This window comes from Osmerus mordax, chromosome 2 (genome assembly GCF_038355195.1).
Source record: "Osmerus mordax isolate fOsmMor3 chromosome 2, fOsmMor3.pri, whole genome shotgun sequence".
Lineage (NCBI taxonomy): Eukaryota > Metazoa > Chordata > Actinopteri > Osmeriformes > Osmeridae > Osmerus > Osmerus mordax.
In genome coordinates this window covers 15,360,385-15,421,332 of record NC_090051.1, presented here as the reverse complement: position 1 = coordinate 15,421,332, position 60,948 = coordinate 15,360,385, and the positions used below count along the sequence as shown (strand labels likewise).

The window sequence follows — 60,948 nt, the reverse complement described above, 5'->3', positions numbered from 1 at the left end:
CACTCCACACATTCTCCAGAGTGTAGTAGATTAGTGCTGACCTTCTTTAAGATGTTCTTCCCTATCTCATATCCACTATATATGTCTGTATGAGGACATGTCTGCAGTCAGACACTGTATATATATGTGTGTGTGTTTGTGTTACAATTTTTTTTATGTGCAGTGTGTGTGGTTGAAATATCTGATCAGCTGGTGTCTGTGTGTTTGTGTCTGCCTCTCTTGGGTGAACTTCCTGTCCAGACAGGAAATGCATTCCTTAGTATGGCGAAACAGACAGGCGACATATATGTCATGGTATCTTACAATTACTGTCTGAGGAATTCAGTCTTTGTTAGGCCTAGAGCAGCCTCATACCAGTACCACATGTTACAGTTAAGGTTACCCTCTTACAAGGTCCATAGTCTGTAATATACTGTCATTGAGGTCCGTCTAAAGCATTTCTCAGGATAGAGAAAGGCTGCCCAGCCTGGTATTCACTTGATGAAAGTGTTTAATCAACTTGTAGCATCGAATGCAATTGATAATCAATTTCCAGAAGGATAAATATTTAGATCTTAAAAATGGTGAGTGTTTGCTAATATAACTCAGCAATTTATTATGGATATCAATATTTACAGTATGTTTTTCTTCAGCACAAGGGAAAATAACAGAAGAGCATTTGACATCAATTAGCATGTGACACTTATCTTACGACAACTCAAGACATAACTCTGTAAACACAAAATACATCGCAAGGAAATTACACACACACACACACGCACACATACGCACACACATAACATATACACAAAACCATTTTAGAAAAAAGAGGGACAACAAGGCAAGTAAGCAGTGTTCCCACAAAATGAGGTTCTTTAAACAGAACTAAAGCCGTGGACAGGCCTCACAGACTGCATCTCTCCAGAGACATCTCGGAGCTGGGATCACGATGACAAAAACACTAGGAGCTGAGGACAGAGTCTCTCTTCTTGACAAAATTCTTGTATTCCCAGGAAATGTGTCAAGTTTCCAGGCAGGATTCCAGCTCCAGGCCCATGGGTGCTGTGCCGATCACAGCTCTGAGTCAGGGAGAAGGGTCCGCTGCCTCTTAGAACCAAATTGAGCCCTTCACTTTATCTTGCTCCACAACTACAGAGAAACAATCAAAACACGAAAACTTTACTAGAATGCACATGCAGTAACATGAAATAGTCTAGTTTGCCAAGCATTCTAGTGTTCTGTATGTGTGTACTGTATGTGTGTATATGTGTTTGTATATCAGGTCTGCATACCTGAATCGTAGACATCCAGGGCTCCATGGAGGGTCGAGGGCCAAGTGGAGGGGGCTGGGGCAGGGCTGGGGCTGCTTGGGTCCAGCTCAGTCTTCAGAGCCCCCCCGTGAGGTGAGCTGTGGGATCCAGGACTGTGGGCTGAGCTATGGCTCTGGGGACGAACTCTGGGCAACAACAGCGGGCTGAATCTGGGGTCCAGGGCTGGGCCATGGCCTGGGTGAGAGTGTAACATCGGGTGGGGGTGACGGCTGTGCACGTGCGTGTGGGGGTGGGGATGTTGGTGGGGATGGGGGTAGACCTCGTGGACGTGTGGGTAGTTTGCAGAAGTCTGAGGGCTGAGGCTGTAAGACCAGGCATCGGGGAGGGAGGCCTGAGGGGGTAGGCTGGCCTGGGAGAGAGCAGGGCCTGCCCAGAGTGCCCCGTCTGGGGCGTGGAAGGCAGCGGGACTGGGGGAGAAGTCTGGATGGATGGAGACGGAGACGGAGGGGAGGCAGGGGCTGGGCTGGGAGGGATAAGCAGTACTCCACACAGAGGAGGGGAAGGAGCTGCACTGGCCGTCCGAGAGAGACAAGCCATCTGGAACAGAGAAAAGGAAAGAAAAAAAGAGCAGACCTTTACAGCCAGTCTCAGATACAGTTTAGAAGTGTTACTGAGCTCAACTGAATGGCTAAAGCTAGGAACATACATTTTGAGCAAAGCATTTCTTTCTTCAGAATGACACATTTCCCATCTGTGTTTAGATGAGTATGTGATATATAAATAACATATAGATAAATACTTAAACTCAAATGAATGTCTGCAATGAGGTCATCGTACCTTTCCAGATGCTTGCTGACGCTGGTGCTGTGTGGGTCCTGGTGGGCTTGGTTTCCCCGCTGAAGGCGCTGGGTTGGCTCAGAGCACGGGAGAAATGTTCGTCCACCACGTCTCCGATGTCTCCATGGAAGTAGGTGAACAGGACACACCTGGAGCTCAGGTACTCCGGAGGGTGGCTGTCCTTCCCTGGCCCAGCCCCAGCCCCTGTCCCAGCCCCTGTCCCAGCCCCAGCCCCTGTCCCAGCCCCTGGTCCCTCAAGGCCCCTCCGGACCCCTTGCTCCCCGGCCGTTCGGCCAGCACGCTGCCTCCCAAAAGACTGCTGTTCCACACATTCTTGCATCTTACTGTACGCACTCAGCTTCTTCTGAGAGACAGATGGAGAGACGGGAAAGGAGAGAACAATTAGGGAAAGAGAGAAGGCAAGAGATTGATAGTGAGTGCACACAATATGCCATCTCTTTTCAAATAGGCTATTTATTTTAAGACTTCATTCTTAAAAGTGATAAATTGTTCTAAAATGTCAACTTTGCAATTTTGAAGTGGTTAAAAGTGTGTTGCAGTAAAGGATTACATTTTCAATCCTCTAAATTCAATACAAATAAAAGCAAAATGCTGTCCTTTTCCCAAACAGTACTTTTTCTGAAGACATTGGAATTGGGATGTAGACCTCTCTGTTGTTCATAATGTTCAAGAAACAATGATCAACATTCCAGAGTGACAACAATTGCCATGCCTCATGACATGTTTAAGTAAGAACTAAATTAAATGAATTAAATAAGACCCGTAAAAAAAATATTTTGCAGAAAAGATATCTTGAGAAAAGATATGAGCTAAAAGATTGACGCTTCCTGGGCCACGGTGTTTGCAGAATACGATACGAATGTTGTAAAATCCTTCTCTACTCCAGCTCACAACACAAGAAGTTCGTCTAGAAACCCACCTGTTGCTGTTGGTGATGGTGGTGGTGGTGATAGTACGCCGCTTTGTAGGCTGCCGCTGCCGCCGCTGGAGTCGCTGGGAGATAGTGCGAGCCATAGCTCTGGTGATACATCACATCTAGACAACTCATAGCGAAGGACGGGGGTGTAAGAACAGTACTGAGAAATAGAGAGAGAGAGATAGTCTCGGTCGAGATCAGCGATCCTCAGACGGGTGTAATCATCTGCGGCATCCCTGGGTCCCTATAAACTACAGCGCACACAATAGACATCCCAGCGAGTGAAAGAGAATGTTAGCATAAAAACAATGGTATCTCGGCAGGAGAGCAACCACCTACAGACCAGAATCAAAACGGAATGATAGGGAACAGAAGGTATCCGACAAAACTCGACTGTGCGAAGTTTCTTAGGGTGTAGCTGATTGGATGAAAGTTTTTTGACTGGGCTGAGGAGGGCTGGGGCCGCGCGCCGCCTTTACGCCCACTCAGCTATCCCGTAGCTGATCCCATTGGAATTGTCTAATTTCTGCAGGTGCAGAATTACACCCATAAAGCATTTTTGAGTAATACTTTCTCTTTATAAATATAAAAATGAGTATAACGTGAGATACGCAGTATTATAGTAAATATTTTGTGGATTAGTTGGTTGGAAACTTGGCTTGTCTATGACTAAAATTAAGTGCAATTCACCAGATATATCCTATATATCCTATAAGCGTAGCCTACAATATCACTATCATCACAGACGACTTTACTGATAAGGAGACATTCATAAAGAAACGAAAGACGACTGACTTGCAAGATGCGCTCGCCCACGCTACTTCGGACTGCAAGGGTGGAGACTTGGGCATCTTGCGAGTGGCCCAGCGCTTTATAACGACCAAAGAGTTATTCTGCTGCCACCTGCTGGTGAAGCAATAAAGACCGTTGACAAAAATGCAGAAAGGTCGGAATACAGGCTACTGTACAAACCGTATTCAATTCAATTCAATTAAATTGTATTGTCAAAACACAATGTGCAGGCAGGCACGTATGCAACGAAAAGAGGCATCGATCGATCGCTCTAAGTCCCCGGTAAACAAATTAAAAATAAATAATGTTTTTAATTCTGTTACCATCCAATCAATTTATTCCAGAACACTTCAGCAAGACCTTACATGATCCTCTTAGGATCCACACAACAAAAGCAAGACCATTGAAGGGCTGAGACTGGAATGTGGACCTCTCCTGGGTGAGCAGACCAGACCCTCGGCACAGATGAGTAGGGTGAAGAGGAGGGCAAGCTCAGATACATCACTGAGCAGACATTATCATTGGATGCATCAAGTCCCAGACATTTCTCTTAGAGAGAGCTGGTGCAGTTGTATCACATACCCCCCCCCCCCCCCCTCTCTTATTGTTTCTCTCACCCAAGGACCTCAGTGAGTGCTCTTGCATCCTTTAATTACTGGAGACCACTCAGTTTGAATGTGAACGGTCTGCTTTACTTTAACTGGTCTCCCCATTATTATGTGTGTTAGCCAAACGACTAAATGTAAATGTAGCCATGGGCTCTTTATTATTTATCATGAATACAGAAGTGTTTTGTGTCCTAGTTATTTGAATCAGGGTCACAGAGTTTTGTCAGATGCATAAACACACACTAATAAATGGATTTTTGAGAGAGAGCTTATGGCAGTCCCCTCTGCCTTTCATGCTCTGCTCAGTGCCAATGCTCATCTTCCCTTCTCCCTGTCTGTCTGTTCTCTCTTGGTCTCGTCTCCTTTTCTACATATGGTCCCATCTCCATTTCTCTCCTTCCACTTTCCTCGCATGTACTGTATGTGTGCCAGATCCTGTTTGACAGGACTCTCTCTGAGAGGGACAATATGGCAGGTTATATAATTCATTTCCTTGGCCTGTCTGCTGTCTGTTGCTGTCAGATTTGGTGGGCCATTAGGGAACCCGGCTTACAGGATGTTTCATTCACTTTGATAAAGCAGCGCACCACAGATGGAGCGTGAATTATTCAGTCGCACGCTGATGATGTGATTGCCTCGGCGCCATGGAACTGGGACAATGTCGATGGCTCATTCTGATGATGCGTTGCCAGTCAGTGCAGAGGAAGTGGGGCAGTGGTACAAGTTGGGCTGCATGGATCGTGATGGAACGCAGACGCACACACATGCACGTGCACTCGCTCTCTCTCTCTCTCGCACACTCACACGCACTAAAACCCTCAATGGTCCTCCTGACGGTCTCTCCGCAAACACATCTGTAGCATCTCTCTCTGTCTCCCTCTGCTCCTTCATGACGGTCTCTCCCCAAACACATCTGTAGCATCTCTCTCTGTCTCCCTCTGCTCCTTCATGACGGTCTCTCCCCAAACACATCTGTAGCATCTCTCTCTGTCTCCCTCTGCTCCTTCATGACGGTCTCTCCGCAAACACATCTGTAGCATCTCTCTCTGTCTCCCTCTGCTCCTTCATGACGGTCTCTCCGCAAACACATCTGTAGCATCTCTCTCTGTCTCCCTCTGCTCCTTCATGACGGTCTCTCCCCAAACACATCTGTAGCATCTCTCTCTGTCTCCCTCTGCTCCTTCATGACGGTCTCTCCCCAAACACATCTGTAGCATCTCTCTCTGTCTCCCTCTGCTCCTTCATGACGGTCTCTCCCCAAACACATCTGTAGCATCTCTCTCTGTCTCCCTCTGCTCCTTCATGAGGATCGGAGACTATTACTGGTGGTGTAAAAAAACTGAAATGGGGTGAGGGGCAATAATAAGAGCACAAAATGTTTTTCTTTCTGCAGCTGTTATCCTCAGCATACAGTCTGAGACACATCCAGTGGGTTAGTTATGAGTGAGATCTGAGAGGATTTCTGTGCCTGATGCAAGGACTCAGAACAGGCTTGTTCCAGATCTTTCAAAGTGGGGTGGGGGGGTCACAAAGCAGAAACACAGAAATCAGCACAAAATAATAGAAAAACAGCAGAGTGACGAAGTGTGTTGCTTTCAAAGCCGAGATCTACATAATTTCATTTCCTTCTGGAGCCTCCCAAAAGCCTTATTTACGTAACCCCTGCAACGCAGATGCTGTTCTCCCACATCCTAATGGAGCTGTAGGGGTGGGAAACATATGTTGGAGACATGATTTTAACGATAGCTCCTCATTAGGGGTTTACACATTGAAAACACCGCACTGAGTCATGGGTTTTTCCACGTGAACTTGGACAAGCACACCTGCACCCCCGTGATGGCGATGACGATGATGAGGATGAGAATGCAGTAATGAAGCACCAGCGCCATCTCATCACTGCAGATCTCTGTAGACCTCTGGTGTGTCCTATAAGCAGCCAGGCCCAGGTGTGAAACCAGGGGATGCTAGAGTCTGGAATCCATTCTGATGCTCGTTCAATCATTTCTATATTTAACAAACAAATGTGGCACACTTCAATTTATAAAAATGTCTGTTTCCTGTAACATAAAGTTTTTTTCTATCTTTTCTGTGGCTTTTTTCTGTGACTTTTTCCTCCTTAAAACTCCAACCAGTTCTATCTTGAACCATGATGACTGACAGGTGACTAATGCTGCGGCTCAGTGGTTATAGACGTGTGTGTGTGTGTGTGTGGAGTGCATCCAAGGCATGTTGACACAGTCAGAGTGATGTATAGGTCTATCTAAATGCCATTACTATAGAGCTTCAGCCACTGTCTCTTTCACCATCCGTTGCTCTGTCTCTCAGGGAGGGTGGAGGGAAGGAGGGAGGAAAAGAAGGAGGAGCAGGAGGAGAGGAGCATTAACCTCCAATTAAACATTCATTAGCAGGGGCCTGTCAGTGGAGCAGGTGAGTCGCACACTCACATAAGGAGACTGTGTCTACTCTACTACACCTCCATTAAAACACGCAGACACACACACACACATACACACACATACACACACAGCACAGACACACCACTTATTTAAGGTGTGTTACAAAAACACTTTTACATTGTTATCTGTGTGAAATGATAAGGAGAAAGCGCCTCAGGTTAACAAAATAGTTCAAACAGCTTCCCAGACATGAATATTACTGAATGAATAAAGGTTGAATGGAAAACTATGATGGCCCATTTAGGTATTCGAATACACATGGCACATGGTCATTTGAAGGTTAATTGTCGACATGGACATTAATTTCCATGTCATATGACAAAATCTGTCACCAATTTTTTTTGTTTCGCAAATGGACAGTGTAAGAAGCTAGTTTCATGTCTTTCAGCCATCTCATACAATCATAATTTTAATTGTTCCTGCTGTTTTAGCTATCATTGTCACAGCGTCTGCATGTAAATGCGTATTTTAATTGCATGGCTCACCCAGTGTGTGTATGTATGTGTCTGTGTATGTATGTGTATGTGTGTGTCTGTGTATGTGTGCGTCTGTGTATGTGTGTGTGTATGTGTGTGTCTTGCGCAGCAGGGTCACCCATGTCTCCAGTGTTAATGAAGTGACCAGTGGATGACTCAGATCTCTCAGGGTTGGCTGGGCCGGCCTGTGAACGCCACATAATTACTTATTCCTGCTCTATTAAAAACCTCCAGTTTTGCATGAGAAACGATAACGGCAGGAGACGGAGAAGTGAGAGAGAGTTAATGAGATGACTGAGTCTCAAAGAGCTGAAGTATGACTGGAGGAGAGACCCCACTTGACTGACTTGGCTTTTTTGAACAAGAAGGTCAAACGGGGCGCTCTGGGCGAAAACAAAGACACGGCACGTTAAAAAAGACGATTCTTTCCTATCAGACCTGACAGACCCTGAGCTCTGAGGAGGAAGGCCGGGTAAACGGCGCACTCACAGTATCTCTGCCGTAACGCAACGTACAGTCGTGTTATCACCTGCACACCCCCTACGCCTGAGGAAAACAATAGACATGGAGCACAGATTTGAGTGCTATTGTTTCGAAGGCCTCCATTAATTGCTGTTGCCTTGAAAAGAACAAAAGCACAGACAAACGAGTTCCCTTTCTGCTGTGCCAGCCTGAATTCTTCGGAAACAAAGAAAGATGAATCCACAGTTACATGTGCCTTCCTGCCTGAGTGAGTGTGTGCGGTCTGGTGCCAACACTACCCACCCCACCCGCTTCTTGTCCCTGACCGAAGGACTCGTCCTCTCTTGCCCTTCCTTCTTTTAATGACACTCATTCCCCATGCTGCTAATATTCCCCTGACTGGCTGGCTGGAATGAATGATACAAGCCCTGGCCAGCCCTGGGGGTGGTAGAGGGGGACTGCCCTCTGGAGAGACAGAGAAGGAGAGACTGGGGTCTGACACTACATATGTAGGACGGGCCCTGGCAGATTGGCCTCCTCAGGCTAAATGTACCTGTGGATAACAGCTTGTCAGTGACTATCATGCAGGGCATTGAGAACACACCACCCAGACATGCCCAGAGACACGAGGCTGGATTAGTCGTCGAATCCTTTTTTATTCTGGCAGCTGTGATGAGAGTGGATGTGGTTTTTGATATGCCTTCATGTATGCAAATGTCCCTGTAAATGATGCATTTGAATGTGTAATGTATGTAGGTGTATTTATGTTTTTGGGTGTGTGTGTGTGTGTCTGCGTGTGTGTGTCCATGTGTCTTCACGCGTGTGCGTGTGTGTTCATCCATGTGTTAACACCCTGCTTGGGGGGAGGTGGTTTTGCGGCTGGTGATGAGACAACTCAACAGGGGTAGTAATCTCTCATTACCCACACTCCCACTGGTGCTCCGGTGCTGGCGAGCGCAATAGAATCTTCCCACGGGCAGCGAGAGCGGAGTCACTCACTCGATATATTACCTCCCCTGCCTACATCCTCCCTGCCACTTCTCTCCCTTTTCGCCATCTCTCTCGCTCTCTCTCTCTCTCTCTCTGCCCCTGTGCTGTTCTCTCCATCCCCCTTCCACCTCTCTGTCTCACCTTCTCCATCTGTTCTCTCTCTCTCTCTCTCTCTCTCTCTCTCTCTCTCTTCTTCCCTGTCTGGTTCTCTCTCTCCAGCAGTTCCGCTGCAGCAGAGAGGGATCCATCCATCAGACAGGAGATGTGCTGTCTTAATCCCCTGCTGCCCATCACAGAACCAGCACTGCCTCCGTCTAGCCCGCCTGGCTTACAATGACAACATAACTTAGCCTTGTTACATGTCACGCTCCACCCACACGCACACCGGCCACAAACCAAAGTTGATGGTGATGATCATTTGATGTCAAAACACATCTACTCACGTTTGAATAATCACACACATATAATAACATGCCCATCACGATCAATCATCCGTGCCATTCTGTTGGAACTGAGGCTGAAATCACGTGTGGGCAGACAGAAATATGAACCATGTAAAGACAATCCAGGAAGCTCCTGTATTCAGTGAGTAGATCTGATCTGTAAAAGGAGAAACACGGGGTTATAAGAGGTTGCCTACAGTACGGGTTGCACTACAGTGAAAGTGGGAAAGGATACATCATCGAGAGACAAAAAGAGGTTTGATTTCTTTGAAAGACCCCCCCACCCCTCCTCACTGATTGTACTGGGATCTAATTTCACACATGAACGTCTCAGTCTGTCTATGCAGTTAGCATGTTAGCACTAAACGCTTGCTAGCCTTAGGCAAACCTCCAGCAGAGAGAAAGGAGATAAGATAGATATATGGAGTGAGAGAGTAAGGCAGAGAGGGGGAGAGAGAGAGAAGAGAGAGAGAGAGAAAGAGAGAGAGAGGATGAGACCCGCTAAATGTTTAAAACAAAACGCCACATGGGGAGTTTTCCAAATGAGCTGAACAAATTCTCCCCCAGATGGGAAGATTTTTAATATACTGTAGAATCCTTTGCAAATCAGGCGGTATCGTGTCTCATCGCAGGGCCGTGGAGTGTCCCTGTGTGCTTGGGGCTAGATTTATCACCAGTGGGGCTTCCTTCCTGATGAGGCTGTTTAGTAGCGCTCCCTCTGGCCGTCTGCTGATTAGACCAAAACATCCTCCTCATAACCTTAACAAGAACATGGCCCCGGGACGCTACGCACGCCTCCTCCGAGACACGGGGAAGAGCTGAGGGCTACTCGTCCTCCGCGGTTCTCAAAGTCACCCTGCACTCTTATTCTCCTTCCCCTAAACTTGGCACTGTCCTTTCATTTCAAACAGTCTCCCCCCCCCTCCTCTCTTCCCATCCTTCTCCTTCACTCCCCCGTTTTCCATTTAGCAACATTGGGGGGGGCTCTGGTTTTTCATGGAATTGGGTTGGTTACGGTTCAAGTGTCCTGCTACCTTCGGTTGCTCACAGCAGTAATATCTGGAGAAACAATGCTGACCCAGGAGGTTGAGGCCATTTAGAGGGGAGGAATGAGATGAGAACAAAATACTTTATGATTATGCTCCAGGCATGGGGTTGTTTTTCCTCTTCATGGTTTACTTCTACAGAATACTTTACATTTCCTTACCCTCTTCGCCTCTTATTGACAGTACACAAGGGGCATAAACAACTAGGTTAAATTTAGTAACCCATATCTACTACATGACCCACGCTCTTCGAATATCTTCTTTGCAAGCTCAGCAACCATAATAAGAGAGAAGGGGTGCTAACATTATGAGTGATGCATTTTTGTTAATAATTATATTTTTGTATTCTATCAGTAAATAAGCTATATGAGTTTATAGTCTATTGTAATAGAACACCCCTGAATCGGGGCGCCCTCTAGAGCCGGACATGGGGAGTGGAGGGAGACACCCGCACGGTGACGTAGAGGGAAAAGTGAGTCAGGACTGTCATGTGAAAAGGCGAACAGTCAGTCACTTCGATAGCAGCAACCAGGAAGCCAAAGGTTATTATTAGGACTGAACGGCTCAAACAGCCAGTAAGTTATTATAGGTTTAATTTAGACGTTTTCATTTAATTATTTTTTTTTCGACCAAGCGCCATGGCATCCCTTTTCAAGAAGAAGACTGTTGACGGTAAGTTTGTTTCGACAAGCATTTCAAAGCTCAACTTTGCTGAATTTTCTCTTGTCAAGTCACTAACGTTCAATGATAGGCTACAGCCAGTTATACCTGTTTGGTTCCTTTTTTGAATGTAGCACAGTACACACGTGTTGGAATTCGTATTAGGCTACTTTGTACAAAACTGCAAAGTATTGTCGGAGTTAAATAGAAAGGAGCTTAACTGAATTAAACAAGTTATTTTTAACTTGACTGGACGAAAGTAAATAGGTGAACTTATTTAAAGTAGTCAGTGATGGTATTTTCTTAGCCGACCAACAGCCGACTGTTGAGCAGTATGATCATTGGACGGCTGTTTGGTTTTGGTGTCAAAATATTGTAAAAATATTTTAGAACAGAAGCGGCTGGTAATTTTTGTTTATATAATTCGCCTACACAATAAGGCACAGAGGCACACATGCTTACTTTGTTACTCACCGTGTTGTGTGTAACAGCCGTGTCACCCTGTGTAGATAGAAGGACAACCGTTATACAAGAGGTAGCAGGCATGTTGAAAATCCTGACTGTATGTTCATTGAGAATTAATAAAATTGATTTAAGTTTCACTTGATGCATTTTTATACACTCAAAGCTCACTCTACACTCATTGCTCTCACTGAAATGTGTGCGTGTGTATATGTGTGTGTGTGTGTGTGTGTGTGTGTGTGTGTGTGTGTGTGTGAGAGAGAGAGAGAGAGAGAGAATGTGTGTCATCACAGGTGCCAGACTAATGAGGTGATCTAGAAATGCAGGTTAGTCAGAGCCTTAAAGATGAAGTTATCACTGAACCTTCAGGGCCATGTGATTAGATCCCCAATTAGATTTCAAATTACCTTTATTCTTCTACACCGAAGCCTACCTAAGAGACCATTTAATTAGGCTTTAAAGTAAACCTTCCATTTTAACAACGGCAGAATCATATCCTATCAAAGCATTTTTCAATTAAAACATAACAAAAGTAAAAACATTACTTAATTTCAAGTTCAAAATGTGTGAAAGTAGCTTTGACTACCCATCAAAGTCTATGTTTGAATGATTTTGGTAACCAGAAGTGGCATGACTACTGGCCCAACCACAGTTATTCAGGCATAAATGTAGACCTGTTACTTACTGTACAGTTCTCGTTACTCACTAGACATCTCAGCATCCTAATGGTGGTCTCCTCTCTCGTTCACTCCTCCTACTCCTCTTTCTTGTTCTCTGTCGGGGTGTCGTGTGCCCGGCGTCGCCCCGTGTCGGCATGGCGTGCCACGGTGTCGTATCCTGTGGTTGGGTGTGTGCTGGTGGCGTACGGGGGGTGCGATCTCTGTTATTTGTAGGACTATCTCCCTCCCTCTCGTGCACGTTGTCGATACGTCACCATCTACGTGTGTACGCTTGGCTCCCACAGGTGGCCCTCTAATTCCGGCCTTTGAGTTTGAAGGATTTAGAAGGGCAGGGAATTTCTGACCGATCACTGGTTTTTAATGGTTTATTAACTTTTTGACTTTGACCTGACTAGTTTAGTAATTTATTTCATTTTTATTTTATTTTTTATAATTTACATTCATGTTAGACTTACTTTATCTGTCCTTTTTCTGATATAGAAAGACATGCATTTTATTTCTCAGCCTTTTTGGTCCCTATTACCTTCAGTTTATTTAACATTTATAACTATAGATTACACAATAAAAGGTTTTACAGACACTTAAACAGTTTTACAGCTTCATTTTGGACTGTAAGTGAATGCCAGTTTCAGCACTCTGAGACACTTTTGTCCTCATTTGACAAAGATAAAAAACTTTTCTGTAGTTGACAGCGAAGCTATGGGCCCACTGGACTGTGGAGAGAATCTGAGTAAAGAGCCTTAGAGAACGGCTTAGGAAATGGATGGTGGGATGTAGCTTACCACTTGTGCTAGGCTGTGTGTGTGTGTGTCTGTGGTTCTGTGTTTGTGTGTGTGTCCTTTCGGAGAGTTTTGGCTCAGTCACGGGCGGATGACGGTGTTAGGGGAGCATGTCATCTGTGGCACATCCTGGATGGGACACCCTCACTGCAGGCGCTGTGTATATGGGTGGCCTCTTGTATGTTGTCCACCCCACTCATAAATCATGCCTGGGTGCCTGAGCAAGGGGCATACAATGTTGACTCACCCCCCTTTTTATGAATGTGTATTCAGGTTTTTCATATGATTGCAAATGTATTATTGAGGTACGATATTTATTCAAATTTGTAGTTGCTGTTGTGCTCTTGGTCATGGGTCATACTCTTGTATACATAGTGCTGTCTCTCTAGGCTAGGCACACACAAATCCAGCAGAACAGACTAACGGTTCTCTTTGTGTGATTTGTTGGTATTTGAAGCACGATGTGTGCTTGTGTATGTAATTCAGACACGCGCATACACAGGGTAGTCATGGATAGTGATGGAGCGGGGAGGCTTAGGATTCCTGTTTCAGCCCTGTGAATGAGGCATGCATGCAGCCTTTGTCCCAGCCTGGTGTTGCCTGGTGTTGCCGTCCTCAGCTCCCATGCCTTTTAGAGGACGCTGGCTCAGCAGGCTGTCGAGTGCCGTCAGACTGGGGTTTAGGTTTTATGATTCTGGAGGACGCTGGTGATTATAAACACTCATTTCCCACTCTCACTCCGAAAAAGATGTTCGCTGATAATTAACTAATCGATCACTTATGCAGTCCTCCACTCTAGCTTGCTCGCTCGCTCCCTCCCTCTCCTTTTCTCTCAGACGTTATCAAGGACGCTCGCTCACTCCCTCCCTCTCTCTCCTTCTCTCTCAGACGTTATCAAGGAGCAGACGAAGGAACTGCGCGGCACTCAGAGACAAATCACCAGAGACAGAACCGCTCTGGAGAGACAGGAGAAGCAAATGGTGAGACACAAACACTGAAGTTAAACTACCAGGCCTCTCAACCTCTTAGGAACACACCGAGTAGTGAGAGGGTTGCCTAGTAGTAGCATATCTTGAAATGTTTGGTTAAAAAACGGTAGGTAGCTAAAGCTTCAGCCTTTTTGGTCAATATATCGTTTTTTGGTTTTCCTGCCTTGTTCTCATGCATGAAATGTCTGTGTATTCACTTTGGAAAATTCCTAATAAGGATCTAAATAAATGACTACTACCTATCATTTAGATTACTCCTGATTGCATCAAAAGTGTGTTATTGACCTCAGGCCATCCTACCTACCGCTCTGACTACCTCCCACTCATACCTACCTCCTCACTTCCCCTGCCAGTGATCATACAAGCGATTGGCTCATGGCTGTAATTGAAAACTCAGGACTGGGGCAGGTAAAATAGCTGCAGGGGAGACCTCACACTCGCTCTGTGTGAACAGCAGAAAAGAACATTTCCCCTCTATTTCCCCCTTTTAGAGACAGATTAAAAGAAGAGGCGTGCGTCTTTATGTTGTTTTAAGTAAACATCAGACAGGGCATAATGACCTCCCTGGGGAGTTCTGTCTCATTCCTCATTAATATTTCTACTAATTAATCTAGTTTTTTGCTTGGTTGCTGGTCTAGATAAAATTATAATTTGGTTAGAAATGGAGATGACCTACATTATATCAGATCAGAGAGAATCCTGGGGGTTGTAGCATGTGTGTCCAAAAACAATGCAGTATTTTATTTGGTGGAAATTGGATCCGTATGTTAATCGCTTCCATGTATCCAGGCAACTCATTAGTGTGTACTGGGAAAGTCATACACTTGGAACATGCTCAGGCCTGTTTTCTCCTCAACATTAGTCAGTGTTGTAGATATAGGACATCACCGCAGCGGATGCAGCATAATCCATATCGCTATGTCTTCATTGTTCAGTAGAGATGTCAAGAGCTGAGGGTTTGACATATGGCTGTTTTTCTGTAACTCTTCTGAGGCTGATGGAATGACTCCGTCTGCCAGCAACGGATGACTCGATTCCTGTGACGGCGCTACTATTTATCCGTCAGCCTCGGTCTATCTCTGCCTCTTCTTATCGAACTGCATCTGCCTCTGCCTCAGGGACTGCCTCCTTTGTAATCGCAGCCTCTTGTTGACAGGGCTGTAGATTAGCAGTAATCAGGTCTCCTCAGCACCAGTTCATCCACTGAGCTGACACTGTCTGCTACCTTTGATTTGTAGCTGCTGACACACATTATACAGCATCATTGTCTATAAGGTGCATCGTCTATAATCTCAGCTTCCTTATCCTTGACTTTGTCTTTGTCCGCCTATCATTCATGTCCATCGTCACTGTTCTGCTGAGCCAGGCAGAACTGGCTAGTGCTAAACTGATGCACCTGTGTGTGTGTGTGTGTGTGTGTGTGCGTGTAAAATGTGCCTGTTCAGCTCTTAGGTGTAGCCTGGATCTGACTGCCAGTCAGCAGGACCACTTAGTGCTGAGAACAGACAGGGACAATGAGCTTACCAATGAGCTCTCTCCTAATGGCCGCTTAACCTGTTATCAGCCATCTCTCTCACAAGCACAGACACACACGCACACACTCACACACTTACACACACCGAACAGCTGTATTCCTGTAATTTAGATCATTAATAAATGATTCTGTTGACAATGGCCTCCTTCAAACAAATAGTCCTACGTAATGTGAGGGAGGACAACCTAGGCCTGGCTAGCTTTCAACAACCTGGAGCCACGGTGGGATCCCTAGGGATGCTCAAACACACACACACACACACACACAATACAAGCTATGTGTGCGAGAAGCCCCTCTGGGCAAGTCTCTATTTTTGCTTGTTTACTAATATAAAGGAGGGGTTGCTTGCTTGTAGGTATCTATACCTCTGACTGACTATTTACAATCTGCATATGCCAACACAGTCCCAGGGGAAGCTTCCGGAGTTTGTTTGTGTACAATGTCTCTGTGTATTTATGTGCATGCTTTTTTTTTCTTCTTCAGTGCACTAAACTATATGAAAATGGCCATTAATGTGGGGGTTTGCCTGTATATAGCATCACTGCTTTTTCCTAATCACCCCTCTCGCAGGAGATGGAGATAAAGAAGATGGCCAAGAGTGGGAACCGGGAGGCCTGTAAGATCCTGGCCAAGCAGCTGGTTCAGCTGAGGAAGCAGAAGAACAGGACCTATGCTGTCAGTTCAAAGGTCACCTCCATGTCCACGCAGACAAAGGTCATGAATTCCCAGATGAAGATGGCAGGAGCCATGTCCACTACTGCCAAGGTACGATACTGTAGGCCTACAAAAGCCAACTCCTGTAAAGGGAAACACTTCAAGTATTGTTTCAGAACTAACCAATTGTAAAGCTTGTTAGTTTCATATCCAACCTAAAATTGTACAGTGCAATAGTTCTTTGGAAGTTTTGTTGTTGTTGAAAATGAGGCCAAAACAGACCCAGTAACCTAGTTTAAAAGATCCTTCAAAACACGGCAGTTCAAAGGAATCCCCCGCATGTCTAATTAGTTTGGAGTCCATTGGCTTTTTAAGTGTGAAGGCTTTGTCTGTGCCCTGCCCCCCCAGCAACTTCTGTTAGTGAGTCAGTCATTTATCTCATTTTTACCTGTTTGGGATTTTTAGCAGACATGACACACTTCAGATATCTTACTTTGTACATTTCAACAATTACTGTCCCAGTCATGAGAGTATGGCTTTATGCACTGCCCCATTTAAGCTGCTTTGTGCTCTGTGTGTGAACTAGTTAGATCTTCTAAATATGTATCAATATTTCAGTGTTTGCTATAAATGTATTAATGGGGAATCTGTTTGACGCTGTGGAACCGTATTTGAATCCATGGTTTATTAAACGTTGACACTTGTCTAACAGGGAGGTCAGCGGTAATTAGGCCTGCATCTAATGGGCTGTGATGAGTGAAATGAAATAGTTTTGTACCATGAATTTGTTTGTGTGCATGCGTGCGTGCCCACCCAGTGTCTGTGCGTGTTTGTGTTCAGGACTGTAAGCACCCCCCATGTCCTCTCCATTGCAGTTCTTGGATGAAGCCCATTGTGTTCTTTCTGGCCTTTCTGTGAGCCTCCAAATAATGGGACAGAGTTCTTGAAACCTGTTTTTGGAACTATATGCTAATAGCAGCTAATTATATGTTGTGTACGCCTTGGTTGTTTTAGACTCGACAGTGAAAGTAGGTCAGGCTTGTTTCAACATTGCTCAGTATGAACCGTCAGGGTAGAAGGTAGTGTGTGTGTGTGTGTGTGTGTGTCTCTTAGGAGCTCTGTTCTGTGTCTGTTCTATAGTACAGCATGCAAGTTGCTGTTCATGACACGAAAGTGTGTATTGATAAAAAGCTTCAAAAGTGCAGTTGTAGGACCCTGCTGTAATAAAGTCAGTGTCAGGTCATCAGGTGAATCAGGCCATCCCAAGTCTCACTGCTGTTCTGCGTGTATAGACGATGCAGGCGGTGAATAAGAAGATGGATCCTCAGAAGACCCTCCAGACCATGCAGAACTTCCAGAAGGAAAACATGAAGATGGGCATGACAGAGGAAATGAGTAAGACCTGACATGATCCTTTTTAAAAAGATGCAGCCATGGTATTTTTCAAAAAGATGTTCAAACATTCAAACAGAAATACGACAGTGTTTGCCTCAAAGGTATTTGACCTCTCAGATAAGCCTCGTTGAGATAATCAATGATCTCTCTCTGTCAAACTCTCTCTCTCTCTCTCTCTCTCTCTCTCTCTCTCTCTCTGTCAAACTCTCTCTCTCTCTCTCTCTCTCTCTCTCTCTCTCTCTCTCTCTCTCTCTCTCTCTCTCTCTCTCTCTCTCTCTGTCTCTGTCTCTGTCTCTGTCTATCTATATCTCTCTCTCCCCAGTCAACGACACCCTAGATGACATCTTCGATGAATCGGGCGATGAGGAGGAATCCCAGGACATTGTCAGCAAGGTCCTGGATGAGATTGGCATTGAGATCTCCGGAAAGGTACATCCGTCAGCAGTGCAGGATTCAGCCTGCCTCTCCTATCAGGTTCTGCCACAGTGTGTGGGAGAGAGAGAGAGAGCGCACACGCTCCTCCAGCTCCATCTGGTGGAGGTCTGCCTCCCCCTAGAGGTCAAAGTGTGCTAATACAACTCCCCCACCTCGATCGGAAAAATATTTGGAGTTAACTGCCGCTGTCTGGCTTGTGTTTGCGCCTAGGGATAACAAGTGTAACATAAAAGCCTCTGCGTGTGTGTGTAGGTGTGTTTAGTTAATGTCCTCTAGGTTGTCGAGCGCAGCACGGCGCGTTAATGGGTTTATTCTGGCGTTCCAGATGGTGAGAGCCCCAGCAGCGGGGAAACGCCTTCCCAGCACCGCCTCCCCAAAACGAGCCACCATCTCAGACGACGAGATCGAGAGGCAGCTCCGGGCGTTGGGTGTGGACTAACGCAAACACACACGCGCCTACACGCACACACCCACACAGACACACACACATACAGTACACGCACACCCCCCCGTGGCCGTCCGTCTGTGCAGTACACCCATAGGCGCCTCAGAGTGGGGGCGTGAAACGGCTGATTTGATAAATGAAGGAATTCCATGGTGCGATGACCTGAAGCTGAAGGAGAGAAGGAAGACTGGAATGGGTGCTCAGCCCTAAACGGATAGAACTTGGAGCGGACATCTTTGTTTCCCCCCTCACCTACCCTCAAGGCCTCTGCGTGTGGCCGATGGTCTAAAATACTGGCAGTCGAGATGGACACATGTTTTGGTGTACATACTATGGTTCACTCCTGGTTAAATCAGAGAGATATGACATTACGTGTATCTCTATGGGCTTTGTGATCACTATGTTTACATTATCTGCATGGATTCTCCACTGGTCTCTGCTAGAGCCCTGTGTGAACCTACCATTTGTAAGTGAACGACCTGTTGTGTGAAAGGGGGAGGAGACAATGTAATCATGTTTGTTCTCTATGCTCGGACATCTCTAGGTACATTACCATAAGTCCCGGTGGGACCAGATTGTCTAACTGTGATATTAACCCAAGGACTAGGGTAAGGGCTGGAGTTTCTCACAATTTGTGTGCATGAGGATCTTTTAAAATGAGGCAACCAAACCGCGTAGTATTTGATATACCACACATGTGGGTGTCAGACGAATAGTTTATGTATGTGTGAAACTGTAATTAAACACTAATTAAACTAATGATCATAGGCTTGATAATGACATAGTTACCTTTTATAACTTGCTTGTTTTCTTCTACTGAGGTTTGGATTGAAGGTCAGAATAATTGGATTAGTCTTCATGATTCGTTATTGTGTTCTTCTCTCAGTGATGTTGACGAAACATGCGACTGCTTGTCTGAGTCGGTACTGGTGTTGCTCTTTCGACTGCTGTGCAGTTATTCTGTTTTCTTTACTGCTGTACACGCATACACACTCTCTCACACACACACACACACACACCATGCTTCTGAGACACTATGCATATCACTGTCACAGATTCCGTTTCTCTGCCGATAAGAATGAGTCCCTTTTTTTCCTGCCTGTGCTTTTATGGAGGTTTTTTTTTATGTAAAAGGGTACATATTGATCAGACTTTGGTGATCTGCACACAGTATCTTTTAATGTATGCCCTTTTTGACTTGATTATGGTGCATCCTAACTGGAAGTTTGAATGACTTTGATCTTCTAAAACATGTATGTATAGTGCTGTATGTACCTATGTCATTGTACAGTAGCTGTTTGGGGTTGATGGCTTTTCTAATGAATAAAATCTCTTCCTGTATGATATCTGGCTGTCTGGCTGTGTTTCGGTGATATTTGTATCTTAAGTATACTGTAAATAAGTCATATTTTGACACACACACATCTGATGGTTGTATTTACTGACTCACTAATGCAAGCCTCCATAGTCATGTTATCTACAGCAGCAGCACTATACAGTATTGATCATGTCAGCAGTCGCTGTCTACAAATAACTATTTTCTCTTCCTGGAAGCCCAATTGTCTTTCTCTCTCTGCCTCTCCCTCTCCATGGCTCCTCTTTATGGTCATCCTATTTCACTCCACAGCACTGCTAGGCTCATCTAGATCAGGGACCATACATCTCTAGTGGATCCCCCTCTGGTTATCCATTTTCTTTACAGCTAAGACCATAGAGATGGAGTAGGAGAGCCCACATCCCAGGGCCCCCAACCACCTGACCTCGGCCCCAAGCCTTAAGCCCCCAACCCCCAGGTGCCAGCCCCCGACCTTCCCTCCCCATCTCCTGCCTCTCGCAGTATCTACCTCCCCTGTGGCATCCTGGAAGTTCTCCCCTCAAAGGGACCACACCAGCTGCACCCACCATGATGTCCCAACACCTTCAAGCACTGCTGTGCTTCTTACAAAAGGAGCAGATGTGTATGTATTTCAGACCATAAACCCCCTATATTACCCCAAAGACACACTGCTTGAATAAAACACTGATATACTGTCATGGTCGTCCCTGATAGGGGTGTGTGGAGATGTGAAACCTTCCTCTGATGCCTTTATGATTCCCATGTGACATTCCTGATCCATGCATAAAACTAAGATGATGTGCTGTTCCTATGTATTTATTCATAGAAACACATAAAGCCATCTGTTAACATGACAGTTTGAACCATCCCACCACAAAAGAGCAGGGATTACCGGTACATGGATTTGGATTTCTTAAATCTGTCTCCTCACAGAGATCTCTCTTTGTGGTTTCATTGCTATCCTTGACAAGTGAAAATATGACATCTACAAAAAAACACAATATTTTCGCAGGTCAGTCGTCAATTTGTTAGTTCCATTTATCGTACCTCAGATGAAAATGTGATGTGTTGTAATGTCACTATTTTCTTATGAATATTGAATCGTACATTGTAATACGGTGAGGGCCTATTTGTGGGTCAGTATAATGCAGATCTGTATTTGAACAAGAAAGACGACAGTCATATCCAGCACACAAATCAGGTCATCCCAAGTCTCAGACTCCTGTTCACATGCACTACTTTATCCCCAAATTACACCACAACAGACATTTATAACAAAATATGCATACCGTACAGGGATTGTGAACATTTCATAGTAGGTTTATAATACAGCCACATCGTATATTAAGTCTCATAAAAAGATTGTCATAATACATCAAATAAATAATGAGCCCTTGCGATAAATTACAATCTGTAATTTCTGTAATACATCTGTATTACAAGATGTAGAACACTTTTTTTTTAAATTCTTGGCAGTTGTAGTTCATTCAGTGTTAGACAAGCACCACAAGGTATTAGCATGAAGTGAATGTTCCCAGCCTAGCTTGTGTCTGATCATGTCACATCACAGATACAGTATACAGCAGTATTTCATCATTCCTGGATGAGCCACCAGTCAGGATGGCATATGTCTACCTGCAGGTGGCGCTCTCTTTTGTCAGATAGGAGCTGTGGTGAAGACTGGTCTTCACACGCTTCTCCCGTTGCCGACGATTACAGAACCACACTCGCACCACCTCCTTCTCCAGGTGGAGCCCCTCGGCGATGCGAACGATCTCCTGGGAGGAAGGTTTGCTCTTCTTCCCGAAACTCCTTTCCAATGCCTCCTTCGCCCCCAGACTAGAGAAGAAAAGGGGAAGGACATGCTAAGAAAACGAGGGCGACATATACAGCATTTCTTTGGTTCTCGTTCTCTTATCGTTCTTGAAAAAAAAGCTCACCTGATGGTGGTTCTTCTTTTTCTCTTGCGTTCGTTCATGCCCATTTTCTCATTAAAGAGGGCTGTTAGAAAAAGTGTCAAATGAACAAATATCCACCTACTACAAATCAGAGTCAGAGTTCGATAACTGTTGATCGACAACTCACCCCCTGCCTGCTCCGCCTCATCCAGCCACTTAGCCAGAATGGCCTTCAGCTTGCAGGCGTTCTTGAAGCTCAGCTGCAGGTTCTCAAAGCGACAGATGGTCGTCTGACTGAACTCTGAGCCGTGCACGGCAGCCAGAGCCTCACCTACGTTAGTTTGGGTGTACCCTGTGAACAACACACCCACACATTCAGACTCTCATAAGGACAAGACATGTGTGAGCGGCGTGCGCCACCACATTCCTCCATTCGTGAACCCTGAACCGACAAAGAAACACGGCAACTCACCTAATTTGATTCGGCGCAGCTTGAAGTCATTGGCGAACCTCTCCAGTTCTCGTATCTGGGGAGAGTCCATGTCGGGGGGGTCCTCGGGGGGCCTGTTCCTCCGACGGGGGTCTGGCTTCATCTCCCCCATGGACAGTTCTTCCGAGAGCAGGGAGGGGGGAAGCGAGGAGAAGTTGTGGCTCAGGGCACACGAGCCCCCCCCAAGGCTGTGGTCTGGAAACTTGTAGAGGCAGGGAGTCAGGGAACCTGGAGATGGTGGGGCAGAGAGAGGACCATGTGATGCCTATTACAGACAGCAGAGGGAGGCAGGGCAGTGTGGTTGTAAAAAAGGATCGTAAACCATCATGAGATCATACATCCAAACATGCTGTGAACAGTACATGATTTCAGGGATTCCTTAGTGTGTGCGTGTGTGTGTGTGTGTGTGTGCACCTTGCAGTGTGTTTGCTCCGTTGACCATGTTGGGGTGCGGGACGCTGCAAGTCTGCAGGATACGGGTTTGGGAAATACTGGCAGACAGCATCTCCTGAGCTGCACAGGGAAACGCGTTCATCATCGTTGGAAACGTCCTGATCTTCATCATCATTACCATTATCATCATCATCCTCATTATCGTCAGCATCATTGACCTAGTTAGGAATTCACGGCATCATCCCACTCATCGTCCTCCTCCTTTTCCTCGTCATCATCCTCACTCACCTGCCATCATGCCGTAGGTGGTCTGCTGGTTGCCATAGTGACAGGGGGTCATGGGGTAGTGCAGGCCTGGGGGGGCGCTGCTGAGGGCGTTTCCGATGGCGGAGGTGGCGAGATGCATGTGAGAGCGCTTTGAGGACTGGACCAGAGACAGACCAGAAGGCCCTTGGTGGACAGACACACTCTCATAAACCTGCCACTGCCATGGACCACAAGAATGCATCTTATATTCAACAGGCCTTTTCATTCCCCCCGTCACTGTAACCAGTTTTATTACTGTGTGCCATCGTGTGCCTGTTTGTTTAGCGAATTCAATGTAAAAAGGAATCTCCGAAAATAGAGACATTATCGGTATCGGCAGATGCTGGGGCTCTGTAGAAGCTGGCACACGTTAAATCCACACACATGCAGAACACAACCATCACTTTAGCAATCAAACGTGTGACACCAACAGCACACCCACTTCAGCAATCATCCAAACGACTAAAACAGCTTGACAAAAATTAATTAGCATCATTCTCATTTACCTGAATGAGAGACAGTTATTCTCTATGCCTGAGACCCTTTAGCCCACATTTGACTGAATTAAAAAGCTGTCACTGGCACTAATTGTGTCTGGATGGGTGACACATGACCCATCAAATGGCTCCTACGGTCACATAAAAACTTAAGAGCGAGGCACCACTCGCATCAGGATATCAATCAAAATAACAAGCGTGACTATTAGTTAACGTGCAAGCAACGACATTTCGAAAGCACCCGGGGTGTCTCAGAAATGGGATTCAGTGGAACATCAATTTCCCCAAAGGTGCCGAGAAGGTCAGGGCTTGACGATGGGGAGAAGAGGAGTAGAGGTCAGGGTTAGGGTCAGAGGTTACCTGTGGAGACCATGTTGTGGGTGTGGGACGTTGCCGGCGAGCAGTCACCGGCGGAGGCGTGATGCATGAGCAGTGGCAGGCCGGAGTCTCCCACCAGCGTGGTGAAGGCGTCGGTACTGAACGCCTGGCACGACATCCTTCTCAGCCGGCACCTGGTACACCCTCAGCCGGCACCTGGTACACCCTCTGGACTGCTGTGGGAACTCTTCCTGGGGCAGGTACACTCCCCCTCTGTCTCTGTTTCAGGTGAACCCACCCAGGGTCTTCTCTGCTGGACCAAGCTTGGATGACTCTCATCAAAAACAGAGCGCAGCTGGTTTTCTTCCGCGTCACCTGCCTCTCCGAAGCGGTTCCTCCAGTCCAGTCTCTCTCAGGTGCTCCAGGCCGTTCTCTCTTCCCCTGGAGCGGTCTCTCCCAATGGTCCCTTACTCTTGGACTGGTCTTTCCCAGGTTGACGAGTATCTCCGCTCCTCTCTGGCCTGTCCCTCTGAAAAGCCCACCTGTGCAACACCCCTCCTGTCTAGTGCAGGTATTTATACTCCGCCCCTCTCTCCAACCCCCCTCCTCTCCGGCTTGAACCATCCCCGCCCCCTCCCAACTCATCCATGTTAATTCCCCTCCACCCAAACTCTGCTCGGGAGTCGTGGTCAAATCAAAGCTGCCCTGCTCCATCCCCTTACCTCTAAATGGTTGACGCCTGGATTAAAGGTACAGGAGAAGAGAGAAACCTGACCCCCCCCCCTCACTCTCATCGCTGTCTCTCCCTCTTTCTCGAGCTCTCATCTCTTTCTTTCTCTTCTCATGTCTCCCCCGCTGCTCACCTGAAACAGGACATATGTGGCATGACAAAAGCTAAGATACTGGCCACGTATACCTCGACATAAAAGATTGTGTCCATCTGCTATTACGCTATCGCGTGAAAACATCAGCATGCACGCGCTATTTGTTAGGAAATACTACAAAACTGGTTGGAATACTTTTGAACTGACGGGTTTCCAACATGTAAATGGTACAGAAAGCATCAAGTCAAGCACCAGCAGTCTTGAAGGAAAAATTACCCTCCTTTTGAAATGTTTGAGGCGTGAAGGTTTGCTCCTCCTCTCTGCCCTGACTGACCTGTCGTGTCTCTGGCTGAAGGTGGAGTATTTCCCTGTTGTTATCGCTGAGCCATCTGGCCTTCCAGAATAACACATGGATCTGTGGAGGAAGAGGCTGCTGTTGTAGCAGTTGTGAGTCAGTGGCCTGCTAGCATTATGCTGGCGTCGAGTCAGTATTGTGAAATGGCTCTATTGGCTCTATATAGACAACAGAACTCTTCATTGGAAATAATGGATAATCTGGAGCAGGCGGCAGGCATGTGCCACTGTGATTGTTTCAGTGTTTGTCTGTGACTCTGCTTGACCTCTGATGAGGCTGGCTTAAATGAGAAACTAGGTAGGTGGGCAGCAGGTGGCAAAACCTGACCCAACTTGCAAAAAAACTAATGAAACAGCTCTGAATCGTTAGAACACATATAGACACAAATAATGTAGGAACCTCCCCTCCTAATTGTCCTTTCCTTTTAAACTCCGATATTCCAGTCTGTTTATATCCGATATATCAGATGTTGCCTTTCAATGGTGACCTACATGTATTTGCAACAGCACATCAACCTAGATAAATATTCTTCTCAGACAAATGAAGGTCATGTCTCACGGCATTTCAATCCTGAAACAGAGATGAAAGAGAAAAAAGTTGTTTATTTAGACATTCTACAAGTTCATATTAAATTAACACCCAAAACGGTGTGCCTATCCACAGCACAATTTTGAAGTGAGTGGAGCATAGATGTTGTTGGTTTCCCTGCACTACCCTCAGCAAGGTGTTTATCTCATTCCAATTCCCGTGCGTGAATATCCATCGTTGTGTCTGGTGCTTGTGCATTTGCGTGTGTGGGCGCGCATGAGTGTGTGTGTACTCTCTCGGCTGTTAGATATTTCCCTTCTCTGGTTTTGCAAGCCCTTTAAACCCGGCGTAGACGCGGTGAATAGTCTTGGTACTAACCATTGTGCTTCCTAATGTCAGAACAGGAGGGGCTCCTGCCTCAGAGTACGAGCGGTAAGAAGAGAGGAGTATGCTGGAGCGCTGGTCAACTCCGGCTTCAGTGAAGACGACCCTTTCCCATGGAAGGACAAAGCCGGGCTGAGCTGACAGGGAGAGGGGCTGTGTTTGGGTAAAGCCCTGCCACAGGAGCCAGATAAACATACACAAAGACCCTCAACTTAATTAGTGAGGGGACCATGAGCCACAGGACGCTCTCCGAAACACCTGCCCCTCAGCCTCGGACGCTAGCTAACCAGGCAGACACACACACACACACACACAGCCACACCCGTACACACACATACACACAAACGCGAGGACTGATCAAGTAGAGCAGTGGGAACAGGACACACTTGTGCCTTCTCACAGGTATCACATCCAAGACACACTGCGCATGTACAGTATACAATGGGAAACAGGTGAGCTGTGTGTGCATGTGTGTGTGTGTGTGTGTGTGTGTGTGTGTGAGAGAGAGAGAGCTCGGTTGCAAGTATGTAGTTTTATGTGGAAGATTGGTTCACATTTTCAAGACTTTTACACATGATTCACTGCACAGCATGTGCAGTGGTTCGTGTTATCGAACCACTGTTCAAGTGTTCTTGTCATCCAGTTACGTAACTCATGGATCTGGAAGCGTGTCCTTAGGACAGCTTGGATTTGAAACAAGCACATTTTTGAAGCGAGTATGTCTTGACCATTTGGAACAAAACAAGTGTAAATGCATACCAAACACAGTCCTAGTCCGAGTACCCAACAATGGCTCCAACGTCACCTGAACCTGCAATCATACTGAGACAGAGAATAGGAGCAGAAGCGTCGGATTATGTCGTCTCCATTATTCAGGGCTGAAGCATTGGCCTGGCTCGGTCTGGTCATGAATAACCTCCAGCAGTTGCCTGGTAGACTGATGAATATCAACAGAACCTTACCTTCCAGCCCCAAACCATCTGTTTACAACACGGCCTGACGCACGCATAGCTGCATAAACTCATTCAATGTTAGCAATGAGGGTAATTTCATCAACATATTCAACAATGGCCCTCTCCTTCCAAAGGTTAGTTTGGATGCCCAGAGAAGCTCTCTGCCTTCCCAGCATCAAGAGATTTTATTGCTTTCTATCGAGGTAAATGTCAAAGCCATGGGTTACACCAGCAAAAATCAGATAGCCTCTTTGTTTGGTTGGTTCATTTTGGTGGTCTCTACAGCAGTTAGGATGACATTTACTTGTGTCACATCTGGTTTGGCAGAGTCTCTTTCTCTTATTTTCCAGTGAGCAGTGTGGTGAACCTGGAAAGAGCTTTATTACTGTACCTGACCATTGAACTGCTGACCACAGAGCCTCATTCTACATGACTCACAGCAATGCTCCCCCTACAGATGTCTGTAGTCAACAAAGGCTGAATGTAAATATGACATGTTCTGATCACCCTGAACACAGTGTCAAAGGAACTCTATTCTACATCTCACTGAGTCTACAGACAGAGAAATCCTGTATATCTGTGGACAATGGTTAACAGACCAAGAGCACCAGTTTAATGTAACATTATAATGTCCATCATGTGACGTGGTCAGTTATCCTTTCAAGTTAAACTCCCATCTGGTGAATGACACAGGATGGCAGCTATAGAATCATGTCACACACCTCATCCCTACTTAAGCATCCAGACACAAAAATCTTGAGTACTGTGTGCAAGATTACCACAGCAGTAGCACTCAAAAGTAGAAAACGATCAAAGTAAGACCTACCACTGCAGAAACGTAAATCCTTTCCTGGTAGCTTTTCTTGTGTGACCATGGTATAAAACCATCCATCACTCGGCGAGAATCGAACGTTTGAGCAGGCTCTACATACTCTCAGGCTGTCCCCTCAGAAACATACATACATACATTATTTCACTCGCTAAATATATTTATTTCACTCTGTGCCGAATGTTTAAATAATTTCATTTCCCAATCCATATACAACTGGTGAAGAGGTAGTGAGTCCATCCTCTCTTTCCATAGTAATCACAGACAGAGGACTTATCTGTGTATACCAATTGGATCCTTTCAACTGTAGATATATATATTTTTGTATTATTATTTGAAACAAAATTACATATTTGATTGACAGGACAATTTTTTTTCTTACAGGAATATTGAGGATGAAAGCAAAAAGAAATTTAGCAAGGAGAGTTTTCGATTAGATTAATGTTGTGCTGGTATGGTGGTTCTTCCAATATACTTTCACTTCATTCAGTCTTGTCATCTCTGTCAAAACAGTTTCCACATCAGCAGCAAAAAGTGTGCTGTTACTAGGCAACAGGCACAACAGGAGCAGCTGTATATTTACTCAGCCTTTATAAGTTGCACATATTTCATATTATACAGTAAGTAGAATTACACCCGACAGACCCTAAGAAAACACTATGAAAAATTGAAAAACATATAATGTTTGGGATGCTTTAATATTGATACAAGTACATTTAGTAATTTAGCAGTAGCTGTAGCTGGATCGTAGCTGGATCGTATCTGACAGACTGCTAAGTAAGCAGGTACATTCAGTAGACGTCTTCTGTAAAACATTGGGACATTCTCATACACCGAGGGCAACATTTTTGGGTAAAGGTTTTAAAAAAAAGGTTACCTTCGAGACTTAGACACAAGCTTTGTGGCAGGGGTGATTCTAAAATATGTCCACTAGGAGGCTACAAAGGCAGGTTCCATTACAGTTCATGACACGGCTGTGAAATCTCATCCTATCATTAGAAAACATCATATCATCAGAGATTATTCAGCTCTTCACATTGTCTGTTCCAATAATGTTTTACCACAGCAACTTTTTTACTAACTCTGGCTTTTTTTGGTGGCAACCATAACTTTTGTGCCTGTAAGTGTCAAGGGTGTTTGAAGGTGCCCAACCGAGGGCCACATAAAAAGGCAAGGAGCACTATGAATGACAGCACAGGGCCCAGAGAGAACCAGGGTTGAAAATCACCAGGGATGCCAGGCCATATCTGTCTTTGTACAGGCAGGGATGGGTATGGAGATGACAGAGCGAGGGGCTGGGTAGCTGGTGGATGGATGACAGGCCAGTGGTGGCTGAATGGTGCTAACGGTCGGGTGGGTGTGTGAGGGGGTGGGTGGATGGGGGGGGGGGGGGGGGGGGGGGGTTGGACCGGGGGGGCTGAGAGCCTTTGTGGGCTGAGGCGGCTCTCTCTCAGGACCCAGAGGTCTGGCAGATCAAACAGGCAGCCACGCTGATGAAAGACCCAGTCGCTAAGCTACGGGGCCCAGGACAGACAGGCCTGATGGGGGTGATGTGATGTGGGCCAGGGAAGGATACAGGGAGCGGCACAAGATGATTGGGTGGGTTGGGGGGGACAGGATGAGAGATAGACTTCTGAACACAGAGCAACCAGGTGTCTCAGTCAGAACAACTACACTGGGAAATCAGAGAGAGAGAGAGTATCCAAGAAAGAGAGAGAAAGAGAAAAAGAGCGAGAGACAGCGAAGGATATATATATATATATATATATATATATATATAGAGAGAGAGAGAGAGAGAGAGAGAGAGAGAGAGAGAGAGAGAGAGAGAGAGAGAGAGAGAGAGAGAGAGAGGGAGAGAAATGGTAACACACTGGGAGACCGAGTCAGAGCACAAACAATGCATTTGAAAATAGGAAGAGGAGAGATTTAAAAGTGAGGCAGGGGGCAGAAGAAAAGGCTGTGGGAGGAGGGGGGCAGAAGCACCGTACTCGCATTGATGAAGGTCAGGACAGGAAGGAGAGTAACAGGAAAGAGGGACATGCGGAGGAGGCTGGGAGAGAGGAAGAGGCTGTAGGTGGGAAGCCTCTGCCGACAGCAGGAGGGTGGAGGAGGAAGATTGGAGGCCGACCCAAAGGTTCCCTGAGGTGTCGGAGGTGCGTAATCTGCTGTCCGTCAAGATGAGATGACAGACGACGCGTCACCGCCTCGGCCTCCGTCTCGTCTCTGAGGTGGGTGACGATGTCCATGTAACCTCTTACTGATAGTGACAAGACTCATGGCGCCCTGCCACAGTCAATACCCTATCCCTCATTCCCGTTATCCCGCTTTCCTTTCTCCAAGCTGGGGTTTTCTTTTCTTCGAACGTGTTGAGTCCCAGCTCAGATCTACAACTGGTTTCGGCACAGGTTTGTACACTTGGAGCCATAAATGGATGGCACAGACATCACATACACATGGGCTCAGACACAGATTGCTGGAGCATGTAGAAAGCTAATAAGGCGATGTATAGAGAGATAGATAAACGGTGAAATAAATCCCTGAAGCGCCACAGGAACCCCACGGCTTTAAAAAGAAAAACTCCATCCATTCCACATGTCTTTATCCACATCCCTTCTCTCTAACCATAAATCAATCTCACACCATCTGCTCTGAACCAATTGCAGTGCTCTGGAGAGACCCGGGAGATTGTTTAGTGGTGCGATCCCGGGTGGAAAACTCCTCTGCTTCTCTGCTGCTCCGAGGCTTTTCCTTGGGTGTGCTTGCAGGCGGCAGCCACATGAGGTACTGTACAGGTGGTTGTAATGGAAGTCCGTGGATGCTTACAGGTACCCGTGTCAGAACAGGTCCACACAAATGCAATTCATCGGTTTCTATTCTTGCTACTAAGATAGCACTGTTTGACACATTCTTTCGAGAGGTTTGTTATTGGTGGTCTCTGCCTAGTAACCCATACTTCACCTTACTTCTATGATGAGGGGAGAAGCCCAAGACAGAAGACCCAAGGGCTCCCATGAATCCCATTTGAATTGTTTTAACCCTGTCTGAAACTACAGCTGTTGGATATCATCATTTTGCCAGCCTAAAGCTAACACACGCCGAGAGACACCGGGCAAAGTTTTACACCTAATTAAAAACTTTACCAAAGTCATTATTTTATGATCTCAGCAAGGGAGCGGGACTAAGTTCGCCCCATAGTGAGATAGAGGCTTCGAAAGAGAAAGAGAGAGGAAGAGACAGGGGAAAAGAGAGGGTTTTCTTGTTTACTTAATCTACTAAATTGCCATCATTCTTCACACTTACATTGAGTGTATGTCCATGTGTATGTTTGACCACCTCTGCATGACCATGGAGAGATATTCACTTCTAACTCTTGATCTATTGCTGTTCTTTCTATATACACTATTTTTAGGTTGCTTTGGATAACAACGTCTGCCGCATGAATACAAGTTTACAAATGTCTCTCTTGGAGCCATTATTGCTTCCTGCAACTGCAACCCTGGTCCTGTAAACACAAACGATGTGTTCCTTTTTTATGTGTCTGTGTGTGTGTCTGTGTCTATATGTAGAGTCCCCTGTATCTCTACAATATAAACATGTTTTGTTCACCAACAGTGTACACAGCAGTGCTGTAACAGGAGTCATAACCCAGAAGCACACGCTCTGTAAACTACACTGCGTATTTTAAATTTGGTGCCGCATGAAAGGATAAACATCAATTATTGAAGAAAAGCTGTGGAAGGAAGACAGTCCCCTTATGACACGCAACAGGGTTTTGTACAAGCTACAGAATACAGACTGTCAGTTGAGGTCGTGTATTATCCATTAGGGGACCTCTGGGATTATTGTATTGTCCATCAAGCCTTTGAAAGAATGACGCCAAATTTTTCAGGTACGTGAGTATGAATCGCTGATGACTACCGGATGAAGCCACAGTGAAGAAAATGGGAATTTGTTCAGAATGGGAACAAAGCTGCCGTCACACGCGGGCTAATGAGGAAGCTAAAGAGGTGTCTGTACAGTCGAAATAATCGTTCGAGATGGTGTGAGGGAAGAGAGAGGAGGAGAGGACTGAAGACAGGGGGAGAGGGTGGATAAAGCCCAGTGTAATGGGGGGTGGATGAGACTAAACGTTATGGGGCAGAGGAGGCCAGATCAATTGGAGAAAGGAGAACAAACAGGATGTGGGGTGAGTGGAGAGCCCGGAAGATGACGGGGGGAGAGGAGGGGAAGGATGGGGAGGGCGATGGGGGAGAGGGCAGTGGAGTGGAAACGGCTTCTGTCGTGGGTCATGTCTAAGTATGTGCTGCTACCTGTGAGTCTGTGTCATGTGACCATCTCAGACTGCGAGAGGACACCATGCAGAGACAGTTAATGAAATATTTTGATTTATTGTCATGTGCACAGTACAACTCAGGGTCATTCTTGACAATTACATTCTTGTGACATGGTGAGTAACAGCTATGTAGTGGCATGAAAAGGGAAGAAATAATACGATATAAATTACATAATACAAAACACAAGCAGCAAAAGGTATCACAAAATAATTAAATAGCATCACAAACAGTAGAATGGCAGCAGTGTTACTGAAAAAGTGAAGAGTGCTGGTGAGTCTGGGAGTACATTGAGTTACTAAGAATGTGGAGAGGTCTCTCTACCATGGACCGTTTGATCAGTTTGATGTCTTTTAGAAGGTGCACTGACTGTATAAATCAGGTCAGTCTGATAGCAAGAGGAGCCATGACGTAGTCTTTCCAAAGTAGGAATCATGCATGGCTGCTTTTATATTAGATATTATGAGGGAGTGTGAGTGTGTCTATAAGTCCTGCCCTGACTGCCTGTTGATAACACATGATTCAGATATGGACCCAGCCGCCCCCTAAAACACACACACACACAATTGCACATTCACTTTAACACTCACAGTGGCATGCCAAAGTCAATTTCATTGATCAGACTGTGTTTTCAAGCCCCTTCTTTAGTTTAATAGTTTTCTGAAAATGAAATGTTTTACTTATAAAACATTAAGCGTGGCCATACATCCTGTGGAGCCATCCAATGGGTATGCAATTAGATGAACACAAAAATCGGTGTGTGTGTGTGTGCATGTCTGTTTGTGTGAGTATGTGTGTATGTGCGCATGTGTGTATGTGTGTGTGTGTGTTTATGAGGCTGTGTGTATCTGTATGTGTAGTATATCAGAGACCTAAGCCAGCAGTGTGTGTTTTCTGTGTAACACATTGTGAGCCAAAAGCAGATCTCGGGGATTTGACAAGAAATCAATGATGTTTCTTGCTTTCAAACCATTATCTTTCCACATCTCTGTCACACTATCAAGGGTCCAGAACAAAGGTCCACCATCTTCTTTTCATTTAGCTCTGTATCTTTCATTATTTCTCTATATCCCTCTCCCTCACTCCTCATTTCTGTCAATGCAAGCTGGACAATAGAGCAGATATTTAGCCATCTTGCCGGTGGGGGCAGGGGTGGGGGGAGAGTGGAGAAGGGAAGATGGGGCGGGAGTGGGTAGAGAGTGGAGAAGGTAAGGGTGGAAGGTATTACAGTAGGTTGGGGTCCGTTGCCTATCGGGGGCAGAACTGGCCAGAGGTGGTACACAAAGTGGTTACGATGTTGTCTAAATATGGGCTACCTGCCGGCGTAGGAGGGGGATCAGGGCTGGACGAAGGAAGGCCGATGGACTTAACTTTAAAAAGGAGTTCTTCCTGGTCTGCCCTGGGGAGGTTTACTTGGCAGCACTAACTGTGTTTTACCCGTCTCTTATATGGGCATGGCAAAGGACGATGACGATGGTGAGATACCTGTCTTCACAGGTGTGGCATGAGTCCCTTTTTCACCAGCCGACAGGCTATTTCAGTCCATGAGTCTGTGTGCAGTCAGGTATTACATCAGGGATCACTGTTAGTGCGTAAGCCCCTCTAGTTGGTCAGAGGATTCGGCATTTAACTCTTACCCGAACAGATTCTGGCTCCCCCCTGTATGACCCGTCCACAGAGAAGCTTACAGCCGATCTATAGAGGAGAATTATTCATGGGGCTAATGCTGCGAAAGGACATGTGGCACACCTTGATGTTACTGTGGGGAGAGAATGTCTGCTCTGTAATCAAGATGAGACTCTCAGGCTTCTTTTTAGCCAATGTTCTATAGCTTACAAAGCCTTTTTAGGTGCTGCAGGCCTGGTTCATGAGGCTTCGATAGGATATTTCATTGCTGCTCTTCATTGGATGTTAATCTTTTTTAAATATGTATTTTTTTTGCCTGACATTCTGCATCACTATGATGAAGTTTTTTTTCGTTTTTTTTTTATGTCCAGGGTGTAACTGTTTAGTCTTAAAGATTAAAAATGACCCGCCACTGTGTTTAAAAGCATCTTTGCTGATGCCATGGGTGCAGGTTTCATGTTGAAATAAAAACAAGTGGTGTCCACTGATGAAATGCAGTCTTCCTGCACAGTGAAGAGGGAAACCCCAGATATTCACAACATTTCTGATGTATGACAGCTTGTTTCTTTGTTCAAAATAGATTTGGGCTTTAAAATAAAACAGATCTTATTTATTCATTTATTTACTTATTTGTTTTAGGGGTTTAGTGAAAGCGGGTAATTTGTGACCCTTATGACAAGGGGAGCATACAGAATGTTAAGACTACACAAGGCTTACAATTATTTAACTATTTCTCTCCCCCCCCTCCCCACCAACTCTCTCTGTCTGTCTATCTATGCTGCGCAATGAAGGAGAGAAGAGAGAAAAAATCATTTTGTTCCTGACATGAATTTCAAGAGGGGGTTTTAAGAATACAGTCCCAGCCATTTCTGAGAACACCAATCCCAAATGCATGCCTTGTGAATTGTCCCTCTCATGATCCAGCTGGCTGAGACAGTTGGACAGCTGTGTGGGCTGGGTTTTCAGAACCACACGGTGTGCCTCCAACCACCCCAAGTGTTGAACAAAACCCATAGGCTATTATTTCACAAAACTATCCGAATCACTCGCTCATTATGTCTGTTGAAAACCTCCACAGCTGTTGCTGCTGATTGGGCCGTTCAGAGTAATAGTGGAAATAACGGTGCCAGACCGTGGTTGCAGAGTGAGATGTGCTCCCATTTGAATTGGTGAAACCCATGCCTCCTCTCCCAGTCTCACATTTGGGAACCTATCTGAAGTGAACGCATCCATCATGGATCATACCGAACATTGTGATTATAGAGCCAAGAGTGCTCCATTTGAAGATTTCCTTCCCCTACAGCACAATCATGGTGTATTTTATAAATGGAGGGGATGTTCAGCCTTTAGTATCAGATAAGTTTAGAAGTTGAAACTATTTCCTTTTCGACTGTGAGTTGAAAGTATTCAGCTGAACACAGTGTCAAGGACACAGAACTCACCGGTCCTACCACAATAGCATTCATTCACATGGCGACTGACTCATACCTAACATTAATTATTGTTTGAGGCAGTGTGCTCAGCAAAAAATAAAAACAATCCACAGCCCATTGTCAGACCTTTAACTAGAGGACCCTCCGGTCATCAAAAAGAAGGCTTAGTGGTGGGATCTGTGTCAAGGGTCACACAGACACTACCTTGTTAGAACAAATGACTGGTAAACACACAATCACTGTCCCGTTTTAATTGCAATTATTTTCATTTTTAACACAAGAGAATGTTATCGTGAGACTCGGCTCGTTTCAGTGTCCGCCATCATTGACATTGCTGGTTGTGGGTGTGTATTAACATGTGTTTCTCTAGATAATGTTGTTTTTTTAGGTTTAAGACAACTGTTGAATACATCTCCCAGCTCAGTCTCCATTTCAGTTCAGATCTGTATATTGATCCATGGCTGATGCAATAGTTATTAAATTTGATTTGTGTGGAGATACCTCTTCCTCAGGAAACAGTATCGACTGTAAGATATATAACAGGATCAGATATGTCACGACAGACACACATCAGATTTACCCAACATGTACACACTTACCTTGACCATGGCCATCAAGGACCATTGTGTGTGGAGTGGGAGGGTGACATTGTGTACCTGAGTGTGTTCAGATTCAGAGGTATATCCTTTGCAGGCTACAGTGCAAGTGTATGTCTGTGTGGCTGTGTGTTATTGCGGTTATTCCCCAAAGCATGTGTGACTCAGATGTACTATATCTTTGAAATATGTCTTATGATGGAAAAGATAGTTTGCTTTTTTTCTCTTTTGGATGGAAGATATCATAAGCTTTTTGCCAATACTAGCCTGTCTAGTCTGTTAATGGGAAGTAGGGTGCCCTGTAAGCAATGTGGTTTAGTCCTCTGTAGCATTAAATAGCTATCCTGTACAGTGGGTTCAAATAATGTAACTAGTACAGTACATCAAAATACATGTGAGTGTATGTCCAAATGACTTACCACATAAACAGAAGCAGAAAGTATGAAAGTGATTGGTGAAAGGTGTGTGTGTTTGTGTGTGAATGATAAAAGGACTGTGACTTCAGAGACAGGAAGTCCTTCAGGCTTGTGTTGTCGACATGCAGATTCAAGTGATTAGCTACACATGCACGTACACTCACCAACTCAGCTCGGAGTAGCAGTGATAGGAAATATGAACCACTCTCTATTGGTGGCCAGGCCAGAAGCAGTCTGGATCTAAACTTTGAGTACACAAATAAAAACAGTGAATCAGATGTGGCAGGTATCATAAATATTTAACACTCTGAATTTTAGACAAAAAACACACTTATTGCTTGGAAAGCAATTCACCGGTAGATATGTTATGCTTTTTTGAACTGTCAGGATGAACACGGAAAAGGGGACGTAACTGTCAGGGTCGCCAAAGCTCCAGAGTCTTTCAGAAAGGAATCAGAACACCCACACACTCCAATGAACAAGCCGAGCCCAGCGGCTCAGAGTTAAGAGATTCATCTCATTGTAGATTCGAGACAAACTTTTGCATCGTTTGTTAACTGCATTCTAACCATCCTATCTTCCCTATTGTTGGAGTCAAAGGAGAGACAAGGTTCTTTTCGAGCACTTTCACAATTCTCATCAGATGCTGTCTATGACCTACTTTGCTTTTCCACACACTTTTCTCTAACTAAACTATTAGTCGGGAGATAAAGAACTTAGGTTTGCAGGGACAAAAAAGTACTTAAATTCACTTTGATTCATCTTCAATTGTCACTTATTGAGTGCTGAGAATGGATCCATTGCTTATTTTAGACTGATGCACATTGATGCAATAATGACTATAATCCATCCATTTCTAGGGTCACCTGCTCATTCTGGTGCTCCTATCGTCACACCATTTCAGGACACCTTACATCAGCACTTATCGGTACATTAGGCCTACTTGACGTGGTATTTTGGTTTGTTGTACTTGAGATCGTCGTGTAGCACTGTCTTGTAACACAGACTGCATCTGTGGAGTTTCCTGCTGCAGTTACGATCTGATGTTGTTGTTGTCTTCTCAGCAGTATTATGGAATATGGTAGTTGAGATGATGTTCTTGTTGCACTGTCTTGTAAAAAACAGACTGCTTCTTGACACCAACCACAACTGTTGGAACTGTGCACCAGTCCTTGATTATCTGAGGCACTCGCATTATTTGTACATTGCTTTGGACGGTGTCTTCTAAATAAATATGCAAATGGTGTCTCATGAGACCCGCTGTGAGGTCACTGTTCCAGGACAGAGGTATTAGGACAGAGTTCTGCTCGCTCTCTCCTCTGTCTCTTCTAAAACTACAATGTCTGCCTATCTGAACAATTCCCTACAAAAACAGTGCAGTGGGCCAATTTAAACACGTCCCTCTAAATCCACTCCAGCACTGCCCATCCCAGAGAACAAGTGATTCCTTTTACTGGTATTCCAATCCACTCTCACTCAGTTGAGTCCACTCATCAGTTTACATGTCCCAGCAGATGGAGACATGGCACATATGGATTGATGGTAAAGCGTTTTTCCACTCTGGATAACATGAAGTGCGTATATCTAAAACATTTGTAATATTGATATATTGTCGATTTATAACGGGGGCGCATTGCACAGTTAACACACATGTGCGCTCCCATGAGCGATGACAGAGAAATAAGCAATATATATATACGGGCGCGCACATGTGTGTGAACTGTGTAACGCGCACCCGGTTGCGCGTTCAATTTTAGCAGATTAAACGTGCTGGCGGCCGTCAGTGGAGAAAGCATCCGTGTAGGGATAGGTTTTATCTGCCGCCTGTGCGTTGGAGAATCGAAGGAAGGACATAGGCGCGAGGATGTGAGAATCCAAAAGAGCAACTGGACTGACCATCTTATTGCCACTTCAGATAGGTAGGTCTGCGTTTTTTGAATAGATCACTTTTCGAATAATTACTTTAGGAAAATGTACTTCAATTGTACCAAATGATACCACGCAATTTTCAAATTGTTTTAAAAGCCAATATCAACTAAAAAAAAGCAATTGGGAAGCCATAATTACACTACTTTCTTCCTTCCCCATTCCTTTCGTTTTCATTTCCATCTCTTTTCCATGTGCATGAGCCTCACCTCCATCTGAGTAATTCACATATGCATACATACCGTACCTATAGGTTTATGTGCGACAGTATATCAAAATATAAAGGGATGCACAGTTCATTCAGACTAATTGATTTGTACAGATTATGCTAGTTTTTAGAGCTACCGGTTGCTTTGTAATAAGTATCTGCATGAAGTGAGTCAGAAGAGGTTTCTCACAGCACTTCCATCCAAGGCTGCCCATGGCATAGATGCAAGTAGTAATGATGATTCACCACATGGGTGACTATGGCAGCATGACAGAATCACTGTAGAGAAAGAACTAAATGTATATTTGCATTTCTAATTCCTGTATTAATTTTGTTTGTACAGTACTTCTCCGATCCCATAACCCTCAGACAACATTCATTTCATGAAATGTAAATTTCATCGGTGGGCAAACCAGAGGATATTCTGGGTGTTGACATTGCAAATGTTGCACAGGCGTTCTGTGAACTGTAATGAATTGGTAGGAATGAGGATACATTTTAAAGAATGTGGATGAACAAATATTGTTTGTTCATGGGATTATGGATGAGCGGTTATAGAGGAATAGAGGTAGTGAAGGTAAATCTTAAACCAACACCAGCACTATTGGACAAATACTAACTGATGCACATTCATGCTGTACAGAACATGAACTCTTACCCATGGGTTGAGTGTGTTGTGTTGACTAGTCTCCATGGCATGCTATTATGATGGAGGAGATGGAAATGCTAGTGGAAAACAGACCTGCTCGCTATGAAAAGCAGTGAAGATACCAGGCACACACTTATGTTGGCCTGTCTACAGGATTATATTAGCATCCAGTCTGCATTTCTCACCTGCCTACAGTATCTCGACCTGTGAGAAATATAACTTGCATATTTCTCAGCATGACTTGTTTCGGATCATTTGTTCTTCTCTGCTTAGAAGCCATTTGAGTTTTTTTTAAAATTCAGTGGGTATTACAGATTTGTCTGCATCCTAGAACAGTTGTATTAAGGTCACTGTGCTGTAATCACCACTTCTTTTTAACCATGTGTGGGTATGTGACAGATGCAGACACACACACACACACAATTAGCCCTCTACGTCACACCCCCGGATCCCATCCAATACCCAGAGCTCTTTTAGCTCAGTACATTCGAAGCTTTAGAGTTCAAACCTGTCAGCCCAGACCTTGGGAGAGCCATTAATCATACAACCAGTTCTAGTAGAGAACACACATGAACCTTCCTCTCATACCCTAAAGGCAAACTGAGATGGATGCTGTTAAAAGACCATGTTGCCAGAATTCGATGGTTGCAAACTTAAGTGTACATTTTCAAGTATGGTATTGGAATTGCCCTCTCTCTTTTTTCATCTTTAAAATAAATAAATGAACCTATCTCTGTCTTTCCCTCTTTCCCTATTTTTCCCTATCTCGATTTGACTCTTTATTTCTCATTGTCCGCCCTCTCTCTTTCTATCTATCTTCGCTTCTCTCAATCAAAGATCAAACACAAGACACTTATTTGGGTGTCTTTGATCATCAGTGCCAATGCTCCATGACCTCTGTCACCACAAAGCCTATTTGTATCCAGTACTACTGGGCCAAAGCTGTCTATCATCTTCAAGAGTGCAAGTGTCATAAAACTTTAATATAAAACAATTCCAGAGTTGTAGTCAGAAATGGGAGTCAGGTGGCTGAGCGGTGAGGAAATCGGGCTAGTAATCCAAAGGTTGCCAGTTCGATTCCCGGTCATGCAAACTGACGTTGTGTCCTTGGGCAAGGCACTTCACCCTACTTGCCTCGGGGGGAATGTCCCTGTACTTACTGTAAGTCGCTCTGGATAAGAGTGTCTACTAAATGTAAATGTAAATACATAAAAGGTGAGGGAGGGGCATAAAAGCACCTCCCTCAACTGAACGTTAAATGACTCCAAAAGTAATTAGGATCAAATGAACTTATCCTGGCTCATAAGAGTCATGTTTGCCTTACGATTTCAGTGTCCATTCGCTCTGAGGGGATCCACAGTAGCCCAGAAAGAAACCTTGACTTTGCCCTGCCAGAAGCAGGGACTGCCTCCTACATATCAATTCAAGCTTTTCAATGGGCTGGTCCGATGACGGATCCTACTCCCAAAGGAGCCGACACGCTCTCCAGTGTCACTCGGTATCAGCCCTCCGTGTACCACTGTGAATGTTCTTCGCTCTCTCATCCACCCCGTTTCTCTCCTGCTCTCCCTCCTGGACTAGGAATATCTAGCACATTTGAAAAAAATGTCACACGAGCAACTCCTTTCTCAGGTTTGAACTCATCCGAAATGTGATGCAGAGACTTTTCACCATCTGCCAGTGTCCTCCAGTTTGGGGACTGGAGGAGCTCTTTCTACTGCGACAGCAGCTGCTCCTGGAGCCGTCCAAGGGTCCTCTGGCTGAGTGGTTGCTACGCATGCAGGTTTCTCCTATATGCGGTTCTGGTGTTTTCTCCCTCCTGTAGTTTCCCCAAGTGTCCCCTATGTTCCTGATTGCGCTCCTTGCCTGCCTGCAGAGGGATGAATCGGCGGACACTCATCCTAATTGTGTCACACATCCCTGGTTTAAGACGCCAGTCAGTTGGTTCTCCAGGAGAGGACTCTGCTTTCCCCCACATTGACATAGACACTCTTGACATACTTTTTTGTCTTTGCAGACAGACACTTCATTCATGCATACCTCACTTAGTTTCATGTGAGTATGTATTGCTGTGGGGTTTTGTTTGGTGTTGTCTAGTCGGTTGTTTTCTGTTAGCTGTTTAGTCCCTGTTAAAACTGTGTGTTTTGTTTATCCCTGTGTCCCTCGGAAAAGTTTTTATTTTAGCAAGTCGCCCTTGGGCATACACAACCCGTAGGTAAAACTTTGTCTAAAAACACTAGTTAGAACTGAGCGGACCACACACTGTGTTTTTGTATGGGTTAATAGTCAGCCTAGTGGAACTTGAGGCAGGCGAGTTCAGTTTAGGGGGGTTTGGCTTATATTGTTTCATTTCTTGGGTCCAGCTCAGCCCCTCCTCCCTAACCCCCTTTACCGTGTGTTTATACTAAACGTTTATGTTTGACTGTAGCTTCGGTTGTCTGTGTTGATTGTTCTCACTGTGCCTTACACTGCACTAAGTTGCATGACATTTATGTTACGGGTCTCTGTACCATCCAGCCTACACTGCTAGAGCCACAGGTCCGTAACCGTGGTGCAGGTTGACGGGGGTTCTGGGGGCAGGGGGGCATTTCTCTCTCCTGTCCTTGAAACACTGACACCACCCCCACAATGACAGATCCACACACTACGTGTTGCCCTTAAGAAACGGTGGCGTCTGACTCGTGTTCTTTGGCAGGCTTTCTGATAAAGGCATTTCTCACTCTAGGCTTATCTGAATCAGCATCCTTGAAACACTATTGTTTCTGCTCACAGTTTGAGTGTGGACTTAGTCAGCGCTCCAGGACAAGTCATATTGAAGTGGCTATTGACTAATGACCGGGAACATAATTCTAAAGGGCTCACTTCAGCAACCTGCTGGGCAAAGGAAGTGGGCATCAGGTGTGTACTCAATCCTTAATGAATGTATCGGTCTGTTTATACTCACATCAATACTAAGCGGTCCGTGTGTGTATGTGTGGGACAGACAGATAAAAAACAAAACAATGTCATCTCTTCACACATCTGTTCTCCAGTCCAGCGTGAAATAGAGCGTTATAGTTAGTCTGAGTCTGGGGAAGGACAGTATTGACATCTCAGGTGAGTTATGGAGATGACAAGAGATCCCTGCCTTAAGTAGCTTTTTTCAGATGGGTGCTTTTCACAGTGTGGGTATGTGTGTGGACCAGACTGTAATGGTTCTTTTGATGTCTGGAGGGTTGTGTTTGATGCATGACGAATTTCGAAAGTGCAAGGCGAAAGTCTTATTGCAAACTGAACTCGAATTTGTATCCGGTAAGGTCAATTACCTCCCCATAGAGAGGGTTTTTAGTGACAGTGGTACCTCTCTGGTCTCTGGCAGGCTAACCTCAGGTGACCCCCAGATGTGGAGTCTAGCCGAGAGGCAGTTTATGTAAGGGGATTATGTCTTCTGTATAGAGGCAGGTATTCTCATCAGATGATAGATGGAGAGCGAGAGAGATGGATTGTCCAAAGGCTGATGCAGTTTTATAAAATGTACAAAAAGTTAAGCAAAAACCCGTCGGTTCTTTCTGTGTGTGTGTCTGAATAAACCGGTATTTTCTTACAGCTTGTGCCTGTGGAAAAAGGATCGTTTCTGGCGAGAACTGGAGTGATTGTGTTGTGTTTTCATGGGGACATTGGGGATGTTTGACGTCTCCTTATCTGATCCACCAAGAGGTGGAACTCAATGTGCTCTGTCATTAGCCTGTCCTCCTCATCACCATCATTCTCATTCCAGAGGTGGTGGACTCTGTCTTATTACCATACCTTTCTTGGGAGTGCTGACGCACTAAAGCCTGCCAATCAAGCAGCACTTCTACTGGATCCAGTCTTATAGTACACTTTAAATTAAACTCTCTGGCGTGAAGTGCTGCATTACATAAACGTGGCTTATTAAATTACGCATTTACATGCCCACACACTGCTGGTCTTTTAATTCAAGTGCTTGAGGAGGTTTGACATAGATTGATGCCAGAGGGATTTCTTGGAGCGCCCTGATTAAGAGGTGGACAGCCCCCCTGAGGATGTCCAAGTAGATCGATTATTGGCCTTTAGCCCTCAGCAGTTAACTATGGTTGGAAAACAAAGTCTCAGACAAAGACATGGGAATATGAGTCAGGAGAGGGGTAGAGGACAGGAGATACTTCCTAGATTCAGCGTGAGTCTGAATGCAACAACAGCAACAAAACAGTCAGTTGAGGCAAATTTCTTAGTGTTTAGTGTTGCTTGATTATGGAGAATAGTGCATTTGCTTAATTCATTCATTTTATTCATTCTGTATGAATAAAAAAAAACTTTCATTACCTTTGTCTAAAGTATAGGCATGCAATCCTGATATAAAAAATACAAGGTATGGAATAAGCATATGATATATTTGAGGTCATTAGATACAGTATATCGAGGGTCGATGATTTTCACAGTATACTGTATTGTTCTTTGTCAATATAAGTGTGTTTTTGGCATATGTCTTTAGAAAGGAGAGCAATGGTTGCAGCCAGGAGAGGAAACCCAACTCAAAGTTGTGATCTATAATGCTTCAGAGCAGTTTTAGAAAACAAAGCGTTATGGATCCCTAACTTAAGATGGGGTTTGCTTTGATATCTGTGGTCTTTACTTTTCGTTTCATTTGAAACTAAGTTTAGCTGTTTGTCCGCTTTATCCCACTCCACAAAATAGTTTCTATGACAACCATTGCTGCTTGAGAATGCAGAGTAAGGCTGGACATTTGTGAATATGTGAGAGACGGTTACACCTTGACATCTATCTTTGTATCAAATTAGAATCAATGAAGTCAAGTCAACATGATTCAGCCTGCTTTCTTCAAGCTCAAGTTCCAATAGTTGCAAGTGCACTCGAAAGTTCAAAAACTCAAGTGAGAATATGATAGTTTACTGAGTAAGGGGTAAAGGTATCCACTGATCTGGAGGACAGTCGGTGGTAAAGAAAGAAAGAGAAAAGCAGGGGTGAGGAGAGAAGATAGACAAGTACAAGACATGGACAATATCCATCGCCCATCTCCCCTTTTAAACACAGGGATGCTTCTGCTTTTCTGAGAACAGTAGTCATTCTTTCATATGAAAGGGATGTGATGCCTGTTTTCCATTTATTTCTACCCCTCCTCTCCCATCTGTACTGGCCCCTTTCTCACATTCTTACCTCTACAAAATCTAATTTTCTCACGTCATGTCTCCCATTTTCTCTGTCTCAATCTCTCCCTCTCTCTCTCTCTCTCTCTCTCTCTCTCTCTCTCTCTCTCTCTCTCTCTCTCTCTCTCTCTCTCTCTCTCTCTCGCTTCCAGCCCCCTCTCTCTTTTTTTCTCCAGGTGTGACATAATGCTAGACCCCGGGAGCAACAGAGAGTGGGCAACCAGGAGGACTCTGTGACACAGTGATAACATTAGTGGATAACAGAAAAGCAACAGAGAATATACAGGTACTGAATGAGACGTCATCACATTGGGAGGAATTCATTTGTATTCGGTTGTATGTCAACAAGTACTCAAATGTTTCAGCCTTTCAAAGGGTCTGCCTTCAGATATTTATTTTGTAAAAAAAATCTGCTTTCTTTGTGGTAGCTTACAGATCACGATCCACAACAATCTTCTGTATCAATGATTGGGGTGAGGTGTTGGGCTAGAGCATAATTGTGATAATGACAGTTGATGAGGATTATGATGTGGGTGATTGTTTCCAGGGCCGATGCAATGTTAATCATGCTTCTCTGTTTAAAGCATGTCTGAAAGGTTTTTAAATGACTATGTTTGAGGCATTGTCACATTCGGGCACAATCGGGGCAATGATAATAGGATAAGGATTTCCATTTCTCCTTACGCTATTGCAACACATTTCCTCCCATCTTCCTTTGCCCTCCACTGAACAGGATGGACCTTTCCAACTGCACCGAAGGGGTCTTCACACCGGGGGAGTCAGATGGGGAGGGTGTCGAGGACACTAACCTACACCCCAGCAAGATCCTTCTCACCCTCACCCTATCGGCTGTGGCTGTCTTGACGACAGCCATCAACTGTCTAGTGATCACAGCCATCATTGTAACAAGGAAGCTACACCACCCTGCCAACTACCTGATCTGCTCCCTGGCTGTGACTGACCTGCTGGTGGCCGTCCTGGTCATGCCATTCAGCATCGTCTACCTTCAGATGGAGAGCTGGGTGATGGGCCAGCTGGTGTGCAACCTCTGGCTGAGCGTGGACATCACCTGCTGCACCTGCTCCATTCTCCACCTGGCTGCCATCGCCCTCGACCGCTACCGAGCCATCACCGACGCCGTGGAGTACGCCCGCAAGCGCACGGGCCTCCGAGCCGGGCTGACGGTGGCCGTGGTGTGGTTCCTGTCCGTCCTCATCTCCCTCCCCGCTCTCCTGTGGAGGCACCACATGGAGGACAAGGACAAGGACCAGTGTCTGATCACTCACCACCACATTGCCTTCACCCTCTACTCCACCTTTGGAGCCTTCTACATCCCCTTGCTGCTCATCCTGATCCTCTACTATAAGATCTACCGCGCCGCTCAGACACTGTACCTGCGCAGGGAGGCCAGCCGCGCCAGCCGCCACTCCTGCCTGACCAACGGGAGCATGATCCCCTCCGGCCCCCCCGACGAGGACCCCCAGAGCCCTGACACCCTCGGCCTCGCCGATAAATCCTTCTCCGACCCGTCCGCGGAGGGAGACCGCACGCGCATCACCATAAAGAGTCCCCGGAGCGAGTTGCGCCGGGAGCGCTCGCTCAGGCCGCAGCGTATCTCTGGCTCGCGGGAGCGGAGGGTGGCGTCCACGCTCGGGTTGATCATCGGGGCGTTTGTCATCTGCTGGCTGCCGTTCTTTCTCAAGGAGGTCATTGTCAACACGTGTGACAGCTGCGGCATGTCTGTGGAGATAGCAGACTTCCTAACCTGGCTGGGCTATCTCAACTCTCTTATTAACCCACTCATCTACACCATCTTTAACGAGGACTTCAAAAAGGCCTTTCAGAGACTGGTCAGGTGCAAGCATTGCCTCTGACAGGGACAGGGACAGGGATTATAACTCATCCACATACTGTGCATGCATACATAAACACACACAGGCACAGGTTTGAACTAAGGGCAGAGCAAATCAACTGAATGTAATGAAAGAGACAGTCTATGAGAAGGGTATTAACACTGACGAGACTTGTCCCACTAAAGAATCCTTTAAATCTTTTAAACAACATTCTGTAATGGCTTTGGCTGGCTGAGGAGTAAAGCTAAATCCTAAGATCTATACTCAGCTATATATAGACTATCCAGAGATCTCCGGGGTAGCTGGAACTGTATCGACAGGGGAGAGGGCATAGGGACGATGATGCTAGAATAGGCTGGTGACATGGTTTAGGGTGGGGATGCCGAGAGAGAGGGTAGGGTGATGAAGGGACTCTGGACTTCAGCCATCAACCTCCTCTCAAGGTCTCAAAATAGCTGATCATGATGTTGTCTGTCCTAGCAATCTCTCTGGTCTAGTTTAGGCTGTAGGTTATGCGTATTTACATGTAAAAATACCACATCAAAATAATTTTACAAACTTTGATAGAATTATGACGCCCAGCTTTGTAAATCAGCAAACAGATAAAGAACCTATAAAGAAATCACTATTGTTTATCGATGTGTTACATTTATAGATTTTGTGGTAAAATACTGAGTTTGTATACCCCGTCAATAAATGTAGAATGTAATTATTTTAAGACCAAATGGGTTTGTGTCATTACCGTGGGGTCTGCATACTATGTATAATGATCACCATGTTTTATTTATGTTTTTGAACTGAACCCCTATCAAATAATAAATATTTTTCTAGAATCTTCTGTTGTTTCAGAAATTACATTATAGTCACATTTGATTCCTCTGGGCCAATTCAGTCCTAGTCTAGAATGCCTACCCACCCACAGCACAAGCTGCATATGGTTAATAAATGTTACACCAGAAACCTTGTTGGAGAAATACTCATTTTAGGACTCCCACTCACACACTTAGCATAGCATTTGGCACTTACATAAGGTTATATGATTCTGGGCAGTCCTTATTTCCTATCTATAAGCAATCACTGATTGAATTGGTCAGTACATATTCGGAACCATATATGCACATAGATATATATAAAGACTATATATATATGCATGCATATGCAGAGTTCCTGCATTATTTGACATGATAGAATGGTTGGTATCTTGGATACAGGCTACAGGTACAGCCTGCAAACTCCTCCTGGCTAACAGCCTAAATTTTTCATTTGTTTTAGTGTTTTACTCAGGTAGAGCTAAAATGTTCATAATTCTAATAGCTAGAGACGAGAGGGCTATTTATTCATGCACACGTTATACACTATCCTAGATACCTACTCTAAATAAATAATGTATTGCATAGGTGTATTCATGTGAATGTCCAAACAAATATTACTTACTAACCTTTCTACAATCGGTATGAAAAGTGCTTGACACTTATCAATACCCATGATTCACACCCCCTGCACAAAAAACCTTGGGTGTAGCGCAGTTACATTTCCTCTGTTTGGCAACATAAAGTGTGATGGCGCCACACTGCGGGTGATGACAGGTTTACAGAAGTTACTTCCAAAGCTTCTGATAAGCTGATTAGAGGGCACGAAAGATGGGGGGTGTCAATTTTGTCAGTGTACCACACTGAATCCGAGGTGGAAATGTGTAACTCGTGACACCTAGCAGCTACACTTATATTGTCACTCTTTGCACGAAACTAAGCAGATCATGTACATGTGTACGACTTCCAAATTACCAGTTGTCTGCCAGCAGCTGCCCGCCGACAGCAATCTTTCATAGAATCTTGAGGTGTGTCGGGCCTGCGCCATGCTAGCCTACATTTCTCCTGGAGAAAACTGACTAGCCAGATGATCTCATATTGGGTCCCCTGACTCGTAAACTATTCACCTAGCTGGTGCGAGTGGACTGGATCTGGAAACACATTCTAACCCACTTTACAAAAATGTTGCATGCATAACACTGTTAATCTTGCTAACCTTCTTTTGATGTTGCTACTTTGACATTGAATTACAAAACAAAATGTAGGTTTTCAATTGCTTAAGAGCGGCTATAAAAAAGTTTGCACATAAACCAAGATCTAGGACTGCGATGAAGTCACTTAGTTTGGCTGGCCAAAAGTCCCTTTCCCAAGAGCGAATGTCACATTCTATTGGACAATGTTTCTGCAAAGAACACGTCTCCCGTCTGCCTTTGTTGATGTGTTTACTCCTTGTGTAACGACCTTCATACTGTATGTTTGTTGTCAACGAGTAGTGTATTTTAGTAAAATTATTTTTCAATGGCTCTGATTTCTCATTTATGCAGTAATAAATGGCACGGAGTGGAACCGGCGTAACTGCTATAGCCAATCGAAAAACAGGAAACTAGCGTTCCGTTTGTTCCCTAGAATGCGTCAGGTGAACTATCCAGTATGGCGGACGGAGAAAGTGACTTGGGAATAGAGGCGCTAGAAATCGATCTGGATGCTTTATTTGACCGATATTGTAAAAATGAACCTACACTGCTAAGCAAGGAATATTGCTCCGATTTTTGTAAGGTAGGTTACATATCAGGCAACCACCGTATACGCCTCACATAAACAACCATTAGCACTGTTTATGCTCGCTAGCTACTGTCTATAGTAACGTGACGCTAGCTAGTTCGCCAGTTAGAACACGCAACATTGACATTTAGGCTAACTAATTGCTAGCTCTCATTGTGTGAACTTTGCCAGCCTTCTGTCAACATATCTACTTCTGGAAGTCCTTAACTCCACTAGAAGCTAAAATGTGTTTTTTGCTATTAGCAAAGGTGCCCATTAGCTTACTATTTACTAACGCTTACACGCACGCATATAATGGAGCTAGTTTTGCGAGCTAACTAGCTAAACATTATCCCATGCTAGCTTGATAGACCAATGCATCTAGCTAGCAAAACAGTTATTTAACGAATTTTTGGATTTGGAAACATACGTTCTCAAACGTAAACCAACCACTAGTGAAGAACAACTCTTTGCCAATTTTTTAGACAGTATGTACGTGTTTCCTTGAAGTCGGCTTACCAAAATATTATTAATGATTCTTCATTCTAAGTTTATAACGATGTACCCGTCCCTGAACAGTTAGTGGAGGACCACACACGGCAATGGCAGGTACCTCTGCCTCAGCTGAAGCTGCTTCGAATAGCCCTCTGCCGTTTTACCAAAGCCACCTCTACCTTTCCTGAGGACTGTCAGCACATTGGCTATGCTCTCAGCAGTTTGGCATTGTAAGTACAACACCCTGAGACATTTCCTATGTGCCTTAACTTATTCTTAGCAACGGTGAGAGTACACATGATGTTGTAAGGATGGACCTAATAAGATGAGTTATTGTCGACGAGTATTTATGCCTAGCTTGGACTCATTGTGTGTCATGTGACTGAATGTTTGAATTGCAGGAGCTTTTTTGAGCTGATGCTGTTCTTCAGCAAGGAGGAGTTTCAAGAACATCCCCTAAAGGACATACTAGATTCTTTGCAGGTAAGGAATAACAGACACTGCACTTCTTCTCCATCTTATAGGTGTCTTATACCAAACGTAATCTGATAATAAGTTCGGGAACAAGTTGTTCATGGGATGTATTTCACATCTTTTACTCCAGGACTGTCATTCTAAACTGCTTAGACACAAGAATGTCTACCTACAGCAAGTCAGGCAGATCATCAACGATGGCGGCCCTTGGGAAGGCCCTGTGCTGCAGGCCATCCTATGGGAGACTGCATGGCCACAGACAGAAGGCACATATACATCTATATATCAAATATACACACACGCACACACACACACACACACACACACACACACACACACACACACACACACACACACACACACACACACAGTGCATGTCTGAGTAGTATTTGCATTTCCATGGCATTGCCTTTTCTGGAGAAAAAAAATAATACTTGACTTGACTCTACTTGACTTTTCTCTGCAGTGGAGAACTATTTGAGCTCTGAGGTGCCAGTGTTTTTTGAGCTGCGCGTGCGGTACCTGCAGGCTTGTGAGCGTGTGCAGGAGGCTTTGGCCCTGGCTAAGAGCTGCCTGGAACACCCTGCCACAGGCAGACACCTGTACTTCCACCAGGCCTACCTCACCTGCCTTTACAAGGCATCGTTACACGAACACCTGCAGAAAGAGGTACGGACATGGGAGAAGCGTTAGGGAAAGAGGGGATGGAGAGAGAGTGCTAGCAAACGGGTTGAGAGACAAGGGCATGTGCACATCGGGTAGTGACAGAGTGTGGAGGAGAGCAATGTGAACCATGTGAAAGTTAAAAGGCTGTATCTCTACTGTCTTTCTTCTTCTCTCTTCAGGTGGCTGAGATAGATGGGAGAGATGCTGTCGAGATGATCTGCAATACGGAGAGCATCGAGAAAGATGAGCTGCTCCTGTATCTGTGCAAAGCATTCCTCACCCAGCAGCTGCAGAACGGAGACATGTATTACATCTGGTCAGTTACACTTTGCAGTCACGCAGTAACTGTAGCTAAAAGTTGATGCATTGAAAACTGCCTACATAATTGTATAGTGTTGTGTTGAGAGCCCTAGTTGAGAGCCCTACTACCTAGCTCTTTTGATCCATGCTGTAATAGCACTGGCTAGTTACATTTACATTTATTCATTTAGCAGACGCTTTTATCCAAAGCGACTTCCAAGAGAGAGCTTTACAAAGTGCATAGGTCACAGATAATAACAACAAGATAGCCCCAAAAACATTGCGAGTAGCCAAAACATGAAGCACACATTGTGAACAACCACAATAAGGGCCAAAGGGAAGAACCATAAGAGCATGTCGTTAAACAAGTTACAATTAAACAACTAGTTAGGATTTCCTTGGGGTGCTAAATCTAGTTCTGCGTTTTGGTAGTTGTGCTTTGTATGCTGTTGTTCCCTGGGGTTGACAGGTCTTGCTCTTCCCTCACAGGGACCTGGTGTTTATTTGGAGTAGGCTGCACCTCAGGGCACACCCTTCCAAACAGGGCTTCCTGGCTGAATGCAGGCAACTTATGGCCTCTGTCAGCAATGTACGCGCCATCTTCCTCTTTATCAAAGTGGTCACGGAAGAGGTGTGTACACAGCCGCCTTTTGGTATTAAAATGTAAAAAAAAAAGAAAAGAAAGATCAAATTGACGTGCAAGCCTCTTTTTTTTATATTTGTATATAAGACCTTGCTCCCACACGTAAAGTTTCATATTAACGCCGTCTGTGCTCTGTCAGATGGGGACTGAGGGCGTTCAGTTCTGCGTGGAACTGTGTGCCCGAGCTATGCAGCGCGACCCCCAGTCGGACCCCCAGACACGCTCCCTCGTGTGCAAGACCCTCGCCTTCCTGCTGCGCGGGGACCTGGAGGTGTGTCGGGCCTGCGCCCTGCTGGTCCTTCACCTGGAGCACAGCCTGGAGGCCTACAGGACCGTGTGGGTGCTTTACACCCACCCCGACCAGGAGCAGCACCCACACCAGAGCCCCATCAAGACCAACATCCGCTTCCTCATCCTGCAGGTCAGAAACTCCTAGTGGAAGAAGGCAGGTTCCCACAGTCCCAGGTTAAGCCGAGACCATATCGACTGAACAGGCAGCCCAGTACGCTGGCCCCAAGTGTACTAGGTTATTTGTAAAAGAGGACATCAAATCTCTACGACCTTTTGTGTGTTTTGTAGAAAGACTATTGACATCTCTCCCATTCCCTCCCCAGTTGCTAAAAGAAGGCCTATGCTTTGACCCCGAGTTCTGGAACCTTTTTACCCTGAGGACCCACTGCTTGGAGCTGATGAGCGACAAAGCAGTCACGGCTGCTCTCAGCGAGATGCAGGAGGAAGAGCAGGCGGAGGAGGAGTGGATACCCAATGACCTGAGCGCACCCCAGGCCTGCGGGCCACACCCAGGTGCTGCCCGTCCGCATCCCGAAGCAGGCCCAGCGTCCGATGGCTCTGCTGGGAGGGAGGAGGAGGAGGAGGTGGAGGAGGAGGAGGAGGTGGAGGAGGAGGAGGAGGAGGGCGAGGCTTCTTCCGAGCCCCCACCCGACAGCCCAGTCAAGAGGAGGTGGTGGAGCAGGCGGAGGAGGAGGAGAGGGAGGAGGCGGCACGGCTCTGATGACGCCGACTCAGGAGACGACCCAGAAATCAAATACGCGATCAAGCCCACCTACACGGACAGCAGGTCCAAATACTCCCTCAGGCGTCATCCCACCGCGGCTCAGGAAGGCAGCCTCAAACAGCCTGCCAACCGGCAGAGGGAGTACTTGGCGAGGCGAGTCAAGAACACCATTCTGAAGAGGCGGGGAAGGAAGCCCAGATGGCTCCTGGAGATGATCAGGCTCCAGGCAGAGAACATTGCCCCGGAGGGCATTAGGGAGAAGGGGCGGGGAAGGGGGCGGTGGGGTAAGAGGAATGCCCTCAGGACTTCCACATTGGAGCTCTCCTACCCTGAGAATGAAATGACGGTGGAGGAGAGGGTTGGTACAGGGAACGGCATCAGGCCGGAGGGAGGACTTGACCCGTCGGAGAAAGAAAACGAGATGATGGATACCGAGAACAGTATTAAACGGTGTAAGATGGAGGGCCATGGTGAGATGGTAGATGTTAACTGTGTACAGGGTAATGCTCCTGGAGCACTGAAAACAGACACAGACTCGAGGTCTGTGGAGGCAGGGCATTGTTCCCCTGGTGGCCCTTCAGAGCTGGAGCTTGATGGTCCATTGTTGACGCTTGAGGAGGATCCACTGCAACTCTTCCACAACTACTCCAAACTTCACAAAGAGGACGATGAGAATGAACTACAGCCCCCAGAATCCCCCCGGTCGGAAGCAGATGATGACAGCACTGAGCAGAAGCTGCCGTTGGAAGAAGACCCTCAGGTTAGTCCGATAGAAAGGTCACGCGTCAGGATGCAACTGCTCCTCATCGGTGACGGTGCATTGGTGTCCATGAAAACCGTTGGGGGATGTTCATTGTCCCTTTATCATTCACCCCCATTAAATCTTCCCTCCTCTCCTTCCTCCTCCAGGGTGACGGCATGAAGCCATGGAAGGCCCGTGCCCTCCGTGCCCGACGCTATGCCCACCTGCAGCACCACTGTGTCTACTGCCACAAGGACTTCAAAGGTGGGAACGTGGTGCGCCACAGTATCGCCCACCTGAAGAGGAGGAGGGTGTGCTGTATCTTCTGCGGGTCCTGCTTCAAGAAGTACAACCTGGCCAAGGAGCATGTCCTCAAACACATCGACGAACTGCTCAACAACCCACCCGGCGAGCAAAAGACGGACGACACGGAACCCAAAAGCGCGACGTCCCCCGCGGTCAATGGATCCACGGCACCGCCAGAGGGTGAGCGCCAGGTCCGGAAACCCAAGCCAAAGTCTGAGATCAGCAAGCAGGCCCGGATCATCCAGAACCTCCGCGTTCTGCTCAAGAAGACCAGGAACCTGAACAAGACGCCAGAGCAGGCCAACCACACCGGACGCGAGCCGACGGGCTTCAAGGACGAGCAGGTGCTCGTCAAAGACAAACGGGTGATTCTGAAGACTGAGATGGGAAAGGAAGGAGGAGAGGTGAAGGAACGAGAGGCGGGAGAGAACGGCCTCGGGGCCGAGTACCCACTGTGTCCCGCCGAGAACTGTGAGAAGATCTTCATGAGGATCGGTCCGTCTCTGCTCAAACACGCCCTCAGGTTCCACACGGGAGACCCGGCAGTGCTGGAGCAGACATTCCTGTGGTCCAAGGGCAGGTGCATCTTCTGCCAAAGGTAGGAAAGCTCCTCTTTATGTTACTACACTCATATTAATGTGTCAGTGCAGACGTTCACCTCTGCATGTTTTCAGAGTCTGTTATACTCTTGGGCTACGTAGATGCTTTTTGGGCCTTTGTTTTTTCTCAGGCTCCACAACAATACTTCATGACTTCAGCATTTTGTGGTGTATAGATATTCTCACTTGCCCCCGCACGTAGTTTCCCTTGTCAACCACATATTTCCCAATGATTTCACTTCCTTGTCTCCACCTCAGGCACATGCTGAATGTCCAACACTACATTGACCACATGAAGCTCCACGACGCTCCTCTGAGGCAGCTGTGTGTCCACCTGAAATGCAGCCGGCGCTTTAAGACCCCCCAGGAGCTGAAGGAGCACATGGAGACCCACAGGCCCCTGCAGCCTCAGTGTCTCTTCCCTGGCTGCGAGCTGATCTTCACCACGCTCTCCGGCCTCCATGACCACGAGTGGAGGCACTATACCCAGCCCCAAGGGAAGGAAGGCCCAGGGCAAGTCAACCCCAGCCAGGTCAATCCCGAGGCCCCGTGGAAACACAGGGTGAAGATCCTGGAGCTGTGGCAGCAGGAAGGGAAGGGCCAGAGAGAGAAGGCCCAGGTCCCAGACTCTGTGGCCAGGCATGGGACTGGGACTACCGAGAGAGTGCCAGGCCAGGCTCCTGAGTCGAACCCTAATGGTGAAGCGTCAAACACAGCCACTGGTCTTCCCAGAGACCCCGGCCTGAGGCCCGTGAATGGACACGAGGTGGGGCACGCCCACCAGGCTCCGGAAGGAGAGCGTCCTGCCTCTCATGCCACCCCAACAGCACCCGCGTCAAAGCCCAAGAACTTTACAGAACCATCCCATCCTGGCGCTCCAGACAACGTGGACGTGAGGGATGCGGAGGAGCCGGTCACTCTCCCCGAGGTCCTGAGGACCCTGGAAGACCCGGTCATCCAGGCCCACAAGCCAGTCAAACCAGAGGACCCCGTCTGCGCACCTTTCGTCAAAGCCCCGTTCATCCGCCCGCCGCCTTCCACCTACCTGGACGAGTCGGCGCTCAGCATGCGCAAGCGCAGCAAGGCCTCCGAGGCGTCTTCCAGTCCGCAGTCCAGCAGTAAGAGCCGGCTGGTGGTCGTGGCGGTGCCGCAGAGGCAGCGCTGCTCCAAGTGTCTGTCGTCCTTCAGCGGGCCAGTGGAGCTGGAGAAACACCAGGCTCTCAACACCTGCTCCTCCCTCTTCAACTTCGACTCTGACGACGACAGTGAGTGTCACTCATTTAGTGTCAGAGAGGCCTCGGTTTAATATGTTTATGCCATAACGGATTAAAAACTCCACTTGTCTCCGCAGGTTAAAGGTGATGGGTGAACTCAGGGACCTTTGTCGAGGCTGCTTGACGATTGTGAACTTCGAGATTGTTAACCTCTTCTTCCTTCTGACACGTGGACTGTGAGACTGAACGAGCTGTTACGGACCCTAAGATCATCCCCTGTTGAGAGGTGAAAAGGCCTACTGTGTGGTACAGATGACAGTCTGACCTTTATCTCAGAGAGACGTCAACTTGTTGTCAATTTTGACCCCCTTTGTGTTCAAGTATTTTACAGGACTTGATAGATGTAATCAGTCCATCACGGAAGCCTTGCAGAGCATGCAAATTCACATCTAAATTGGAAATGGGCAGGCCCAAGTGGTAGAGCTAGAATGGGGTGAGTGTGTATTACCTAGCAATAAATATTTATGCTATAAAAAAAAAGGCATGTTTCCCCAAACACACACTATTGACACATGGACATTCGTCTCTTGTAACGTCCTCATTAGATAAGTACACTTTTGGTAGTTTAACCAGAACGGCACCTACTGGTGCTCAGCCTTACTACAATCCTTTAATAAAACGCTCTCTTTGCCTCATTCTGCCGTTACACCATTGTGCTCTTCTGGAACACATTCTACAAACCACATACTGTAGATATGCTACACTAGTCATATCCTTCCTAAGTCTGCGATATACACTGTATATAAATTTGGACTTATCGACTATTTGATTCTATGATAACCATCATCGATTCACTACGTCCTATGCTACATTTCCTCAATGAGAGATGAAGTGAAATGCACTGTATTAAAAAAAAAAAAACAGTATTTCTAGACTGCTTGAAATAATGATTTACTCAGTTTGCTGTAAAAATAAATAAATGTAACTGACCTGTTACAATTTTCAGTTGTTACTGCTCTCTATTTTTTACTGACTTTGTAAGGATGTAGGAGTTTCCTACTTGTGAATATGTGTCTATGCATTTCATTAAAAATGTTTTATACAAATGATTTTTGACACTAGATAACTGATGTACTTGTAAAGTATGTGTAAGGTTCGGTGTGATTTGCATTTATATGATGGATATTTGGTACAAGGATTAATACATAAGGGCATTTAAAATAATGTGTATATGTGTGTTTACTTGATTTGTACTGAAAGGTGTCATTTATTTTTCTTAAAGAAAAGACTTGGCTTGTTTAAATAAACACTTGTTTATGAATCAATGAAATTGTCTGTTAGATTTTTGTACAGAATTTAATAAATTGTTTCACATCATATGGCCCAAGATGGCAGCTATGGTCAGATGCACTGCTATGAACTATCTTTAAGGTAAAGAAATATGAAAACACTGTTTGACATGGTGTCGAACTGAAAAGCCTACAAAAATACTGCAGACCACTTGGCTGTAATAATCATTTTATTTGTTGCATAATTTTCTTCATAAAAGTATTGCTTTGAAGTCAGGTTGTTGTCAAATCCAGGCAAGAGACAAGAGCATGATAAAAGTCTTAACAGTATTACAGATTTGCATCACATTGGTTTCCTGACGGTGAGGTAAGGTTGGAAGAGCCCATTAGTCAAACTATCAGCTCTGAACACCTCGAAATAAGACCAGTTCATATTGCAGCTGAACTCGGTTCAAAGAGAAGTCGCACCCCAGTGGAAAAGCTACACCAAGTGCCAACTTGTAAGAAATGGGGGCCAACTAGGAACGTGGCAGGGTTTTTGTGAGATAAGCTCTCATGCAGGATCAGGGTTTGAAGGCACTGGCTTGAGGACTGGGGGAGAGGGATGTGTCCTAGCTACCAGTCAGGATCAGAATCATAGTCCATGCATCAAAAGCATTCCTGTTCATGCATTTGAGTGAGTGAAAGAGACAAGGTTAATGACTAACCCAGAAGGGTTAGAGTAGGTCTGACATGATGTTAACATTTGTGTTAAAGATTGGAGGGAAAGACAAGAGGCTGTGTCTGGTACAGTAGACTGCTGTGACAACGCTGAACCATGTAAAGAAACCTTTCACACATATAAGAAGCCCAGTTTGCGGCCATTGCATCGTGGGACAGTTGACCTGAGACACCCAGTTGCATTGTGCTGTAGCTGGAGAGGGGATAACCACTCTGTTAGCAAACCATTGAGAAATGAGCTCCGTATGAATATTGCTACATGCAGGGCTCTGTAGGAAACATGATATCACAAAGCTGGGTTTAGCAGCTTTTCAATTCAGAACCACAAAGTCCAGGGAAAGCAACACAAAAGGATCCATAAGCTGTACTGTAGATACATATGACATTTCTTTCTGTACTTCCAACATGGTCCTTTAAAGATACATTTGAAGAAAATTCAAGATGATAGACAAAAGGTTTAAAGGTGCCTTTCTTGCAATAATTGCATGCAAAGACTGTAGGGGTTTAATTCAAGTACAGTGTCGATAAAGAAAAAGTCAAACCCATTTTCAAACTATAATAAATAGCTATGATAAAAAGCAGAAGTTGTACTTTCAGGGCTTGAAATGGAAGAAACAGTTAGCAAGGTATTTACTTGTACACACTGCATAAGAGCCCTGGCTCCACCTCACCATACTATAACTGGTCATAAGAGAACAATATATTAGTATGGCCTCAAGAAAACCGGAGTTGTTCTTCTGTACAGAAGACAGAGAAGATCGGTGGAAGTTCTTGGTTGGTTTCTCTCAGTGGGAGCTGTTAGTGCTCCAGTCATAGGGCAGATAGCTGAGCCGGACCTTCCCACCAGTGACAACACTCTGCAGGCTGGACTTCTTAGAAGACTCACTCATGTGCTCCAGGACCCAGTTCAGTAGCTGATAGAGGATAGTATGTTACACAGGTCATATAAGAAGCCAAACACACAACATTCATGTGTACGACCGTAATCATTCTGAAAGGTACCTTCTCGTCCGTGCCTCCAAAGTCGGCCTTGTACCACTTGAAGATCTGGCTGAGTCGCACTTCTCCTTTCCCAGAATCCACCACACAGGCGTCATCGTTCTCCAGGAAGGCTTCGGCCGCCGTGCGCAGCTGACTGTCGATGTCCTGGCGGGATTGTTCAGGGGGAACGAGGATTTCATTCGAAAACAGGTTTCAGAACAAACAGGTCCTCGGACCACAGCTGCCAGGACGAGGGTATTGCATGAAGGGATACGGCCAGTGTCCTACCTGGGGAGTGTAGGTTTTGATGGGTGGGCAGCCCTTCGCTCCACAGTTTAGAGCAAAGTGGATGAGGGGTTCTGCGTCTGGGAGAGCCACCTGGTCAACAATAAAGAATGACATGGACATGTAGAAGTCTTCCTCAGGTCTAGATCCGCTGGGTTCATTCTTTTATTCGTAATTGTCAGCAGCGATGTATATAATGTGACTGAGTGGATATTTCAAAATGTCTGTCAGTTGATCTTCAGGCGTTAGGGGAAAAAAGCCTTACCTGCAAACGAGGATCAGTCTTGGAAAAAGGCCTGAGGAGCTGTGCGACACCCTTTCTGTTCCCCCTCAACACTCCGTTCTCAATGTCCTGCAGAGTAAACACCTCCCCTCCAATCAGGTAGCTCACATAGTTGAAGAACTACAGCGGGAAGAAGAAAGACAGAAGAACATGAGCCGACACGTCTAGATTACAGGAAAACATTTCCAGAAGAAGTCTCTCTAGGTATCTGAGTATAGATATTGAATCAGACCATGAGCTGTACTTATCTTTATAGTTCTCAACTAAAAGGTCCTCCTACTGTTACATTCTAGCACTCAAGGCTGTACAGCCGTATCATTATAGTTCTCTTTAGGTAATCCTAGGGATAGTCACTTCAGAACCAACTCACCCTGTATCTTTGCCACATGTTGGTGGGGGCGCCGAGTCGAAGGTGTCCGTGGATGACCAGGGCGTTGTAAGTGTTGATAAAGAAGGCTAGCTTTTCCTCCCTGCTCAGAGACAGCAGCTCCACCCTCTGAAGCTGCACGGCTAGATCGCAGTAGCGCTCAAACACCGGGCTGAGAGACATGGCCTTGTAGTCCACACACTGCAACAACGAACAGGAATGCACTGATCAATACAGCTTACGCATACACACACACACACACACACACAGTAGAACAGTGCACGATACCACAGGGTCAGGCCATAACCCTAAGTAACAGGAAGGAGGACGTTACCTTTCCGTCAGCAGACAGGTGTTCAGAGAACAGCTTCAGAATCATTTCCCTAAGGATGGTTGACAGCTCCGCAGCTACAGTGAGAGAGGAGACAGGTTTGGAGTTATATATATATACTATATATGGTATGATTGTACGTTTCTTTTTTTATGTTTTTCAACACCAACAATAGAAAGCCGCTTAACAAACGAGGCAAAGTCAAAGACGTAGCAAATGAGGCATGCAGAGAAAGAGACGCACAATACACAGATGTAAACAGAAAATAAAGGCGCACGGACGCACACAGGCACGGCTTCTTCCGCAGCTAAACTAGTTTGAGCGGTAGGCAGCATGTGTCATGTGCTCAGGAGTTACACAGACAAGAGTCACTCGCTAGCAGAAGCACTTTGCCACCAGAGGGCCGACTGCACACTAAATCTATTTAAATCACAACATAGACTCAGTCGTTAGTATCGTAGTACCTAGTTACTAGTATCTTAGTCTAAACCCACCACATAGCAAGCGGACAGAACCTAGGCAGATGCTTTCGGAAAGAACCGGAAAGAACCAGGAGTCCCATGGGGCCCAGGGAGAAGACGTCCCTCTCTGGTCCCACTCTCACCTACCCTGGAGTGGCTTGCAGGTGGCTGTCTGTCCTGTGTTGAGGGCTGAGTGGGGGTCATGCTCCATTAGCCTGTACAGTGAGTCGCTCCCTGCAAACTCCCCCTTCCCACACCCAGACACAGCGACCATGTACTTCTTCTCCAGCAGGCCCTGACCAGTCTCACGGGCCTCAGCCGTAGCTAGCGGGCAGGTAGGGGATGGTTGTGGTCCAGGCAGAATCATATCATTAGAATTGCAGTGCAACTGGGGTACCAGATTTGTTAGGATAACTGGTAAAGATGTATCTGTTAAAATTGTGTGATAATGATTTTTGATTCTTTGGGTAGAGATTTTGTAATGTAAGTTACATACTGTACTGTGTGTGTTTGTATTGTAGAGGAGAGGAGACTTACCCATGCCCCTCTCCTTCTGTAGCCAGCCAATCAGCTGAGCTCCAGAGAAACTGTTTTTGTACAAGCTCAGCCCCTTCCTCTGACTGCCAATAACATCACTCCGCTTGAGCTCCACTACCATGTTAGCTAATGGGTCCTTCTCACACTCAAATTCTGCAGAGAAGGACACACACACATACACACACGCTCACACAACCTGAAGTACTGCAGCTGAACTATAATTACATCTGGGATCAAGTGATCAAGCTCAACTCCCTTCTGGCCAGCAACTCTTAAGAGCAAAAGCAGCCCAAATGGTTAAAGAAACATACTACGTATCAATAATACTATTTCTATAGCCTATGAAATAAAATGTGTCTTTTCATTTCTGTCTCAATGAACTTGTAGACAGACTTGAGCATTGTATGGGTGTGGGCAGTATGCAGGAAGGCTATGAAGCAGATAAATAATTAACTAGGGCACATTGGCCAAGTGAAAAGTTCAACAGCACGCACGCACACGGAACACACACTCAACCTGACTGTTTCCCTATGCAAATGACGACATCCCACACATCCAAACCGATCCCCTTCTTATGAAACGTGACTGTTATCACTGACAAACAGCAACATGTCCAAATAAGTACATGTCAAGCCTACTCTTTAAAAACAGGATTGTCTTTCATCTGGTTATGGTAGGTAGAACGCCATAACATGGGAAGAAGGGTGATCGGTCTCTTTAAACGCAAAACATCATTAATGGGATGAATGACAGGCCACACCAAAAATGATTTCTACTTGGCCAAGATTACAACTGATTACTTTATGACTTGTATACTGTTTGGAATGATCTGAATATAATAGACAAGGATTGTACTATACCCCGCTATATTAGTTCCTGAGAACATGGAACGTCAGGGCCATTTCTAGGAGCCCTATCTAAAGCCTAAACAAACGCGATCTAGCATGCGGCGTCCTCTTTCTGTGCGTGCAAAGGCTATGTTAGCCTTAACATGAGAGTAAAACCCCCCATATTGTGATCCTATTG

At 45.7% G+C, this 60,948-nt stretch overlaps 6 protein-coding genes across 9 annotated transcripts in view; 3 read left to right on the top strand and 3 right to left on the bottom strand.

Annotated features, from left to right (window-relative positions):
- Positions 1 to 576: 576 nt before the first annotated feature.
- Positions 577 to 3,309, bottom strand: vgll3 (vestigial-like family member 3). Of its 2 annotated transcripts, none has more exons than XM_067260139.1 (4): positions 3,028 to 3,309; positions 2,088 to 2,451; positions 1,272 to 1,847; positions 577 to 1,128 (listed from the first exon to the last, which is right to left on the bottom strand). In XM_067260139.1, exons 1-4 carry the CDS (start codon positions 3,154 to 3,156, stop codon positions 1,088 to 1,090), a joined length of 1,110 nt encoding a protein of 369 aa, XP_067116240.1. In that variant the 5' UTR covers positions 3,157 to 3,309; the 3' UTR covers positions 577 to 1,087. The 2 variants fall into 2 exon arrangements, with proteins under 2 accessions (XP_067116240.1, XP_067116247.1); XM_067260146.1 differs by having other exon boundaries at positions 2,088 to 2,448.
- A 7,514-nt stretch (positions 3,310 to 10,823) lies between these two features.
- On the top strand, positions 10,824 to 19,676 carry chmp2ba (charged multivesicular body protein 2Ba). The gene is made up of 6 exons (XM_067255894.1): positions 10,824 to 10,969; positions 13,767 to 13,858; positions 15,972 to 16,166; positions 17,348 to 17,450; positions 17,773 to 17,879; positions 18,211 to 19,676. Exons 1-6 carry the CDS (start codon positions 10,936 to 10,938, stop codon positions 18,322 to 18,324), a joined length of 645 nt encoding a protein of 214 aa, XP_067111995.1. The 5' UTR covers positions 10,824 to 10,935; the 3' UTR covers positions 18,325 to 19,676.
- A 1,621-nt stretch (positions 19,677 to 21,297) lies between these two features.
- On the bottom strand, positions 21,298 to 23,746 carry pou1f1 (POU class 1 homeobox 1). Of its 2 annotated transcripts, none has more exons than XM_067260831.1 (6): positions 23,611 to 23,746; positions 22,736 to 22,897; positions 22,037 to 22,282; positions 21,752 to 21,916; positions 21,607 to 21,667; positions 21,298 to 21,505 (listed from the first exon to the last, which is right to left on the bottom strand). In XM_067260831.1, the coding sequence occupies exons 1-6, from the start codon at positions 23,744 to 23,746 to the stop codon at positions 21,298 to 21,300; spliced, it is 978 nt and encodes a 325-aa protein (XP_067116932.1). The 2 variants fall into 2 exon arrangements, with proteins under 2 accessions (XP_067116932.1, XP_067116940.1); XM_067260839.1 differs by having other exon boundaries at positions 22,736 to 22,801.
- Positions 23,747 to 44,525: 20,779 nt separating this feature from the next.
- Positions 44,526 to 45,665, top strand: htr1fa (5-hydroxytryptamine (serotonin) receptor 1Fa). Its single transcript, XM_067259388.1, has one exon. It carries the CDS (start codon positions 44,526 to 44,528, stop codon positions 45,663 to 45,665), a length of 1,140 nt encoding a protein of 379 aa, XP_067115489.1.
- A 2,438-nt stretch (positions 45,666 to 48,103) lies between these two features.
- On the top strand, positions 48,104 to 55,983 carry LOC136963271 (zinc finger protein 654-like). The gene is made up of 13 exons (XM_067257347.1): positions 48,104 to 48,229; positions 48,794 to 48,939; positions 49,111 to 49,192; positions 49,314 to 49,449; positions 49,650 to 49,852; positions 50,029 to 50,165; positions 50,639 to 50,780; positions 50,932 to 51,213; positions 51,407 to 51,667; positions 51,704 to 52,567; positions 52,717 to 53,453; positions 53,713 to 54,719; positions 54,806 to 55,983. Exons 1-13 carry the CDS (start codon positions 48,104 to 48,106, stop codon positions 54,808 to 54,810), a joined length of 4,128 nt encoding a protein of 1,375 aa, XP_067113448.1. The 3' UTR covers positions 54,811 to 55,983.
- Positions 55,984 to 56,175: 192 nt separating this feature from the next.
- The window catches only part of zgc:152951 (uncharacterized protein LOC569013 homolog), a 6,208-nt gene continuing 1,435 nt past the window's right edge, over positions 56,176 to 60,948 (bottom strand). The window contains exons 4-11 of one of the 2 annotated variants that reach the window (XM_067257372.1): positions 59,923 to 60,075; positions 59,533 to 59,709; positions 58,928 to 59,001; positions 58,597 to 58,794; positions 58,209 to 58,346; positions 57,947 to 58,036; positions 57,680 to 57,823; positions 56,176 to 57,591 (exon numbers count right to left, since the gene is read on the bottom strand). In XM_067257372.1, coding sequence (XP_067113473.1) covers positions 57,463 to 57,591; positions 57,680 to 57,823; positions 57,947 to 58,036; positions 58,209 to 58,346; positions 58,597 to 58,794; positions 58,928 to 59,001; positions 59,533 to 59,709; positions 59,923 to 60,075 — 1,103 coding nt within the window. In that variant the 3' untranslated portion in view covers positions 56,176 to 57,462. The remainder of the gene's footprint in view (positions 57,592 to 57,679; positions 57,824 to 57,946; positions 58,037 to 58,208; positions 58,347 to 58,596; positions 58,795 to 58,927; positions 59,002 to 59,532; positions 59,710 to 59,922; positions 60,076 to 60,948) is intronic. The other variant, XM_067257381.1, reaches the window with a different exon arrangement.

What these genes read in the sequence shown, in the direction of transcription:
- htr1fa (XM_067259388.1), top strand. Translation starts at nt 44,526, where the DNA reads ATGGACCTTTCCAACTGCACCGAAGGGGTCTTCACACCGGGGGAGTCA.
- pou1f1 (XM_067260831.1), bottom strand. Translation starts at nt 23,746, where the DNA reads ATGTCGTGCCAGGCGTTCAGTACCGACGCCTTCACCACGCTGGTGGGA. An exon ending in GCTGCGCCGAATCAAATTAG is followed by an intron (nt 21,917 to 22,036) that starts GTGAGTTGCCGT and finishes TGTTGTTCACAG; the next exon opens with GGTACACCCAAACTAACGTA. An exon ending in AAAAGAAGAACCACCATCAG is followed by an intron (nt 21,506 to 21,606) that starts GTGAGCTTTTTT and finishes TTTCTTCTCTAG; the next exon opens with TCTGGGGGCGAAGGAGGCAT.
- chmp2ba (XM_067255894.1), top strand. Translation starts at nt 10,936, where the DNA reads ATGGCATCCCTTTTCAAGAAGAAGACTGTTGACG. An exon ending in CCATGTCCACTACTGCCAAG is followed by an intron (nt 16,167 to 17,347) that starts GTACGATACTGT and finishes CTGCGTGTATAG; the next exon opens with ACGATGCAGGCGGTGAATAA. An exon ending in GCATTGAGATCTCCGGAAAG is followed by an intron (nt 17,880 to 18,210) that starts GTACATCCGTCA and finishes CTGGCGTTCCAG; the next exon opens with ATGGTGAGAGCCCCAGCAGC.
- vgll3 (XM_067260139.1), bottom strand. Translation starts at nt 3,156, where the DNA reads ATGAGTTGTCTAGATGTGATGTATCACCAGAGCTATGGCTCGCACTAT. An exon ending in ACCATCACCAACAGCAACAG is followed by an intron (nt 2,452 to 3,027) that starts GTGGGTTTCTAG and finishes TCTGTCTCTCAG; the next exon opens with AAGAAGCTGAGTGCGTACAG. An exon ending in GTCAGCAAGCATCTGGAAAG is followed by an intron (nt 1,848 to 2,087) that starts GTACGATGACCT and finishes TCTCTGTTCCAG; the next exon opens with ATGGCTTGTCTCTCTCGGAC.
- LOC136963271 (XM_067257347.1), top strand. Translation starts at nt 48,104, where the DNA reads ATGGCGGACGGAGAAAGTGACTTGGGAATAGAGGCGCTAGAAATCGAT. An exon ending in GCTCTCAGCAGTTTGGCATT is followed by an intron (nt 48,940 to 49,110) that starts GTAAGTACAACA and finishes TTTGAATTGCAG; the next exon opens with GAGCTTTTTTGAGCTGATGC. An exon ending in TGCATGGCCACAGACAGAAG is followed by an intron (nt 49,450 to 49,649) that starts GCACATATACAT and finishes TTTTCTCTGCAG; the next exon opens with TGGAGAACTATTTGAGCTCT.